Here is a 72,089-nt window from a genome sequence, read left to right on the forward strand (position 1 = left end):
ATACAGCGTCGTCTATAACTAATATATGCATAACTGAAGCTGATCTGGTACAAAGCTTAGCTATGCTTAAAATAAATAAATTGCAGGGCCCTGATGGCATCGTACCTATAGCTTTAAAGGAGATTATTATCCAACCTTTAGCTTTACTATTCCAGAAATCCTTATCTGCTGGTGTGGTACCTTCTGATTGGAAGCATGCAAATATAACACCCATATTCAAAAAAGGGGATAGATGTAATCCAGCAAACTATAGGCCAATCAGTTTAACTTGCATAAATGGAAAAGTAATGGAAGCTATAATTCAAGTTAAAATGGTAGATGGATTCAAATAACATTCTGAGGGATAGCAAACATGGATTTAGGAGAGGCAGATCCTGTCTAACTATCTACTTGAGTTCTTTGAGGAAGCTACAAGAGAAATTTATTGCAAAAAAGGCCTACAATGTCATCTACTTAGATTTCCAGAAGGCCTTTGGTGTTGTCCCCCACAAATGGGTTTTGCTTAACCTCAAAGCTGCAGGGATTTTAGCAGTAGCGGCTTGGATGAAAAACTGGTTAACAGACAGGAAGCAACAAGTAGTTATTAGAGGCACAATGTCACAGTGGGTCTGGGTTCATAGTGGGGTACCGCAGGGTTCAATGTTAGGACCACTATTGTTCCTAATACTCCGGTTTCCCCCCACAGTTCAAAAACATGCTGAGGCTAATTGGAGTTACTACATTGCCCGTAGGTGTACATGTGTGAGTGAATGATGTGTGAGTGTGCCCTGTGATGGGCAGGCCTCCCATCCTAGGTTGTTCCCTGCCTCATGCCCATTGCTTCTGGGATAGGCTCTGGAACCCCCACGTCCCAGTAGGATATGCAGTTTGGAAAATGGATGGATGGATGGACATTGTTCCTGATTTACATGAATGATATTGACACCAATACATATAGTAAACTGGTTAAATTTGCAGAAGACACCAAGGTGGGTGGTGTAGCAGATACTGAACTAGTAGCACAGAGGCTACAATGGGATCTTGATTTAATTAGCGACTGGGCTGATACCTGGCAGATGAATTTTAACGTAGATAAATGTAGGGTAATCCATGCAGGAAACAAAAATATAAAGTACAGATATTTTATGGGTTCCACTGAAATAAAGGTAGCTGATTATGAGAAAGACCTCAGTGTGTATGTTGATACTTTCATGTCCCACGGATATTGGGTTACATCTCTAGGTGAGTGGAGTTTAAGTCAAGGGAGGTGATGTTACGATTATATAATTCCTTGGTAAGACCCCACCTAGAATATTGTGTGCAGATTTGGTCACGATACCTTGAAAAAGGACATGCTGCTTTGGAAATTGTTCAAGGTAGGCTACAAGGATGATTCCTGGTCTTAGAGGAATGTCTTTTGAGGAGAGGTTAGCTGAGCTGAATCTGTTTAGCCTCGAGCAAAGGAGACTAAGGGGGGACATGATCCAGGTATATAAGATTCTAACAGGTCTGGATGCTGTTTAGTCAAACAGCTATTTTAATATTAGTTTAAATACTAGAAATCGTGGCAAAGGAGATCAATCACATCCTCGTGGGCAGACATTGGAGGCACAGAGATTGCATGGGTGGTAAATCAGCTGGGGGTAGGGAAGGCCGCAGAGATCTGTTTTATCTGGGGTGAACTCCTCCAGGCTGGTGGTAAGGCCGTCCTCCTGTAATTGCAGGCAATCTTTGCTTCCATCTCGGAGTCAGGCATTATCCCAACTGACTGGAAAACGGGACTTGTAGTCCCTATCTGGAAAGGGAAAGGTGATCTCCTGGATTGCAACAACTACAAGGGATTGTAGCAACTACAAGGTCATCCTTAACAGGATCTTTGATCACTTGCTTGCCTGTCAGCGGCCGGAGTATTCTGAATACACCTAAGAAGTCTACCATCAACCGTATCTGCGCACTGAGGAAGAGATCTCTGTGGTCTTCCATATCTCCTGCTGATTCACCACCCATGCAATCTCAGTGAGAATGGGTGGTTCACAGCTGATTGCAGGATCAATCTCGAGAACTGCGAACCCAGAGAAGTCCACCATGTGGTTAAAAAGCTCCTCAGTGGCCGGGCTCCGAGGATGGATGAGATCCGCCCGGAGTTCCTCAAGGCTCTGGATGTTGCAGGGCTACCAGCGTTAGCAGTTTGCCCACTTCTGGGAATGCGCTTGACTCTTAAAGGGGCCAGGTCAGTTAGGGATGCCATCCCAAGGGTTCCCCAGCTCCGGAAACGCTGCCAAGGCGCAATCCCCAGTCACGGCCCCCGTGGTTCCAGTGTTGGTACCGGCTGCAGCACCCCCTGTGGTTCCTGTACCTGGTGCAGCACCCCCTGTGGTTCCTGTGCCACCTGCAGCTTCGCACCCAATAGTTCCTGCACCGCCTGCAGCTTCACCCCCAGTGGTTCCTGTGCCACATGCAGCCTCGTCCCCCGAGGTCCCAGCGCCGCCTCCGCTTCCTGCACCGCCCGTGGTCCCGGCCCAGGCTCCGCCCCTCCCAATTCCTGACCCTACTCCCATTGCAGGCCTCGGCTGGGTCTCCGCCTCTCAGTCTCCCGGAAAGGGAGGTGACACCTGTGCTGGGGTCGGGTTCCACCCACCCAACCCCATGGCTCGCCTTCAGTCCCCCTAGCTCCGGCTCGGCGGTCGCCTGCGGGGCCTCCAGCTCCAGCTCGGCAGTCGCTATCAGTCCCCCTGGCTTTGGCTCCGTGGTTGCCTCCGGTTCCGCCTGTGGCATTTCGTTGGTCACCTGTGGGTCCCCCATCTCCGGATCACTACGCCTTCCTCCTCGCCCCCTCCGTCAATCCCTCCGCCTTCCTCCTCGCCCCCCTCCCGTCAGTCCCTCCATCTTCCTCCTCGCCATCTTCGGCTTTCCCTTCTGCTCCCTCATCACGTTCTCCAAGGGTCCCTCCGGTTTCGGCCACGCGGTCGCCTGCGGCCCCTGCGGCTTTCGCTCCTGCTCCCTGCTTTCCCCCGCCCTTTGCCTCCTTGCCCTCAGCTTGTGTGCCCCCAGTGTTTGCTTCCCGTCCCTCTGTGCCTTTGATCCCTTTGTTCCCTTTGTGCCTCCTGTGGGTGTGTCCCCTGTACTTCCTTCTCCTCCCTCTGTGCCTTTGTTCCCTGGTGTGGTCCCTCCATTGGCCCCTTTAGTGTTCCCCAGTCCTGTGTTTCCGTCTTTGGTGTCTTTGTGTTTGTCCACGTTCCCCGTAGTCTATGGCTTATTGTTTGAGTTGTCTTCCTTGTACCAGCTCTGTGTGTTGCTTTTGTCTCCCCAGGTGCTGAGGTGTCCCCGGTCCTCGTCGCTTTGCTCCCCTTGCACACCAGGAGTGTGTGCCTTTGGGAGAGAGGGGGTTCTGTCCTGCCCCGATCGTCCGCTCCTGCCGTGTGCCACGGCCCCTCATTAACCTCATGTGGATTCCCTGTGTTTACCAGCTGTTTCTGATCATTGTCATTAGTCCAATGTATTTAGTCCGCGTTTCTGTTTGTTTCCCCAGTCCAGTCACTGTATTGTCAGTCTGCATTTTACTTCACATTTCCTTAATAAACCCTGCATTTCCCCGACTATCGTCTTTGTCCTGCTTCCCCGCTCTGTGCTTGAGCATATGGCTGTGACAAAATATGTTATTTATGTGAAGTTTGTAATTTGAAATCAAAGTATAGACATTGCAGAATGCAGTTTGGAACACTTGGAGAAACATTATAAAAATACATAGTAAGCAATGGTGGAAATTTGTTTTGATCCCAGATATCTGATCACCAAAGTCTTGACTACATGAAGATGACTAAACAGTGTAGTTGCAACATTCAGTTGGATAAATAAATAAAAAAAACCTAACTCATGTCACTATTTCTGGTCTCCTTTCATTGAATATGTAGCAACTTTCATGTGTAAGCATAAGCCATTCACACCTGGCCACATCCCCCCCCCCCATTTATGGCGCTGATGGGGATGTACTGTATGTGGATTGCGTTTTAACATTGTGTTGTTCATTAAATTACCATGCGAGTGCAATTTGAATACACAAAAATGTGCCTATTTATAATATGAATAATGATCTTTGTCAGGTTCGGGCTGCGATCGCTGGGTAAACGGGTGATCGCACGGGCAGGCGAACAGGCAAGGAGCAAGCAGGCAGGCAGGCGGAATACGGGCAAATGGGGATTTATTAAAGTACGGAAAGCAGGGAACATTGGACATCGACTAACATCAATGACGGACCATGAACTCAGGTAAGACAGGGACTGAATAGACAAGACTGGGCGAAAATAATTGGACACAGCTAGGTACGATTGGGGAAGCACACATTGATAATCAGGGGGGCGTGGCACACACGAGGATCGTACTGTACGAGCTTGGCGTCACAATCTTCAATTGAGGGTGGCACTACACCCCCCGATGCAGGTACAACAAAGAAAGGTGCAATGGATTGTGTCAATTTAACATCATTTTAAAAACTTTAATACTTCCGACAATTGACTTTGAAAAGAAGACAGATTACGGATTTAGTCAGTGTTTTTTTCATGTTTCTGCAATATAATTTCAGCGAGTTATGAATTGAATTACACGAGAAAGATGCGCAACATCACCGACAATGCTATCGAGTCCAGAGGGTTAATGGAGCTGGGTAGCTGAGTCCAAAAGGAAACTGAGTCCATTACTGGAGCTGGGTAGTCCAAAAGGAGACCAAGTCCATTATCCGAGATGGGTCTGAGTCCAAGAAGAGACCGAGTCCATTACCTGGGTTGAATGTGCAAGTTGGAGACCAAGTCCATTACTGGAAAAGGGTAACAGAGACCATTACCAGAGCTGGGTAGCTGAGTCCAAGTTCCAGAGAAGACCAAGTCCATTACCAGAGCTGGGTAGCTGAGTCCAAGTCCCAGAGGAAAAAACAAAAGTTAAATTCTGCACCATGAATCTGAATTTAAAAACTATAAGCTGAAAACTAAACATGTGTCTCACGTTTGACACATATTTTAAATAATATATAAATATTTACTTAAAATATGATTGGTTTATTTTATATTTTGGAATAAAATGCCTCTCCTGGAGCTGACACCTTATCGTGGTGGAGGGGTTTGCGTGTTCCTCTACTTCTATCTCCAAGTATAGTGTATAGTGTATACCTTATATTTATTTACTTTGTTTACCACGTGCCTATTTGTTACATGTCTTTCTCTCGTCTGCACTGAAAAAAACTGGAGCCACGTCATCTTGTCTCTCTATGTACCTTTACAGTATATAGCAGAGATGACAATAAAATTTACTTTGACTTTGACTTTCCAATGATCCCAGGAACTAAGGGGCTTTATACCCCTGGTTGGTTCACCCAAGGCAAACAGGTCCTGGATGAGGAACCAGATGAAGTGTGGCTCATTAGATGCCTTATAATGAGAAACAACATGGATTCACATTTTTTCTTGCCCGGATGCGGGTCATCGCCCCCCCCCCCCCCCCTGGAGCCAGGCCTGGGGGTGGGGCTCGATGGCAAGTGCCTGGTGGCCAGGTCTGCACCCATGGGGCACAGCCTGAAGAAGGCACGTGGGCTCGACCAGCTGTAGGAGGGGCCAAAGGGGTCGGGTGCAATGTGAGTTGGGCAGTGGCCAAAGGCGGGGACCTTGGCGGTCTGATCCTTGGCTGCAGAAACTAGCTGTAGCAACATGGAATGTCACCTCTCTGGCAGGGAAGGAGCCGGAGCTGGTGTGCGAGGTTGTGAGGTTCTGACAAGATATAGTCAGGTTCACCTCAAGAGGGATTGGACCCTCTTCCACTCTGGAGTTGCTACCGGGGAGAGGCGTTGAGCAGGAGTGGGGATAACTTTCTGGCCTGTGGGACTCCAGAGGCAACTGATCATTACCGGCGGGCCAAGCGGAATGTGGCTTCAGAGGTCGCTGATGCAAAAACTCAGGTGTGGTAGGAGTTTGGCGAAGCCATGGAAAACGACTTCCGGATGGCTTTGAGAAGATTCTGGTCCACTATCTGGTGGCTCAGAGCAGGAAAGCAGTGCAGCATCAACACTGTTTATGGTGGGGATGGGGCACTGCTGATCTCGAGACATTGTGGGTTGGTAGAAGGAATACTTTGAAGGCCTCCTCAATTCCACTAACATGCCTTCCAATAAGGCTCCTTTTGGACCCAGACTAAAATTCAGCTATCTACTCTGGTAATGCTCTCAGTCTCCTACCAGATTCAGCAACCCAGTTCATGTAATGGGCCCAGTCTCCAGCTCAGACTTGGCCATCCAGCTGTGGTAAAAGACTCAGTCTCCTCTTGGACTCAGCTGCCCAGCTAGATGAACCTTCTGGGGACGAGTTCATCGTCGGCGATGCAGAGTATTTTTTGTGTCTATTTCAGTTTATACCTCTCTTAAGTCTTTATCTAGAATCATGAAAAAAACACTGACTAAATCTGTAATCTGTTGTATTTTCAAAACGTTCATTGTTGGAAGTATTAAAGTTTTTAAAATTAGGTTAAATCGGCAAAAAATGCAACCATGTCACCTTTCTTTGTTTTATCTGCATCGGAGGCGTGTAGTACCACCCTGATCTAGAAGATCGCTATTCGCACTCTAAATAGCCGCATTACCACGTATTCAAATCACATTCACATGGTAATTTTATGAACAATGCAATGGTGAAACACGGTCCAGATACATCCTCATTAGTGCCATATAAGTGGTGGGTGGGGGGGGGGGGATGTGGCCAGGTGTGAATGGCTCATACATACACATGAGAGTTCCTACATGAGTTAAGTTTTACTTATTTATTTATCAAACTGAATGTTGCAACTGCACCATTTATTCATCTTCATGTACTCAAGACTTTGGTTATTAGATATCTGGGATCAAAACAAATTACCATCATTGCTTACTACGCACTTTCATTCTGTTTCTGCAAGTGTTCCAAACTGCATTTTGCAATGTTTATACTTTGATGTCAGATTACAAAATTAACATAAATCTGACATATTTACAATATGCAATAAAATTAAGATGGCTTAATTTATGCCAAAGAAATACAAATACAAAAGAAATACATAAGAAATAATTTATTTGCCATGAATTAAGTTTATGATATTGAAAGAAATGCCACAGTCAGTGTGATCCCTATCCCCAGTTCCCAGCGGGTTTATCTCCTTTTAGACTTGCTCCCATGTTGTAACCTATTCCTCAATTTTCTAATTAGAATCACCAGATAGTTTTCTTCCATTTTCTGATGGTTTTATCCTTATTAATTTCCTTATTAATTTATTTTGATGTGTAATAATTGAAATATGTAAAATGGTAAATGTGAGACGGAGTGCGCATAGTGAAAGTATACGTTGTTGAGTGCTTAGTAACAAGATGTATTGGTTTTAATGTACAGGCAGGCTCTCCTTCACCGGGTAAGACCCAGGTGCTAAAAATAGACAGGAAAAGCCATCTAATCCACGTTTGCCTTACCTGTGACTTTGATCCGCAGAGAAGTTTCTCTTCTGACCTTTCTCATCAGAGATTCACGTATGTGTACATGAATTTTTAAAAAAGAAAGTGGATTTTAAAAAGAAATAAAAGCAAAGGCCTTGAATCCAACATCATTGGAATTTTGGGAGCATCATTTACAAAGTCCAAAAGAATAAGGGGGAAGGCTAGTAATTCCTAAGTATTCTTTCTAGTGTGATTATTAGCAAGGAGCTGCACAGATTACAGAAACAACAATTCTTCTGTTTTGTTTTCAGCGTTCATGCTTACCAGTATTTGGGATGCATTAAGGAAGATCTTCATTGTACACGAAAAAAGAATGGATAAGACACGGTTAAACTGAACTGAGAAAAAAATACTGATGCAAATAAAGGTGAGTGTTAGCTAATTTGTTTATCTAAGTGCTTTCATTTTAGCGTTCTAGAATTTGGCATTAATTCTATTTGGAATAACACCATTAGGTTTACTTAGGAATGTTATATGTTGTGCTTCAGTGGGCATAGAGCGGGGAAACAGCACAGGAGCCAGAGGAAATCAGGTAAACAAGAGATTTATCTGGAGAACAGTAAGGAAGACAATGCAGCACAAAGGACAGTCGTCAGTGACCGGACTCGGGAAACATACTCTAACGCGGACATAAATATACCAGACTAATTAACAACAACGAGAAACAGGGATTCCACACTGGGTAGATGAGGGGCGTGGCACACGGGAGGATCGGACGAGCAGGGCATGACATTTCAGGATATTTAAAGCATTAAAAGTGCAGGTTTATTTGTATTGCATCTGCTCAAGTAGAGAAAGTAATAATGAATCAATCAGGTTGTGGAATACCCATGGATCTAGGGGGTCTGTTACCACTGCAGCAATGCTATATCTAAATATCTATATACAAAGTAGTTATAATGCTTAACTACAGATCAAGCCAGATTCTGCCCATTTGCACTCACTGGTCAAACAACATGACTGCTTTAGAAATATGAGTTTGCAATAGAACCAAAATTAAGCCATTATGGTGCCCCAGAAATTGAATAGACCAGTTTGAAGTTGAGCCTAACTATAGACACAATTATGCTGGAGATCAAATGCAGATGGCTAGTTATTTAACATGATTATTTGTTTAACATAGACTTCGGGAGTGCTGGTTCATATTTTATGAACTGATTTATGGGAACTACCACAGGAGGCACAATTAAACATGATACATTCCACTTATGAGTGGGTTAATGAAGTAATTCACTTTTAACCCAGTTCCTGTAGGATAATTCTCCAGCATGCGCATTCAGTCTTTTGGGTGAGAGAGTAAGAGAGGCCCTGTGAGAGAAATTTTCTGGCAGAGAGAGAGGAAAAACTCAATAGTTTTATAACTATAAGGAAACAAAACATAACAAAAGATGAGTGGTAATCATTTTGTGAAAAGTAAGGATGACATGGAGAAAGGAAGAGGGGAAAAGAAAGCAGCATGAAAGGGACACTGTATGTTCTGTATGTCTCTGTGTCTGTTCACTGAGTCCCCTAACTCTCTGTGGACTCTCTGGCATCCACCACTTGAGTAATCCTCCTGGGAACACTCTGGCACTGTGAAGTCTTATCCAACTCCTTTTTTTTTTACTCTCATACAACCCTCTCATTCTTTTTCTCGCCCCTTATTTCCTCCTTTTTATCAGATGAGACATAAATAGGATGTTATGTTCCTCCATTTACCCTACATGTATCTGTACCTTAAGTACTTTATGCAAAGCAAGGAAATTGTCATTAGTCAATAATCATTTTATCAAATTCAGGTTAGGCTGGGAATATCAAACAGAAATCCTTGTGGGAAAGGGGATGGCCTCTTTGCTGACTGTTCTGGGACTGGAAGGGATATTAATAATATCAAGGATATATCGCAGTACATTTAGACATCATTCTCATTTCAAGTTGTGTTGAACTAGCTGGCACCAACCTAGGCTTCTGCGTTATGCAAGCCATTTAAAAATTGTCCAAGTGTGTGTGAAAACTTTATGAGATTTGAACACCAATGTCAGATGGTGTATGTTTCCAAGAACATCAGTCTAAGGAGAAAGACTTAAGTGCAGTCAGACTTGTTTAGTTGTAGATCAAACCCCTTCTTTCACTTTGTGGGATTAATATAGTCTTACCATCTATACCATCTTATTTACAAATTGCATTTATATCAAACTTGTACTTTTGTATTAATAAAGAACGTAAAGGTCACAAAATAATTGGTAAAAATACTGGATTTAGGTAATACTCATCAATGTGTATATTTATTTTAAATAATTGCTATAGTTATGTCATAATCAAGATGTTGTCTTGATTATTAACTTTACCTAGTAAATAACTGCTCACCTAGTAATTAACACTGACATGGTGTTGTTCATGGCACATATGTTATGTTTAAAGAATTACATTGGTTTATATGCAATATCTGCATTTCTTCTATTTATGCTTGGACTTCCTTTTGCAGTCCAAAAAGAAGTGGTTACATAAATTGGCATCTCTAAATTGCTTTCATGTATAACTGTGTGTGGCCAGCAATGAACTGGCATCCCATCCAGGCTGTCCCTCGGCTCATGCTTCCTTTGCTGTGTGCCTGCATTGGATGAATAATTAAGGAACATGATATAATAATGGTCAGTCAGTACATTTCCTGAATCATGTGGATGCGATTTACTGTTTTATCCTTCAACCAAAACGTTTATCCAAAGCAACATAAACTGATTTATGTTTTATTGCTCTCACTCAGAGCAATAACAGCATTGAAGGGGTTTGTACTGATTTTCTTCATCCTAGTACTTTTGAGAATAAATAGTACGTTAGGTACAAACATGACAATGCAGTAAAAAATAATTAAATAAGAACAAATAATACTGAGATCCTCTAGGAAAATAAGCTCAACTACCAACACCAGCTACTGTAAGCTTTGTTTATGAAATGCTGTTTTCTAATTTACAAGTCTGTTTTTTTTTCTTCCTGCTACTTGTTTCAGTTCCACCCATCCGTTTTTTTACAATTACATCCAATAGCAATATGTGAAAGGGGCTTTTCAACAATATTTATCTGTTCCACTCATCCTTATATTTTCTTGTTTTCAGTTACATTCAATAGCAATATGTGGAAGGGGTTTTTCAATATCTGTTAATGAAATATTATGTAAATACAGTATTGGAATAGGGTGAATGAATTAGATTAATATAATCATGTGTTATCATATAAGCAAGTGAAAGCAGTCATGACACCTCATGTCTAACCTATCTTAAGTTTCTTTTTTTTTTTTGAAGTGCAAGAACCTTCTTTCAATTGACCAATTCTGATTGGCTGTAACAGTATACTGTTTTTGCATAACTAATATTCATCACAGTTCATTTCTCAGATCACTTTGCAATGCCAGATGTGTGTACGTATGTTATATTGCTAGCATACAGCTAAGTCACATAAAAAATAGTGGAGTCCTCTTACAAAAAAATGGCAAAAAGTGCAGAATATCACTACATGGTGTATATCACATTCTTTTTCATTATATACATCACAGGTCTTACTGCAGTGTGAATACTGGATGAATGTAACACCTCATTTTGTTTTTGATAGATATACAATGAAGTTGAGATTAGTCCTGTATTAGATTTTGATGCTACACTGATATTATTTTTCGTTAATAGTTTACATTAAGTGCACCGTCATAATACATTCATTATGCATTCATAGAACGTTCAATGCACCTTCATAATGCATTCTTAGAACATTCATAAGCAGCATGCAAGTACACCTTAACATCCTAACATCCCTTAATAGCTTTATTATATATTAATAACAAACATTACATGATTATACAACTATAATGTTTTTAATTATTATATAATGTTTGTTATTGATGTATATTGGAGCTGTTAAGGGATGTTAGGATGTAAAGGTATACATACATGATGTTTATGAATGTTTTATGAATACTTAATGAATACATTATGAAGGTGCACTGAACGTTTTATGAATGCAATATAAAAGCATTATGAAGGTGCAGTCAATGTAAAGCGTTACCTATTCTTCTTAAAGGAGTCTCTCTGGGAACTGTTTTCAAGATTTTCTATTATTCTTATTTCACTCATCTTCTTTAAAACAAGACATATAATAATCTCTGTCTCCCTATGACAATTTTTATTTAAATTACTGCTTTTGGGAGCAATGTGAATCAGATTTGTGTCCTGAGATTATTTCAGTATGTAAATTATGTGTGTCCTAGGAGAATAAACTGAACATGTGGGCACAGATTAACATTCAGCTTGATACCAAAGTTTTCCCTGATTAGTTAGCTGGACCTCCAGAGACACCACTTTTCTTCCATCTCCCACCATCATGTACGATCCTGTCTGTTTACTACTGAGTTTGTTCAATGGGACCCTCAACAGGCCTCTTCATAGCCCATTTGTCATCCTCATTTGAAAATATGTGCAAGAACAATTAAGATCCCTTCTGAGCCCTGTGCTGCAGTTTCCCAGCTCTGGAGCCTGTGAATAAACTTGGACCCATTTAAACTGGCCATTATTCCAGAGAGCAATTCATTCCAAGTGTAGCTTGCCTCAATGCCTACTTAATTAAAGCTTTTTTGTTTGGGTTTTGGTGCACAACATCATGTGGTAGATAATTTGAATGTGGTCTACCTAGCCTTTATTACTTGATTGCATATTTTCATTTATCATATTGCAGTAATGGAGGCATATGTTGTAGATGTAAGAGCTAGTTGTGATGCTTCAAATCCTAGGGGTCACTCATAAACTGTAATCTTTCCCGCTACTGTAAGTAGCTTTAGATAAAAGTGTCAGAAAAGTGACCTAAATGTTCACAAAACGTTTACAAAGCATTTACATTTCAGTATTAAAGAGTGATCATAACTCTGTAGAAACTGCAGTATAAACATCAGTGCCTTTATTCAAGTTGTTTGGAATGATTCTGTAATTTCACAGCAGCAAAAAATCTATGTATTTTGGAGGGTGGGGCTTGTATTTTAAACCATTCATTTTGGCAGGAATTTCACTGAATATATATCAGAATAGTGTTAAACTAATGTACATAATGCATTCTTATTGTTTAATCGATATGTTATTTAAATGGTATCTTTAAATTGGCATTGGTGTGCTTTCTGGATGTATTACAGATAGATACCCTGAGAAGAACACTGCACTGGATAAGCAGCTATGTAAAATAAATGGATGGATTAGCATTCATGCTAGAATAACCTCTGTAATAATATAATGATATAACTTTCTCATTGATGCTCAGATATATGTAACATATGGGGTGTCTTACACTCACAGGATATTTCAGTTGACTGGGTTTACAATCTGTTAAGCGGTCAACATGTACATACACTAATAACATCATAATTAGTATGCAGTTGAAGGCACAGGTGGTTTTATTTTACATTACCAGGTCAGGTCAGGTCAAGTTGGTGAGCATGCGTTGATGCAGCACATTGCCGCACCCACCACATGGCGATCCCTCAGCTCCAGTCCCACCCTCTAGAAATGGCCATCCATCTGCCGCAGCTAGGTGTTACACATGTGTCCCCTTGGCCTGGTCCAGTCGCATGGGTTCTCAGTAATGAGGGTCCTGTGAGCCAGATCACCCTCAGGGAAACGCGCCACATGGCTGTAGTGCCGTAACTGACGCTCCCTTACAATGTGCCACTTTCGGGACTCCTTTAACAACCACTCATTCAAACCAGCAGTACCCAAGGATTCTCTGAAGAGACATAGTGTCAAAGGAGTCCAGTCTTTGTCTCAGCTCACTGGATAGCGTCCATGTCTCAGTGCCATACAGCAAGACAGGAAGCATCAGGACTGTAAAGACTTCTGCAAAGATATTGGGATTATCAGTATACATTATCAGACTAATTTTGGGGCAATATTCTTATGAAGAGCATTTGTTTCCAGCAATCATAAGCCCCCAAGGATGCTTACATCTAACAAACACCACCATAATAATTTCATTAATGTCAGCTAGAACATATAAGATTTATTTACAGGACAAAACTTAGGTAGACTATGACTTTTAGACAATGAATAAAATAGATCATTAAAAACAGGGGGTAGTCTCTGTATACATTTCAATAATATTTAAATCAAAATTTTATTTAATCATATTGCAGTAATGGAGGCATATGTTGTAGTTATAAGAGCTAGTTGTGATGCTTCAAATCCCAGGGTTCACTCATAAACTGTAATCTACTACTGTAAGTAACTTTAAATAAAAGTGTTAGAAAAGTGGCCTAAATGTGCACGAAACGTTTACAAAGCATTTACATTTCACTATTAGAGAGTGATCATAACTCTGTAGAAGTTGCAATATAAACATCAACACCTTTATACAAGTTGTTTGGAATGATTCTGTAATGTCACATCAGCAAAAATATCTGCTGTTTTACACAATGTCAATGGTTAACATGATAGTAATGTATAAAGGCAGGGCTTCTGGTAACAAAAACAGCTAAAGTCCCTTTATGATGCTACTTAACAAGTGTAAAACCATAGGCAAGGAGGAAAAAAAGGCCATAAAGGTTGTCACATGGCTGTCTACCAGGTTAGATTCACAACACACCGGTGTATGGGTGTCTGTGTAGGATTAGTACAGCTCAGGACAGATTTGTCAATTATAGACACTTGCAAGCTAATCATGGCTGGTGGTCAGGTGGAGTCATGCAGAACTTTCCTGTGTACAGCAGAAGCAGGCAGAGGGCAATAAAACCCAGCAGCAGATGTGCATTCATGTGCTTCAGCAAAGCACATGTTATGATGCTACATGAAACTCATGCAGAGCTAAGAACCAAATAGCTTCAAATAAGTATCTTCCATGCAATATGTTTATAGTGTTTATCTAGCTGTTTCTGCCATCACAAAGGGGTGGTGACACATACATGACTTGGCCCACTAATTCTGGAGGGTCACATGCTTAAAAATCACAACAACATTTTATACCATTTTCATATGAGTTGAAAAGTGTGAATTTAATGAGTGAAGAGGGAGTGTACATTGTGTTTCTTTACCCTTGAGAATCACTTTGTGGAAATCTATTTTGAAGACCCTGATGGCTCCATTTCCTATTGAGTATAAATCCATGGTATCAACCAATTTCTTTACCACAGATTGTTTTTTTCTTTCATTCTTTTCCTGTCTTGTTTAAGCAGCCTTGTTGCTATGACAACCTCCCTGGGTTTACTGTGACCCTCTCAAAGGCTTCACTTAGAGAAATTCAGAGATCTGGGAAGGCAGCATAAAATAGGATAATCGCCCTCGATTAAAGGACACTAGGCACCATTTTTTAGGAGTTATTTATCCCGGAAAGGGCTTTGGAGTAGAAGAAAAGGGAGCTTGAGCTTCTTTCTTCTACAGTGGGCATGACATCACAAGTCTGAATGGAGTGGTATTCTGGACATGCATGCCACCCCCCCACCCTTGGTTTCATGGCTGCCAGCTTGGACTCAGCCACTGGCCACAGTAGCCAGAGCTACCATCACAGTTTGAGTGTGAAACAAAGGTCCCTCAGTGTAAACAGGGAAGTGGAGAGCCTCACATGGTGCCAGCCAGGAGCATGGACGGATGCCTTGTCCTTCCTTTCACAAGCTCCTTTTGACTAAATTATATGACCCCTCCTCACAAATACACACACACTAACTCTCCAGCACCCCCCCCCCCAAATGTCTGCTTCCTCCAGTACTTCCTGGATATGTAGATTTCCCCACATACTTTAAGATGATCTTTTCCTCAGTGGCGCATAATTTATTTTTGTCCTGTAATTATATAACTGGGTTTTACATTAAAAGCATCAACTTGATATCTTAATATCTATATTCGTTTATGGAACAATGTTGGTCAAAATATCCAAGAGGGAATGTAGTTTCGTCTTCTATAACACCATTACGTAACTTGCTTATCCTAAACTGTATTAATGGATTATGGATTTAAACAGCAGACGAATGAATGGAAGACACTGGCACTGTTCCTCAGACCAGTGTTGTTAGTTCAGCTTAGTTTTTTTTATATCTGAGCAAGGGCACAGCTGATAGGCCCAGCATTTAAACAGCATAGGTTAGTCTTGGAATTACTACATCTCCTAATAATCGCTGCCTGTACATGGTTCTATCAACATGCTTTATTATTACACCTTATTTTTCCGTGGCACTGTGCTTTATTCTGAATTTCTGCAGCACACAGTTAACATTTCAAATCAAATCTGAGACTGCACAACACAAAGAAAAGGGGAAAGGGAACTATTTTGCTTCTTATGACTAAACTGGGAAGTTGACTCCTCCCTCCCAATCCTGTTGCCGCCCCCCCTGAGAGCCTATAGTAAACTTGGAGATCGGTCCTTTCTTTGGCATGCTTGCTTGGGCCAGGCTGCTGGAGCAGTGGCAGATGTAAGTGGGGCTTTTTCCTGGCATTTGCAGAACATTCTGTGTGGATGCAAAGGCACCTCGCCTTCCCAGGGCTTTATCCACTGGTCCTCCCACAGCGCGGACTACCCACACTTCGGAAATCCAGACGGAAATGCCAGATGGATAAACAGTGATCTTCCCGGTCACTGCACGGCTTCATATGCACAGCTCATTGCTGAAGTCTAATCCCTGTCCCTGGCCAACTTCACAGATAACACAGTACCAGGTAGGAGGAACTCAAAGAGAATCACCTGCAGGAGTAACTGCTCTGCCTACAGAATTCCTCAGAATCTGTTTGGGTGCTGTCCAACTTTAAGAATTTTGTGCTGGCATAGTCATTATAATTAAGTGATTCCAATATTATTATTAAATTGTTTTATGATAACTTTTTGTGAGGTATGAAACAAGTATCAAGAACAGATTCATTTTATTATTGTGGAATTAGCAAATTGTAATGTTATGACTGGTTATGTGCATAGTAAATATTCACAGGTGGCAGGATTCCTGTTTTAATATTGATATCACACATCCATTCACACGCAATATGTTTTACAGCCTTAGTGAATTAAAAAAAATAACTAACAGAAATATTTCTACTGCAATAAACACAATAAAAACTTGAAAATCCCAGAACAAAACCCAGTTCTGTTCAATAAAATAATAAAAGTGCAGTACTTTAATTACTTTAAGTGCAGTACTTTCTTATACTAATCTTGGCTGTGGAGTCTTTCTGTGGAAGCATATTCAATCAGACTCCATGTCTGTTCTCAATGGGACCTCTGAAGTAGTGAAATTCACAGCAGGAGCCTGGGTAGAGTGGAACTTTGGGGCCTCTTCAAAGACAGCAAAATACATTTTTTGACCTTTTACCATTTAATTACTTCCACTGTCATACTGAAAAATTACTAGATGGGCTATATCAACATGTTTATCATACGACATACAACTACTGCCAGAGAGAGTTAATTATGTGTGTAAACTGCAATTATTGAGTCATGTGGCAAATTCTGAACTGGCCTATGAATTTACCAATCCGGTATGCAACTCTGTGGTAGTACATGATTAGCATAAAGAACAGAAATGAGTGATTCTTCTTCAGTAATGTGTCTGGCATACATTTGAGTCCTTCTAAGCTTTCCAGATGACATAATAAGAACTAATTATGTAATTATTAATTGCTTAGGATTTTCAGCAACATTTATATTTCCGTTTTTGATTGAATTCCAATACAGGCTTTTGTGTAGCAGCCACTGACTTGCTGGATTATATTAAAACTCTGAAGCACAATTACAATAACTGCAGCATAATTGTGTGGGCAGCATTCAGTAGCTAGTATTCTCACCACATACTCACACCACCAGGGTCACGGGTTTGATTTCAGCCCCTGGTGTGTTTTTGCGTGGGCTTTTTCTGGGTACACCAGTTTCCTCCTGCAATCCAAAATCATGAGGTTAGACTGAACGGTATGAAATGACCTGGGCCCTGCATATGCAAGTATTAAAAGTGATTGGATAATTTTGATTGCATTTCTGTGCAAAATACAGTGCCCTCAGCAATTATTGTCACCCTTTATAAAGATTTATAAAAAAGTGTTGGAAAATATCCACCTTTTGACGAAGTAGCTTCATGTCACACTGAAAAAATGAGAAAAATCCAACCTTTCACTGAAAAAAATGAATCGAAGAAAAAGAAAACTGTCATCAAGAAAGAATTATTCTTAAACAAAAACACATATGCCACAATTTATGGGCACTTGCAGTGGAAATTACAGTGAACACAATGCAACTAAACCATGTTTCCCATGTAAATTGTACATCTTTGAGTTGATTGAGTTGAGTTGAGAGATGTAGGAACAATCACGTTCTAATCCATGAATTCCTGATTAACTGGGGTACAAACATGAGGTGACACAGAGGCCAAATTCCTTTAGTCATCCATCAACATGGGAAAGATAAGACAACACACAAGACAAACGAGGTGTGTTGACCTTCATAAGTCAGGGAATGGGTACAAAATTAGCTACTCGCCTGAAAATATCCAATTCAACTGTTACAGCAATAATAAAAAAGTGGACATCAACTGGAACTGTTGCAAACCTGCCTGGAAGAGTTTTTTTTGCCCCCCACATACACTGAGGAGGATAGTAAGAGAGGCAAAAAATCCCCAAGGATCACTGTTGGTGAATTACAACACAAGGTACAATCTTGGGGTTACCATGTCTCCAAAGCCACCATCCGACGACACATTCATGCTAACATTATTTGGAAGGTATGCAAGAAAGAAGCCTTGTCTGTCAGTTAACCACAAACATAAGCACCTGGAGTTTAGGAAACGCTACTACAACTTTGACTGGAACCATGTTCTATGGTCTGATGAACCAAAAATTGAGCATTTTGGCAAAGAACATTCAAAGAGGGTTTGGTGTAAAAATAATGATGACTACAATGAAAAGAACCTCATCCAAACTGTAAAATATGATGGAGGTTCTGTGATGTTGTGGGGCTATTTTTCCTACAAAGACCATGGAAACCTTGTTAGAGTACATGGCATTATGGACATTAAATACTAGGACATTTAAAATCAAAATTTAGCTGCCTTTGCCAGGAAACTCAAACTGGGTCATCACTAGATCTTCAAGCAGGACAGTGATCCTAAGCACATGTTCAAATCAATATTAAAATTTTTAGCTGACCTGTCTCCTGACCTGACCCCCACTGAAAACCTGTGGGCTGAGGTGAAGAGGAGAGTGCAAAAGAGAGGGCCTAGGACCCTGGATGACCTGAAGATATTCTGTAAAGAGGAATGGTTTTTTATTAGGGGAGGCAGCTCTGTGAGTTGGGACTCAGATTCCATGGTCTACAGAGTCATCCCATGATTGGGCCCTTGATCAAGGCACTTAACCCCAATTCATCCAGGGACTGGCTGAGCCTATCGTTTCCTCTATGCCAGTTTCATGAGGTGGCCTCCTGGGATGCTTTTCCAGCTGTCCTGTAGGAGGCCCACCATATGCTGGGCACTCATTGCCCACACTTCCTTTATTCTGTGGTCAAAGCCATTTCTACTGTGTTTAAGTCAGGTGGCCAAATTATGTGATGCGACACTATTATTTTTCTTTGTAGGCGACTTGGCATGTCCAAACTTTTGACTGGTGATATATTGAGGTGTGTAGACAATAATGTATCATTAATACTTTCACTATTGACAGTTTTTCTTGATTTTGCAATATCTCAACATTACCGATATGTTAACCCGTAATAATAAAATTATGACATTACATAACAAGGTTAACATTTTTTAAAGAATCAAAACAAAAGATAACATTTTGGTCAAATAAGGACAAAAACAGGAAGAATGATTACTCTAATGCTGAATTGCTAAAATCAATGTGTTTTGTTGGGAATGGTCAGTGGAATCCCTAAGTTTTTATATTCTTTCCAGAAATCAAAAGTTTAGGGTCTTGCACAGATTGTAGGAAGATCCAAAAATGAACTGCTTTCGGCATACTTTACACTGAAAGGCTTGATATTAAATCAATTTATAAAAATGTATATGTAACTTACCAGTAAAGTGTCAAACTACACAAATCATGCCACCTAATAACAAATGATGTCCATACATGCAGAACATTGTCATGCAAACATGTTACTGATTTTCTGCCAATGAGTCTGAATATACACTGCCTGGCCAAAAAAAGTCGTTGTTTGAATTTATATCAGCAAATACTTGGATCATTATTACAGCTCAGCAATGTTATGCAGCAATAATGTGAAGTCAGCTGCGTACTTGAATCTACTGAATGGCCAGGTTACATCTCTACCCATCATGAATGGATTTTTTCTTCCCTGTTGGCATGGGCATATTCCAGGACAACAATTCCAAGATTTGTGACCTTAACCCCAGGTCTTTGGGATGTGTTAAAGAAGGCTTTATGGAGCGGTTCAGCTCACTTGTCAATACAGGATCTTGGTGAGAAATGAATGCAAATCTGGATGAAAATAAAGGGTGAAATGTTGCATAAGCTTGTGGAAACAATGCTATGACGAATGTAAACCATATTCAAAGTTAAAGGCAGTTCAACGAAAAATTTAAATGGCGACACTCTTTTTTGGCCTGGCAGTGCATATCTTAATCATGTATAGCAATATCCTTTTCTTTGTAAAAACAGTAAAAATTGTATGTGGTAACATTTCATTCTATATGTTTTTAAGTGAATGCTCCTCGTACCGATTTTTAAAAATATGATAGGTACAGCTGCCAAGAAAACACTGACATCATCAAATGTTATTTTGACATGTAGTCCTGCCCTGCTTTGAATAAAATGACAAAAACTCTGAGTGTATCATAAACTATGCCAGCATATGTTGTGAGAGAGAAATAAGAGAATAGATAAAGGTACATATTTTTTATTCTGCCTTTTTAGAGTTCCTTGCCCTTGTGTTCACCTTTTTTTTGTAATTTCTCAAAACTTCTCAGTCCTATTTATCCCACCTGCCATCCCAGCTGTCTCATATTCTCCTCACTTGCCCTTTTTTTACCATGAGAGCACGTTGCATTTATTCTGAGCTGAAACTGTGAGTTGAAATGGGGTCGTAGGCAAAGACAAATCAGCAGCTGGATCAAAAATATGACTTATAAGTGATATTTAACTACTGGCTGCCTGCTATAATTTTGATATGTAAAGATTATACTTTACAGGGAATGTCAGTCACAACAAGGCCATTAATTGTTGTAATTGGCATTTGAAATCCTTTCTGTTACGATCGCCGGGGCACGTGTGATCACTCAGGTAATCGAGCGGGCAAAGAGCAGGCAGGCAGGCAGGCGACGGGGCAAACTAGGCGTTTATTCAAAGGACTAAGGACAAGAAACATCCGACGATAACTAACATCAATGACTGACACTGAACTAAGGTAAGACACGGACTGAAATAGACCAGACAACAGGGTACAGATGGGTACAATCAGGGAAGCACACGTGGATAATCAGGGGGGCCTGGCACACACGAGGATCGTACGAACTGGGCATGACACTTTCCGTATGTTGGATAAGTAGTACAATTTTCATATGGAGGTAAAAGAAAACACAAATTGCTTATTTTTTTCTTTATTAAACAGTGGTTTACTCTCCTGGAGCTGACACCTTATCGTGGTGGTGGGGTTTGCGTGTTCTAATGATCCCAGGAGCTAAGTTGCCCGGGGCTTTATGCCCCTGGTAGGGTCACCCAAGGCAAACAGGTCCTGGGTGAGGAACCAGACGAAGTGCGACTCACAAGACCCCTAATGAAGAAAAAATATTGCATCCACGGTTTCCCTTGCCTGGATGCAGGTCACCGGGGCCCCCCCCTGCAGCCAGGCCTGGGGCTGAGGTTCGATGGCGAGCGCCTGGTGGCCAGGCCTGCACCCATGGGGCCTGGTTGGGCACAGCTCAAAGAAGGCACGTGTGTCCCCCCTCCAATGGGCTCACCACCTATAAGAGGGGCCATAGGGGTCAGGTGCGATTTGAGTTGGGCAGTGACCAAACGTGGCTTTCTGATTCTAGGCTACAGAAGCTAGCTCTACGGACATGGAATGTTACCTTTCTGATGGGGAAGGAGCCTGAGCTGGTGCTCGAGGATGTAATGCTGTGATAATGCGCTATACAAAAATAAATTTGTATGTTTGTGTTGTGAAGTTCCGGGTAGATATAGCCGGGCTCACCTCGATGCACGGCTTGGGCTCTGGAACCAGTCTCCTTGAGGGGGATTGGACCCTTTTTCACTCTGGAGTTGCCCGCGGGGAGAGGCGCCGAGCGGGGGTGGGCATACTTATTGCCCCCTGGTTGGGCGCCTGTACATTGGGGTTTACTGCAGTGGATGAGAGGGTAGCCTCCTTTCGCCTTCGGGTGGGGGGACGGGTCCTGACTGTTGTTTGTGCTTATGCTCCAAGCGGCAGTTCAGAATACCCACCCTTTCTGGAGTCCTTGGACGGGGTGTTGGAGAGCGCTCCTCCTGGGGACTCTCTTGTTCTGCTGGTGGACTTCAATGCTCATGTGGGCAATGACAGTGAGACCTGGAGTGGCGTGATTGGGAGGAACGACCCCCCCGATCTGAACCCGAGAGGTGCTTTGTTATTGGACTTCTGTGCTCGTCATGGATTGTCCATAATGAACACCATGTTCAAGCATAAGGATGTCCATATGTGCACTTGACACCAGGACACCCTAGGCTGCAGTTCAATGATCGAATTTGTAGTCATGTCGTCAGACTTGCGGCCGCATGTCTTGGATACTCGGGTGAAGAAAGGGGCTGAGCTGTCAACTGATCACTACCTGGTGATGGGTTGGCTCCGCTAATGGGGGAGGAAGCCGGCCAGGCCTGGCAGGCCCAAGCCTATAGTGAGGGTCTGCTGGGAACATCTGGCGGAATCCCCTGTCAGGAGAAGTTTCAACTCCAACCTCCGGCAAAACTTCTCCCATATCTTGGGGGAGGCGGGGGACATCAAGTCAGAATGCGCTGACCAGAGGTCTGGCTGTAAGGTAGTCGGTGCCTGCCGTGGCGGCAATCCCCGAACCCGCTGGTGGACACTACAGAGGCAGCTGACAGCTATCGGCAGGCAAAGTGGGATGCGGCTTTGGTGGTTGCTGAGGCAAAAACTCAGGTGTGGGAGGAGTTTGGCGAGGAAAATGATTTTCAAACGGCTTCAAGGAGATTCTGGTCCACCATCCAGCAGCTCAGGGTGGGAAAGCGGTGCAACAGCAACATTGTTAATGGTGGGGATGGGGTGCTGTTGACCTCAACTCAGGACATTTTGGGTTGGTGGAGGGAGTACTTCGAAGACCTCCACAATCCAGCATCACATGGATATCGTGGGCAGTGCCTATGGACTGGCAGACCGGGGTGGTGGTCCCCCTCTTTAAGAAGGGGGACCGGAAGGTGTGCTCCAACTATAGGGGGATCACACTCCTCAACCTCCCTGGTAAGGTCTATTCAGGGGTTCTGGGGAGGAGGGTCTGCCGGACTGTCGAACTTCGGATTCTGGTATGAGCAGTGTGGTTTTTGCCCTGGCCGTGGAACAGTTGACCAGCTCTATACTCTCAGCAGGGTCCCGGAGGGTGTGTGGGAGTTTCCCCAACCAGTTTACATGTGTTTTGTGGACTTGGAGAAGGCAGTCGACTGTGTCCCTCGGGGAGTCCTATGAGGGGTGCTCCGGGAGTATGGGGTGCCGGGCTTCCTTTTAAGGGCGGTTCCGTCCCTGTATGACCAGTGCCAGAGCCTGGTCCACATGAGCAGCAATAAGTCTGACTTGTTTCCGGTGAGGGTTGGACTCCGTCAGGGCTGCCCTTTGTCATCGATTCTGTTCATAGTTTTTATGGACAGAATTTCTAGGCGCAGCCCGAGCGTTGAGGGTGTCTGGTTTGGTGACCTTAGGATTAGGTCTCTGCTTTTTGCAGATGATGTGGTTCTGTTGGCTTCATCAGACCGTGGCCTTCGGCTCTCACTGGGACAGTTCCCAGCCAAGTGTGAAGTGGCTGGGATGAGAATCAGCACCTCCAAATCCGAAACTATGGTCCTCATCCGGAAAAGGGTAGAATGCTCTATCCTGATTGGGGATAGGGTCCTCCCCCAAGTGGAGGAGTTTAAGTATCTCAGGGTCTTGTTCACGAGTGAGGGAACAATGCAGCGGGAGATTGACAAGCGGATGGGTGCGGCATCAGCAGTGATGTAGGCGCTGCATTGGTCTGTCATGGTTAAGAAAGAGCTGAGCCAAAAGACAAATCTCTTGATTTACCAGTCCATCTATGTTCCTACCCTCACCTATGGCCACAAGCTGTGGGTAGTGACCGAAAGAACGAGATTGTGAGTACAAGTGGCCGAAATGAGGTTCCTCCGCAGGGTGGCTGGGCTCTCCCTTAGAGATAGGTTGAGGAGCTCGGTCATTCGGGAGAGACTCAGAGCAGAGCCTCTGCTCCTCCACATTGAGAGCAGTCAGATGAGGTGGCTCAGGCATCTGATTAAGATGCCTCCTGAACGCCTCCCTGGTGAGGTGTTCTGGGCATGTCCCACTGGGAGAAGGCCCAGGGGAAGACCCAGGACACACTGGAGGGATTATGTCTCTCAGTTGGCCTGGGAACGCATGGGGATTCTTCAGGAGGAGCTGGATGAAGTGGCTGGGGAGTGGGAAGTCTGGGCCTCCCTGCTGAGATTGCTGCCCCCACGACCTGACCTCAGATCAAGCGAGAGATAATGGATGGATGGATGGTTTACTGAACAAAGATTGGCTGTCTTTTTTAAATAAAAAGTCTGTCAACACTGCTGCAATCTACAAATAAAAAAACATTTACTTAAAAGTAAATCAAAATAAATATTCCCTCGAGTAAATAAAAAATAAATATCCATTAAGGTGCACATTTAGAAAATTAACTGTACCTGATTTGTACTGTATTCACATTAGCAGCTTTCAGCTTCATATTAGAACTATGCAACACAAATATTGTCTCATAAAATACATTATGGTGCAGCATAAAAAACACCTGTGCTGTACTTGTGTTCACATTAACAACTTCCAACTTCACATTAGGACATATGGAGGCATGCATAGTAACGTGGCTTCATTTCCGAATGTTGCTCAGGGGAAACATAAAAACAAACAAAGGTATGTGTACCAAGCCAAAAGATCCATACAGAAAATTTTCAGTACGAATCTGTGTACCGTTACACTTGTTATTATGTATGAAAATATATTTGCATGTATGTTTTTTGTTTAATTATAATAAATATTGTCACTTGTTACATTGAGAAACATATATGAAACCATAAAGGGTCAACAAGGAGGTAAGCTGGACACCTCGAAATGTTCTACAAAGTATACAGCTGTTGAAGTCTCAAGCAAGTGGTCTAACCTGAATTTCACTAAATTTCCATCCCTAACACTGATAAAACTTTATCTGGACGTAATAGTATAAATCTAATATTAATCTGGAGTCGCCCTTTGTTTTTTCTGTCCTCTTACCAGTACCAACACAATGCCTAAACAAGTAGAAGTAAGGATGCATGAGAGTCACTTGGAGCCTGTAGACTCTCTCCCTCAGCCTATGAGTAAGGGCATCTGCCAGAAGATGTGCAGGAACATGCTGCTTACGCTTACTATACTCGGTCAGTGTAGCACACTTCCTGTTCCTGATGTCAGAGTATGTGTTGTGCAGTACAATTAATATTTTCTAAGACCTTCTGAAATAATTGTATTTAAATATTAATAATCAAAAAATTAGATATGGCAATACATTACTGTAATCAGTTGGATAGGATTTATTTAAAATATTTGGTATTTGCTAATTGACTATAGAGTTGAGAGTGGATCATTGGTCACTAATGGTCTCTCTGTACTGTAGGTGTGATTCTTGGGTCTGTAGCAGGGATGCTCCTGCGTTATATTTCACCCTTGCCACCTGATGTCATCATGGTCATCGCCTTTCCTGGAGACATCCTTATGAGGATGCTGAAAATGCTTATCCTGCCACTTATCATTTCTAGCTTAATTACAGGTTCGTCATCCTCAATAACAACCAAATTTGGAAAATAGAAACCTCATATCTTTGTAAGACCTTGTTTAAGGACAAATAACCTCAGAATCCCAGTTCTTATTTGATATTGATGACCATACTACATTATTTATAATATGATATTTGCCTTGTGGTAATCAATTCTAGTGCAGAGTTTTCCTAAATCTGCGATTTTCTATTCAGCTACATGCTTGAACTTAAGAAATAATAGTAAGTCAAGAAATGCCACTGAAATATCACTGACATCCTCTTTTAGAAGTGTATAATAGAGGTAGAATGACCACATGCCGTATTATTCTACAAAATGTGTTATACTTTTCTGAAGGTCTGGCAGGATTGGATGCAAAGTCGAGTGGCCGTCTGGGTACAAGGGCTATGGTGTACTACATGTCCACCACTATCATTGCAGCTGTACTTGGTGTTATCTTGGTTTTGATCATACATCCGGGAAACCCAAAGCTAAAAGCCCGGCTTGGGGAAGGAGACAAGAATGACGAAGTGTCCAGTTTGGATGCTTTTTTTGACCTGATTAGGAACCTTTTCCCTGAGAATCTGGTTCAGGCCTGTTTCCAGCAGGTAAGTCACCTCTCTTTATAAAAACAGCCAGGAGAGCATATGGGGAAGAATTTAAGTTTTTTTTTTTTGCTAAAACCATATGTTTTGTATTTATTGGAACAAAAAAAATCTACTTTCCCTACAGATCCAAACTGTCACAAAGAAAGTGGAGCACGTTCCTGATTATGTAGAGGAGGGGAACGTTACCTTGGGCGACTTCCTCCTGAACAGTACCATGGCCCCACCAGAACCTGTTTATGTTATAAAAAAATCCCTGCAGTTCAAAAGTGGAATGAATGTATTAGGTACTCAGTCAGGCTTCTGTTGCATTTTATAGTCCTATTGTTATTATTTTAAAGTTGTGTAAGGATATGAGAACTGCATGTAACAAAAATTATTGGTTTCCTTGTGGATTTAACACATCATTCTCATAAGGCATAAAATTAATTTTCACATTTTTATGAGAAATTGACAAAAAAAATATGTTTTAATTAATTAAAGTTGGTTGTTTTGTGTTGCTTGCTTTGCAGGCCTCATTGGCTTCTTCATCGCCTTTGGTATCTGCATGGGAAAGATGGGAGAAAAGGCGAGATTGATGATTGACTTCTTCAATATTCTGAATGAAATTGTCATGAAAATTGTCATTATGATCATGTGGTAAGTGATTTTTCTCAAAGGCCATAGCTAAAGCGGTTTGAAATCATACTGCACAGGTTTATACTCTACATATATTTTTGATATATCTTATATTCTTCACCCTCATATATCCTGATCCCACTGTGCTCAGTGAAACAAGAGAAATCTGGGGCCACATTTATAAAAAGCTGTTTAGAAACCATCCTATATTTAGTGTCCGGTCATTTATGAAAAGTGAGATTCTGAGAAAAGTATGCCACTCTCTCAGATGTGCAATGTATAAATCGCAAATGATCATGAAATTGTGCAAAGCTGAATCTTTGAAGACCTCCACCTTGGAAACACCCTGTAAGTAATATCATAACCATAAAAATGAGCTCAAACCAAAGTTGTTAGCAAGGATGAAATTAAGGTCCTGTTCATGGAGGTATAAATGCTTGTAGGGATGCTGTTTGGGTGCCTTTCCAGTGGTGTTACTACTAGGGATGTCACGATACCAGAAATTCAGTAGTCAATATCAATGCCAGTGAAATTCCACGATTCTGAAAACCCAGTTCAAGATTTAAGATATTAAGCAAGAAATGGAGGCAGAAAAAAACAAAACAATTAACAGAGGTAAGGCATTTATTTATACATCCATTTACAGTTTTTAAGAAGGACCGTGGGAAAATTAAAGGCAACAAAGTGATCGCGTCACCAATTGTAACAAGCTTAAAAACAAATATACTATAGATCACTAACTATGGAAACAACTTTACAGTAAAAGTATTTTTTTTATCCGTATACGTAACATTTTAAAAATTGATTTGTGATCTGTTAACATTGTCAGGATGTGATCCAGACCAAGTTTATAAATGTAGTACATTTATTTTAAGATATGTCCTTTTTTTAATATTTTATTGGAAGGGGGGCTGGCATTTCAGGGGGGGACTAGAACACTTGTAGGGATGTATGCTGCTCCTGTCCAGTCCAGAAGAATTGTGCCTTTGGTACTTACAGTACTGTTGAAAACATATCTTCAGATTTTTGCCATTGACTTAGTACCAAAGTTAGTGACATCCATACATCTGGCCACAGAGTTCCAATAGCATAGCTCTCTGCAATTATTATCATCATCATCATCATCATCATCATCATTATATTATTATTATTGTTATTCAGAATCAATTAACCAACAGATGTTGATGCTCTTAGATTTTTCATTCCCTGCACTACTCCAACATTGCCACATGGAAAACTGCATGCCTAGCTTGAACCTGATGTGGGTCTAATTGTACTTTTCAATGTCAATGACTGTTTTTATGAATCTCAGCTTTGCCAAGGATTAGTCTTTAATGACAATATAAAATCAAATCTCTGTTTAAGAAAACTTAATAAATGAGGTCCCTGGATTCCTTGTGATTAGCAAATGTCCACTGCATTGCCATAATTCTGAACTCAAAACCAGTGGTCCTTCTGTCTACTTATAGGTATTCCCCTTTGGGTATCGCGTGTCTAATTTGTGGGAAGATCATTTCTATCAAGGACCTGGAAGTGGTGGCACGTCAGCTGGGAATGTACATGGTCACAGTCATTGTGGGCCTGATTATCCATGGTGGTATCTTCCTGCCCCTCATTTATTTCACCATTGTCCGAAAAAACCCTTTCTCCTTCTTCATGGGCATCTTCCAGGCTTGGATCACAGCCCTGGGAACAGCATCTAGGTACAAGACATTCCTTCCACTAGATAAAAGCCTCTGTGGACTATTTGTCAGGTGTACGTAGGGTTACAAAATTCTGGGAATTTTGTTAATTCCTATATATTTCCGTTATTTCCCCAGAAAAGTTTCCAACTGCAATATTTCCAAAATTTCTCAGCTTAACTTCCCATGGAATGGAAAGTTTCTGGAAAGATTTCAAAAATTTTCTGCCCCTTTGCAACCTGAGGTGTACCACATCTTCAGATATCCCCCAGTTATTAACAGGAATCTCACTACCAAATAGCTAATTTTCTCATCACCAGAGAACATTATGTGAAGCACAAACATATGCTGCTACTTTGTTTTATGCAAAACAATATTCTGGTGTTGGCATTAGAACTTTTCAGCATTTTTTTCCTCAATAAAGACACATGCTGCTTTTTCTTCTAATGAATTGTGTTTTAAAACTACATTTCTGTTTTACATATGACTGATGTCCCCCATGTACCACAAAAAATATGCATAAATGCTCATCAGATAGACACATATTTAGAGTATGGTATGAATGGGTGATCTGATATATTCCTTAACAATGTATTGTAGCAACAATTTTACTAAACTACAGAAGGTCACCAGGGAGTTACACATGCTATGACATTTAGCTTGATGTTATCGTATATGTATTTGCCTCCTAGCGCAGGTACACTGCCTGTCACTTTCCGGTGCCTCGAGGACAACCTTGGCATCGATAAGAGGGTGACGCGGTTCGTGCTCCCCGTTGGCGCAACCATCAACATGGATGGGACAGCCCTCTATGAGGCTGTAGCGGCCATTTTCATCGCCCAAATGAATGGGATAGTCCTTGATGGGGGTCAAATTGTCACTGTCAGGTAGGTTTCAGCAAATTCTCAAGAAAATATTTGACATAACTCAAGTCTTAAAAATTGTATGTTTGTTGTATTAAAAGTGATTGTTGTATTAATATGAATTAGGAGTTGATATATCCAGTAGCACTGGATAACCAACAGACACAAATCCTTTAATCGTAGTATTCTTTCTCCATAATTCTCCATACATAGTCTCTAACGCCATACTTTTGTGCCCAGTCTGACTGCCACCCTGGCCAGTATAGGGGCAGCGAGTATTCCCAGTGCTGGACTTGTGACTATGCTACTTATCTTGACTGCTGTGGGCCTCCCTACTCAGGACATCAGTCTGCTTGTGGCTGTTGATTGGCTTCTGTAAGTACTTGCATTTTACATGCTGAAAAGACACAGCTTGTGTTGCTACTGTTATTGATTAAAATTCATTACTCCATCATATTAATCTAATGTTAAATAAAAAAAATATATATGTGACACTTTCTTGAAGTTATGCTGTTGGGGTGTCTTTCTTTTTGTCTTGAAATCTGCCTTCTTTGACAGTGATCGGTTTCGAACGTCAGTCAACGTGGTGGGTGATTCCTATGGGGCGGGCATCGTGTACCACCTCTCCAAAGCAGAGCTGGACACCTTCGACGCCCACCATGTGCAGTCAGATGACATTGAAATGGTCAAAACCCAATCCTATTATGATGACATCAAGAATCATCATGAAAACAGCGCCAACCAGTGCATTTATGCTGGTCACAACTCAGTTCGAGTAGATGAATGCAAGGTAGATTTTACGCTTACAGATATAGAGACATGTATATAGTCATATTTGTGATCTGCATTTTGGTGTTAACTTCTACTTGTATATATATGAATTTACATTTACTAAAAATGCAAAAATGTATATATGTATATTTATTAAATGAATGGACTTATTTATTTGTTTGTTTATTGGGTATTTAAATGGAATAGTGATGTTTGTGCTACCCGTATATAATGGTGGTGTATATTTACTGAAAATTTCAGGAGAATAAATCTTTATTAGTATAATTTTTTTCAATAGCTATTAAAAATAACCTTTTAATAATACATTGTGAATCTTCACATCACAAAAACACTATGCAACTTAAAACTGTACCCATATGTATGAATAAATGGCAAAAATAGCACAGGACATCCCTCATCCATGAATTTGCTGCTAACTGGTTTTATGAAAAAAATCAGTAAAAAAAGTGCCTCAACCTCTTTTCCATTTAGGCTTTTTGTTTAACAATTTTGAATTTGAATCAGGTAAACAACTCTAGTCCCCCAAATGACCCCATCTTCATTTATGTGAATAGGACAGTTTAATTTCTTTTCAGTAGTATGAATTAGGCCTAAACTTTTTTTTTCATGAGTAGGATAATACATGGGGTGGCATGGTGGTGCAGTGGTTAGCACTGTTGCCTCACACCTCTGGGACCCAGGTTCGAGTCTCCGCCTGGGTCACATGTGTGTGGAGTTTGCATGTTCTCCCCATGTCATCGTGGGGTTTTCTCCAGGTACTCCGGTTTCCCCCCACAGTCCAAAAACATGGTGAGGCTAATTGGACTTGCTAAATTGCCCACAGGAATGCGTGTGTGAGTGACTGGTGTGTGAGTGTGCCCTGCGATGGGCTGGTCCCCCATCCTGGGTTGTTCCCTGCCTCGTGCCCATTGCTTCCGGGATAGGCTCCGGACCCCCCGCAACCCAGTAGGATAAGTGGTGTGGAAAATGGATGGATGGATGGATAATACATTGCTTAATTAGCTCATTCTTTAGCATTGTACAATATATTGTATTTTGTTTATAAATACATAAAATATTTATGATTTCTAAGGATATGTATTCCTGTATAAGAAAAAAGCCAATGCTTTACAATTTCAGTATTGCAGCTGCTTAAATTTTTATGTATCTTATTCAGAAAACAAAATATAAGGTAAGCACCATCCAATAGCCTTTTCTCATCCGAGTTGAACTTAGTAAAAGGTATGGTAAAATGTAAAGGAACTTTCTGCCTCCTCAGTGTAATTGACTGAATTATATCTAATAAATATTATCATTTCAATCTTTTTTATTGTCCGAAATATGATAAATCAGTGCTATTCCGGAAAAATCATGTTGAATTACATCTTCCATGAAAGCCAATTTAATGCACCGTGGAAGACATAATGGCTGCTATTTCATGAAATCTTCCTCATTTTATATCATGGTATACTTATTTAATATATATATGCTTGGCTTGTTTTTCAATGAATTTTTAAAAATATCTATGAAGAGCTCTTGTTTCTCTTACTCTCTCCTTCTCTCTGTTTCTCTTTTTATATGAGTTTTTTCAGTTTCAAGAGCTAGATCAGTAAAAATATGCATTTTACCATGTTTGGTCGTACAGTTAGATGTTGTTGATAATTGCTTGCAGGTAACCTTGGCCACAAATGACTGAATTGAGGAGTACAGAGTGGTTGGGGAGGGACCCTGGCAATGTGATTCATAGCCCCAAGCTTCCACAACTGGTGAAATAAAACCATAAGATCAATAATAACTAAAATTAAATAGAACTACTTTTTAGGTGGTAGCTATTATTTTTCATGATAATAACTAATCAGCTCTTAGTTTTTAATTTAACATAATTAATCTGATCTTAATGAATAACAAACTGTCTACCAGATAAAATACTAATGTGGCTGTTACTGTGTAGACTTAGAGTGCTATAGATAGCAGCAAATGCAACCCAAGCATTCCTGTGTTCTACTCCTGTGAATTGAATGTTGAATATTTGAATTGTCCATGCTTGCAAACACATGTGTGATGAAAATGCCTAGACATATGGTGGTGATAGTTTGGTGCTGCTGTAATAGCTATCCCCATCTGGAGATGCCTTCTGCTGTGTTTGAGAGCCTTTTCCTCCCATCAACCTAAATGTTAAAGATGTAGTAGCAAAATGAGAGGGTAGAGATCAAGCACAGTGAAATCTCACCAGAGGCCAATTGATGTCTTAATCTTTCTGCAAGTTAAAGTACAGTGTGTCTGATGACAGAGCATCCCCATCATTAGATTGCTTTGAGGAAATTCTTACTTGTTTTCCAAATTTTACTGTTAGGGTTTGAATGTTGTTTTTTGTGTTTTTTCATGCACAAAGACGAGAGCCATTTGTCATCTCACAACTCTCAGAACTTTCTGAAATGTCATTGCAATACTTTAGATAATCAACCACTGTATGATGGATGACCAGGACAAAAAGACAAGACCTCATATTGAAAAATCTGTATGACAAGAAAAATGTAATAATTTGTGAGTGGAATACTGTAGAACTACAATGTATAGAACATATATGCACTATATATAGTTTCTCTAAATATAGCATTATTAAATTGCACATTTAAAGGCACTGAAATTACAATTTGGGGACTTTCATTTCACTGTGACCCATTTTTAAATTAAAGCTATTGCTTTAGAGTGTATCTTAAATGAAGGACATATTTTTCTCTTTTATTCCTCCACTTTTTAAATATTTTGAAGTCTCTTCTATGACCTGCAGCGTTGAGAAAACTAACCAATAAATAAAATGCAAAGTGGCAAACACACACCAACACACATACACACAGGTTTGTAATTATATCTTTGCGGGGACTCTCACATTATGATGACCTTAACCCCTACCCACCCCTAACCTTAACCATAAGTACCCAAACAAAATACTATACTTTTAGCATTTTTAGTTTTTGATTGCATTCACAGATCTCCGTGGGGACCTGAAAAACAGGTTTTTATTACATTGTGGGGGACGTTTGGTCCGCATAATGTAATATAAACATAATCCACACACATACACACACACACACACACACACACACAAATAAGCAATACATTTCCAATATTATGCAAAAACCAAGCACAGAAAGCATTTCAAATGCCATCAGCAGTAAAAATTAATAAGTACAAAAAGGTGAAAAGAGTTTTCATGGGTTGTTTCATGCTACTCACAAGGATTAACTCCAACTATCATCACACAAAAAGTGAAGACGGAGAGTTGTCATGCGAACATCACAAACTGGTATTTTCCCATGCAAATTATACATTATATTTCCAAAATGTGGCATATTTGATCATTCATCATACATTAAGATTTCGATCTCTTTCAATGAGCCAAAAATGGAAAATAAAATGTTCTTTGAGCCCTCCCTTACATGCTTATGACCTATGTCGGCAATTTTAATTTTACTGTTGTTAATTTACTGTTATTATTTTGCTTTTAACTGCAGGCTGTGCAGCCAGTGTTCACGACAATACTGATAATAACAAATGCAAAAAAGGCAAGTTGTCTTTTCCCATGGTACTCTCCAGAAAGGCTGCCAATGCATTAATGCTGTTTGTTCTGCACTGTTCAATTGTGTTAAATTGCTGGATATGGATAATGTAAAATATATTAACTACATAATTAATTGCAACTACTTGGCAGCTGATCACAGGACAGATGAACTGTATCCCGCCATTCATTGAGGCCTTTGTTTTGTAGTTGTACTATTATAATAATCAGCAGAAAGGATAGAATGATAATCAGATATCTGCAAAGGGAAATGAGCACTAAACTGATTATCTGCATCAATGTATAGTTATAAGAGCAGGACATAAAAATACATTTTTATTTCATGTTTTGAATGCATTTCATTAAAGTGCCTACTTGCACTTTGTGTACATATTGTAGTTGAACTGCATTCTAATGATTTGAAAGGGGAAAAGCTGTTGGATTACATTTTGTTGTTTTAGAGCATTATTTCCTCAGTTCATAAAATGAGATTTCAAAAGAAATATAAAAAGTTGCCATATCATTATAATTAATTGGTCACCAGCTGCCTCGTGCTGCTGTTGCAATCCATTATGCGACTTTGTTCTATACAATCTTTATGTCAGAATGTTCTTTAACTATGGAATCATGTTATTTGGCTTGTGAATTAAATGTATTCTGATATGTGTTGGATGTAGTAATTAGTAATTAAATATTACTTGTGATCTTCAAGGACAGAAGCTTCACACACAAGACAGATACAAGTGTTTTGCACTATTAACATATACTACCTTTAGGAAATTTAATTTGGGTTAGGATAACATTTGCAACATTCGCTTGTCGTGCTTCACTTGTTGTTCATAGGTTTTATAGGGTAGCCATTAAATTTCATGACATCAGGAGTGTATAATTCACTCCAACACTGTTCTGGGTGTCATTCTGAAACTTTACTTTCAAAGCAGTAGGTATATCTTTATGGGTATGGCAAAGACAACAAAAGCCTGCTTTTTCCTAATAGATCATGAAACTAATACAATTATCTATCAGCATGTTTGTAACATATTCTGGCTGTTTTTAGGTGTAATATCTTTATATTTAAATATGTTGTTGTACATTTATGGGAGCAAGAGTGAGGAAAATTTAAGAATGGCTTCTATGGATTTTTGTCTTATTCTGTAAACTAATAAATGTAAATTCATAACAAACACTGAGGTTTTTCTTTCAGTCTGACTAAAAAGCTCATCTTAAATAAATATTTTCGTTGAGGAATTCATTCCATTTCTACATAATAGACATGAACAGTATTATCTTATCCCATGGTGGCTAAATATTAGACTACGTTTTTTTAACAATCAAGAATCAAAATACCTATTACACCAGTGATAGTCAGATCAATTCTGAGGTGCAACACAAGATGTAAATCAATAATTCTGTGCCTCCGGTGAAATTCTGTGCATCCGGTAAAACTGGATGGATTCTAAAGGGATGAAAGTTTGAATGACTTACAAACTACCCTAATAATAATTTGTTTTAAGAAGAAAATGGGAGCAGGTGTTATAAACAAAAGGAGCCTTATTAAACTCAGAAGTACAAAACTGAAAACAAAATCTCAGGTGATCTAAATGAGGGTAATGAAGGAAGACAATACATAGGCAGCACTGGGTAACAATGTCAATGACAGAGCTGGGAAACACAGGACTGGGAAGAAGTTCAATACACAACCAACAAGGGAGCAAACTGTCACAGCATGGTATGCATGGGCTTCGCTGCCATTACATCTAATTCAAAATGCTTTTGATGCCCTTGGCTGCACTTGCGCAGTGGGAGAAAGGCGACAATCCATTGATGGCTTCGAGACAAAGGAGGTTTATTAAGGGGAATATCAATAGTGGGGAATGCAGAAAATAAAGGGACCACAAGAGGTCAGAACAAAATGAGGGAAATAAACTCAAAAGAAACCACAAAGCAAATACACCGTGAATCACAGTGACTTCTTCTTGAAGTTGACCGTGAATCACGGTGACCTCTTAGTCTGGGTGAATGAAATGCCTGATACTGCCTGTCTTGATATGATGCTAATGATTGGTGCTGGGATGGAAGTGAGGCACTGAGAGCGGAGACTGCTGCCTGGTGGTTGGAATGAGGCTTTAGAATTTATCTTCTGGAACTTCTTAAACAAGGTTGTCTGTGTTTGCTTGAAGAGGTGTGCAGAAGAGGCAAAGACAAGGATGAAACATCAAGAGAGAGAGAAATATGGTTTCACCAAATTGAAAATTTTCTCCTTCCATGGTAACCCTTTCTGCTCACAAATTTCATTAAAACTGTATTTTGATGTCATACCTTAAAATAGTAAGTGTTTCCTTTCCCGAATCAGTGTCCTCAGAAGTTGTAGAGACAACGGGTTTTGCCCTGGACTTTCCAGGTGGAGGCTTTGGTACTTCTGGGACTGGCAAAGGAGTACTGCAACTCCTTTTTGGAGTTAGATTTCTAAGACTTTCTTCTATATTGTAGATACAATGTAAAATCACTCCATGTTAAAGTAATCATGATAAAGAAGTTTAAAAACTAAATACTGAGGGTATTTTGAAAAGGCAAACCTTTGGAAAGACAAACAGTTACACATTATATTTTGGAGCAATTGATAATAATTCAACATTTAGAAACCAGTCATGTCTGAAAATTTCTAATTGTGTTGTAGCATACCATTACTTATGATGTCGAAGTCATATACAAAATCACTTCTGAGTTTTTGCTTAGCCTGGCGTTTCTTTGGAACCTCTTCATCGCTATTCTCAATCGCTGTGGTTACATAATATTCTTCACACTGTTTCATATTGTCTGAAAAGCAGGAAGTAACTTTTTCAACATTTTCTTCATTGCCTTGACATAAATGAATTTCACTTACCAGAGAAATGTTTAATTTTTATTAGCTTAAATTTTCTCCATTTCTCTATATCAGGCTCAGCACACTTGTGTAAAATGCTAACATTGGTTCCCACTGGCCAAAACACATGTGTATCCTTCATCCAGTTGAATGGAATAACACCCTCTTCTTCACAAGTATTCTCCAACCAGACAGCCCGTGCCCATTTCTTTCTCTCTATGCTATGGAGAGAAAATAAAATAAAAATAAAATTTTGGAGATGGATTATAACCTATTGTTTCAGATCATTATATCGCATAATCACATTTCAGCAAGAAAATGAACTTGAGCAAAGCTCTGTTGACAAGAATTAGTAATAAAACATAAAGACATGATGGCATTTTTTACTTCTCATTTCTTGCCTACATACGAAAGAACATTTTCAAAAACAGACAAAAAAATAATGTCGTTACCCTTTCAATAGTGTTCATCGCCATGTCAAAGAGCTAACAACACATATCCATTCTGGTATGGAAGACAGACCACTTTTTGCAAGAGCTGTGTATTGTACATAATATTTCTTTTTCTTCTTGTGTTTTCATTAAGGTAAACAATGTTGAACATACTCGATCTGCAAGGATGTCTGAAGAAATCCTCAGTGTCTTCTTGTCTTACTATATCACAAACATAACATCCATCTCTTTTCTCTTGAATGAAAGCAAAGTCACCATTCTCAAGTAAGAAACAACTATCTCTTTTCCTTGTTCAGATGAACCTGAAGTGTTTATTTTGATTAAGACAAGAGGCGCCTACTCCTTCAGCCTCAGCTAGCCTTTTTGCCACTTGTGCTATTGGGTTTTGGGAATTCTGGGAATGGTTTTCAAATGGAAAGCCACATATATCATTCAACGAGCAGCTGTGATTTTCTATATCATCTGCTAAATGGATTAATGAATGCACATTGTAGACAATGAAGCTTTCTCCATAAATTTCTCTGCTGCTATTCACAAAGTAATTTAGAAGTTCATTTGCATACGCCAAGGAATGACTACGCTTTGTGCTGTCTGTATCCAAAAGAATTGAGATAGCCACAGTTAGTGTTAGGAAGTGCTTGTAGGTGTTGGAAGTACATTCAAGTTCAATACACAACCAACAAGGGAGCAAACTGTCACAGCATGGTATGCATGGGCTTCGCTGCCATTACATCTGAGGGGGACGTGTCCCCCTCACATTTCATAATTATTCGTTTGGACCCCCCCCCCACACACACACACACACGCATTTAACATAAAATATTAGTTTTATGCCAGTGTGTCACCTCCTAATTCAAAATGCTTTTGATGTTTTTACATTCTTGCGAACAATAGGGCCAGTATACAAGAGAAACTGCCGGAATTCAGTTGCCTTCCATCTTTCTAGTTCGTCCAATGATCATGGCTGCCTCGCAAACTCATAAGGTAGCTTCTGTGACATATCCTTCAAATTATTAGATATCACTTCAAGTAGGTGGCTTGACAATTTGCAAGATCTAGGCCCATTTTTCCAAAAAAAAGCAGAATTCTTCTCACCACTCCAAGGCAGAACAAGTGCATGTAGTCCAACAGAAATCCTTTTATGCAAAGTATATCAGCATCAATCAGTGGTGATTTTGCTATTTGATGAGTTCCTCCATACGCAACTTGGTTAAAAGCTTCGTCAGTTCGTTTTGGTAATGGTTGTGGGGTGTACAATGTGATTCTTCTGTCCCAAGAACCTTTCACCACACATCTTTCACATGAATGATAACCTGTATGTCCTTTAATGCACTTCAAATATGACCTTGCAGGTGCATCACAAATGAAGCATTTGACTGACACAGCCAACACTTTGTCCATTACCCTCATTCCTGACACATTTAATCTGGAATATTCTTCTAAAAAATCTTCAAGGAAATCACCTACACCATTTGGTTTTGATTTCCCTAAAAAGACTGCTACCAAAAAAGGCCGGAAAATACTGAAAGTCACCAGTATTGGCCAAAACTGATCCCTTGTTGACTTGAAGAGGGGTACGCCATCAACATTCACACACAACTCAACTGAATCATGATCTTGGATGTACGCAGGGTTATTTGTTAGTATTGGCTTTATAGAAAACTCTAGACCAAAATAGGAGTAATGTCCTCCACACTTCTCTTGTGTCACGCTCGATCGCGGGCGGAGCGGCGACCGTGCGGGCGAGCAGGCAGAAATGGGCAGACAAGCCGTAATCAGGGCAAACAAGGGGTTTATTATGAATAACGGGGCAGGGAACAGAAGATGCCAACTAACATCAATGACAGACAAAGCAAACTGGGGAGACCAGGACTTAAATACACAAGACTAAATGACAGCAAACGGAAACAGCTGGGTACAATTCGGGAAACACACGTGGGTAAGCAGGGGGCGTGGCACACAGGAGGAGCGGACAAGCCGGGTGTGACAGAACCCCCCCCCAAAGGCGCGCTGCACAGGGCGCGCCCGGGAGGAGGCGAAGGACGGGACGAGACCAGGGAACCAAAACCTGAAAAACAAGAACCAAAACCATCAACGAGGGACAGGGAACAAGACAGACAGGCAAAACTGACACAAAGGCAGAAGCCAAGACAGGACACTACACAGGACAGGAAAAGCGGACAAACAGACCAGAAAAGGGGACACAGAGGGAACAGGAGGAACAAAAGGACCAGGAGTGAACGAAGGGAACAGAGGAGGTCGAGGAGCAGAGACGGGAGGAACAAAGCGAGGGGGAGCAGAGACAGGCGGGACAAAGAAAGGGGAAGCAAACGAAGGAGGGACCAGGGCAGGAGAGAAGGGAGAGAAGGCGGGGGAACAAAGGGGAGCCCGTGGGAGCCCCAGCGGGCGACGGGAGGCAGCCGGAGGGGCCGCAGGCGGCCGGAAGGCCGGAGCCGGAGGGGACCACAGAGGGGCCGAGGAGACAGGGCGAGGGACCCGCGGAGGGGCCAGGGAGGGAGCAGGAGGGAGCACCAGGGAAGGGGACGAGGGAGCTGGAAGGGGCCAGGGCGAAGGCAAGGCGAGGGGGGGAGCCGCTGCAGGCGGCGACGTCCTCCGACGGGCCGCAGGTAGGGGCCCCGCAGGCGACCGAGGAGCCGCCGTCGGGGAACCCCCAGGCGACCGACCAGGCACCGGAGGGGGGAGCGAGGCAGGGCGACGAGGAACCGGAGAGGGACCCGCAGGCGACAGCCGACCCGGAGGGCCAGGACCCGCAGGCGCCAACCGAGCCCCAGCGCAGGCGAGGCAGGGCGAGCCAGGGGGCAGGGCGGGCGGGACCCCTGCCCTGCGTCTGTGTCCCCTTCCCCTGCGGGACACAGACAGGCCGACCGTAGGTCGGGGTCGACGCTGCCGGGGCGAGGGACCAGGGGTCACAGGAGTGGGAGTAGGAACGGGGCCAGGACGTAAAGTCATTCGGGGCGCCTCGGGAGCAGCTGCAGGCGGAGGGGGCGCCTCGGGAGCAGCTGCAGGCGGAGGGGGCGCCTCGGGAGCAGCTGCAGGCGCGCGGTCAGGAACAGGAGCGCGGTCAGGAACAGGAGCTGGCTGCAGTGGGGGCGCCTGCCCGGGAGCTGCAGGTTGCTGCAGTGGGGGCGCCTGCCCGGGAGCTGCAGCAGGCGGCTGCAGAGGGGGCGCCTGCCCGGGAGCTGCAGCAGGCGGCTGCAGAGGGGGCGCCTGCCCGGGAGCTGCAGCAGGCGGCTGCAGAGGGGGCGCCTCTGCAGGAACTGGAGCGCGGTCAGGAACAGGAGGTGGCTGCAGTGGGGGCGCCGGCCCGGGAGCTACAGCAGGCGGCTGCAGAGGGGGCGCCTCTGCAGGAACTGGAGCGCGGTCAGGAACAGGAGGTGGCTGCAGTGGGGGCGCCGGCCCGGGAGCTGCAGGCGGCTGCAGTGGGAGCGCCGGCCCGGGAGCTGCAGGCGGCTGCAGAGGGGGCGGCGGCGGCGGCAATGGCGGCTGCACGGGAGCGGGGTCCGCCGGCAATGGCGGCTGCACGGGAGCGGGGTCCGCCGGCAGCGGCGGCCGCACGGGAGCCACAGGTGGCAGGAGCGGAGGGAGCTCCTCAGGTCCGACGGCTGCAGCGAGCAGCAGAGCAACACACGTGGGTAAGCAGGGGGCGTGGCACACAGGAGGAGCGGACAAGCCGGGTGTGACATCTTGCACAGAGGTGGCACAGAGGTGGCTGCTCGGGCTCTAAGGTTGCAAGCAGCAGCGGAGGCGGCTGTTCTGGCGCTGGTTCTGCAAGCAGGAGCGGCAACACCGGCACTGGAGCCGCTGACAGAGGAAGCCGCGCAGAACCGTCGGGCGGCTTCCTGCTTCCTCTTCTTTTGGGGGTCTGTCATTCTGTCACGATCATGTTCGCGGCGATCGTGTGGGTCGGCAGGAATGGACAGGCAAACAGGCGGTATTCAGGGCTAACGGGGGTTTATTTAGGACAACAGGACCAGGAAACATACACCCACACCGAATCCACAATGACAGACAAAGGGAACAGGTCAGACCAGGACTTAAATACAACGAGACTAAGCAAAGAAATCAGACAACGCTGGAAACGATCAGGGAAGCACACGTGGGAATTCAGGGGGCGTGGCACACATGAGTAGCCGACGAGCAGGGCATGACACTGACAACGGACAACAATAATTAAGTAGAATTAGCACCGCCTCTGCACTCATCAGCAATGAGTTAGCGACACACAATCTGTACTCGGTACAAAATTTTATTGTGTCATGTAAGAATATGATAATTTTTAAAGAACATCAACTGGGTAACATTAAAAATGCTCTCGGTGGGACAAGCACACATGTGATGCCGTTAGCTGTAAACCATACTGTTTTACAATATGAATCTCAAAAAAGTCATTTATCAGACTCAATGTTTAATATGTAAAGCAAAGTATTACTCACATGAGCTTCGAGAAACGTCGAAATCCTAGTCACTGGATGATAGGACAAATCCGCGCGAAAGTCAGTTTAACGGTCAGCAGTCATCATAAATCCAGGGAAAAAACTTTCAAATTTAGGTGAAGTCAGATGCACTGATATTGTCGTAACGCAATTTTTCCATTCTATATAATTTATAATCACCTGATTTTTTTCTTAAATAAAATACTACACAATCCGTCACTAGATCACAAAAATACAACAACAAAATATTGAAATAAAAGTGCCGCTGCAGATAGCTTGTTAGCGCTCAGAACACGGTTGCCGACAGTGCCGTGAAGTTTACAGAGTTTATCGAGGCTCCATCTCAACAGTCTCCTCAGGTCTGTAGAAGCCCGTCAAGACCAAAATGAGGCAATAGTAATATTAGACTTCAAGAACCACTAAAAGTACATTTTACAAACAGTCAATCAGTCAGCTAACCTAGACGGAACTGTCCTAGCTTGCAGCAATTAGCAGCAAGATTTTCTAACTGGCTCAAAAATGGCAAAAAAGAGAAGTTACAAAATAATTCCCTACTTTCTGGGAGGGGAAAATGTCAAATAAAATCTACAGTTGAAACCAAAAGTTTACATACACTGTATAAAAAGACATATAACTTTTGTTTTCTTACTGTCTGATATTAAATCATACAAAACCCTTTCAGTTTTAGGCCCGTTCGGATTCCCAAAATAATGTATATTTGCTAAATGTCAAGATAATGTTTGAGATTTTTTTAGTACTTTCTTGAAAGTCAAAAGTCTACATACACTAAGGTTACTATGCCTTTATACTATTTGGGAAAGCCCAGATGATGATGTCATGGCTTTGGAAGCATCTGATAGGTTAACTGACACCACTTGAGTTGATTGGAGGCACACCTGTGGATGTATTTAAAGGCACACCTCAACACACTGCTTCCTTTTGTGACACCATGGGAAAGTCTAAAGAAATCAGCCAAGATATCAGGAAGAGAATTGTGGACCTCCACAAGACTGGTTCAACCTTGGGAGCAATTTCCAGATACCTGAAGGTGCCACGTTCATCTGTTCAAACAATTATACGCAAGTATAAACAACATGGGAATGTCCAGCCATCATACCGCTCAGGAAGGAGACAGCTCCTGAGTCCAAGAGATGAACGTGTTTTGGTGCGGAATGTGCGTATTAATCCCAGAACAAAAGCAAAAGACCTTGTGAAGATGCTGGCTGAAGCTGGTAAGAGTGTATCACTATCCACAGTGAAACGACTCCTGTACCGACATGCGCTGAAAGGCTACTCAGCGAGGAAAAAGCCATTACTCCAAAAGCGACATAAAAAAGCCAGATTACACTTTGCAAATACACACAGGGACAAAGACCCTAATTTCTGGAGACATGTCCTGTGGTCTGACGAAACAAAAATTGAACTGTTTGGCCATAATGACCATCATTATATTTGGAGGAAAAAGGGGGAAGCCTTCAAGCCTGAGAACACCATCCCAACTATGAAGTACGGAGGTGGCAGCATTATGTTGTGGGGGTGTTTTGCTGCAGGAGGGACTGGTGCACTTCACAAAATAGATGGCATCATGAAGAAAGAACAGTATGTTTAAATATTGAAGCAGCATCTCAAGACATCAGCCAGGAAGTTAAAGCTTGGGCGCAAATGGGTCTTCCAAATGGACAATGACCCTAAGCATACTGCAAAATTGGTTACAAAGTGGCTTAAGGGCAACAAAGTCAATGTTTTGGAGTGGCCATCACAAAGCCCCGATCTCAATCCCATAGAAAATTTGTGGTCAGAGCTGAAAAGACGTGTGAGAGCAAGGCGGCCTACAAACCTGACTCAATTACACCAGTTCTGTCAGGAGGAATGGGCCAAAATTCCATTAAACTGTTGTGAGAAGCTTGTGGATGGATACCCAAAGCATTTGCGTCAAGTCATTCAGTTTAAAGGCAATTCTACCAAATACTAAGCAAATGTATGTAAACTTTTGACTTTGAAGAAAGTACTAAAAAAATCTCTAAAAAATTCTCTCACACATTATCTTGACATTTAGCAAATATAAATTATTTTGGGAATCCGAACGGGCCTAAAACTGAAAGGGTTTTGAATGATTTAATATCAGACAGTAAGAAAAAAAAAGTTCTCTTTTTATACAGTGTATGTAAACTTTTGGTTTCAACTGTATATAGAGTGGCACAATCTCAAACAATTATAAAATGTTAAAATTAAAATATTAAATATTAATACATTCAAATCGAAGAAAAGGTGGGCAATACGATCTAGTATGAATAATTTACTGCTCCTTTCACATTTATATCTATTATTAAAGTACATTACTCAATTACAAAACATATAAAAATATGAGAATTCAGTTGATATACCATGTACCTTGCTCTGTCTCCAATGTCCTGATGCAAACAATATTATTCTAAACAACAGGGAGAAAATGCAATTGTGGATATGTTCAGTGACTGGTTTAAAAAGACATCAGTTACAAAACTTTTACAATATGACTGTCTGATCCACAAAGTTTATTGTTCACTACCTACCATCAGTAAACATTTGGCTGCAATTATATTTCACATTTAATATGATAATATAAAATATAAAGTGTTTGAAATCTCTCCAGGAGTCATAAATGAAAAATGTACAAAATCATAAGGGCCTACTTTAAAACTTTACAACAGAAAAGCAAAGGTTGAGTTACACTCTGATTCGATCTTTACATATATACATGCAGATTTACAATTAAGACTCTATATGCAATAACAGTAGTAAATATTCTAGTTATAACCATCTATCCATCCATCCATCCATCCATTATCCTCCGCTTATCCAGGGTCGGGTCGCGGGGGCAGCAGTCTCAGCAGGGAAGCCCAGACTTCCCTTTCCCCGGCCACTTCTTCTAGCTCCTCTGGGGGGACCCCGAGGCGTTCCCAGGCCAGCTGGGAGACATAGTCTCTCCAGCGTGTCCTGGGTCTTCCCCGGGGCCTCCTCCCAGTGGGACATGCCCGGAACACCTCCCCAGGGAGGCGTCCCGGAGGCATCCGGATTAGATGCCCGAGCCACCTCATCTGGCTCCTCTCGATGCGGAGGAGCAGCGGCTCTACTCTGAGTCCCTCCCGAATGACTGAACTCCTCACCCTATCTCTAAGGGAGAGTCCAGCCACCCTGCGGAGGAAACTCATTTCGGCCGCTTGCACCCGCGATCTCGTTCTTTCGGTCACTACCTATAGCTCATGACCATAGGTGAGGGTAGGAACGTAGATCGACTGGTAAATCGAGAGCTTCGCCTTTTGGCTCAGCTCTCTCTTCACCATGACAGACCGATGCAGCGCCCGCATGACTGCTGACGCCGCACCGATCCGCCTGTCGACCTCCCGCTCCATCGTTCCCCCACCTGTGAACAAGATCCCGAGATACTTAAACTCCTCCACTTGGGGGAGGACCCCATCTCCAACCCGGAGAGAGCATTCTACCCTTTTCCGGCTGAGAACCATGGTCTCGGATTTAGAGGTGCTGATTCTCATCCCAACTGCTTCACACTCGGCTGCGAACTGCCCCAGTGAGAGCTGAAGGTCATGGTCCGATGAGGCCAACAGAACCACATCATCCGCAAAAAGCAGAGACCTAATCCTGAGGTCACCGAACCGGACGCCCTCAATGCCCTGGCTGCGCCTAGAAATTCTGTCCATTAAAGCTATGAACAGAATCGGTGACAAAGGGCAGCCCTGACGGAGTCCAACCCTCACCGGAAACAAGTCCGACTTATTGCCGCCCATGCGGACCAGGCTCTAGCACCGGTCATACAGGGACCAAACCGCCCTTAAAAGGGGGCCCGGAACCCCATACTCCCGGACACTCCCCACAGGACTCCCCGAGGGACACGGTCGAATACCCTCTCCAAGTCCACAAAACACATGTAGACTGGATGGGCAAACTCCCATGAACCCTCCAAAACCCTGCTGAGAGTACAGAGCTGGTCCACTGTTCCACGGCCAGGGCGAAAACCACACTGCTCCTGAATCCGAGGCTCGACAATCCGGCGGACCCTCCTCTCCAGGACCCCCGAATAGACCTTACCAGGGAGGCTGAGGAGTGTGATCCCCCTATAGTTGGAGCACACCCTTCGGTCCCCCTTCTTAAAGAGGGGGACCACCACCCCGGTCTGCCAGTCCTGAGGCACTGCCCCCGATGTCCACGCGATGCCGCAGATGTGTGTCAGCCAGGACAGCCCCACAGCATCCAGAGCCTTAAGGAACTCCGGGCGAATCTCATCCACCCCCGGGGCCCAGCCACCGAGGAGCTATTTGACCACCTCAGTGACCTCCACCCCAGAAATAGGCGAGTCCACCCCCAAATCCCCACACTCTGCTTCCATATCGGAAGGCGTGTCGGTGGGATTGAGGAGGTCTTCGAAGTATTCCTTCCACCGACCCAAGATGTCCCGAGTTGAGGTCAGCAGCGCACCATCCCCACCATAAATAGTGTTGATGCTGCACTGCTTTCCCGCCCGGAGCCGCCGGATGGTGGACCAGAATCTCCTCGAAGCCATCCGGAAGTCGTTCTCCATGGCCTCACCAAACTCCTCCCACACCCGAGTTTTTGGCTCAGCAACCGCCAAAGCTGCATCCCGCTTGGCCTGCCGGTAGTTGTCAGCTGCGTCTGGAGTCCCACAGGCCAAAAAGGCCCGATAGGACTCCTTCTTCAGCTTGACGGCATCCCTTACCACCACTGTCCACCAGCAGGTTCGGGGATTGCCGCCGCGACAGGCACCGACCACCTTACGGCCGCAGGTCCGGTCAGCCGCCTCCACAATGGAGGCACGGAACATGGCCCATTCGGACTCAATGTCCCCCGCCTCCCCCGGGAATTGGGAATTGAAACTCTCCCTGACAGGGGGTTCTGCCAGACGTTCCCAGCAAACCCTCACTATACGCTTGGGCCTGCCAGGCCTGGCCGGCTTCCTCCCCCACCAGCGGAGCCAACCCACTACCAGGTAGTGATCAGTTGACAGCTCCGCCCCTCTCTTCACCCGAGTGTCCAAGACATGCGGCTGCAAGTCCGATGACACAACTACAAAGTCGATCATCGAACTGCGGCCTAGGGTGTCCTGGTGCCAAGTGCACATATGGACACCCTTATGCCTGAACATGGTGTTCATTATGGACAATCCGTGACGAGCACAGAGGTCCAATAACAAAACACCGCTCGGGTTCAGATCGGGGGGGGCGTTCCTCCCAATCACGCCCCTCCAGGTCTCGCTGTCGTTGCCCACGTGAGCATTGAAGTCCCCCAGCAGAACAAGAGAGTCCCCAGGAGGAGCACTCTCCAACACCCGTTCCAAGGACTCCAAAAAGGGTGGGTATTCTGAACTGCCGTTTGGCGCATAAGCGCAAACAACAGTCAGAACCCGTCCCCCCACCCGAAGGCGAAGGGAGGCTACCCTCTCGTCTACTGCGGTAAACCCCAATGTACAAGCACCCAGCCTGGGGGCAATAAGTATGCCCACGCCCGCTCGGCGCCTCTCCCCGCGGGCAACTCCAGAGTGGAAAAGGGTCCAACCCCCCTCGAGGAGACTGGTTCCAGAGCCCAAGCCGTGCGTAGAGGTGAGCCCGACTATATCTAGTCGGAATTTCACAACCACGCGCACCAGCTCAGGCTTCTTCCCCATCAGAGAGGTGATATTCCATGTCCCTAGAGCTAGCTTCTGTAGCCGAGGATCGGACCGCCAAGGTCCCCGCCTTTGGCTGCCGGCCAGATCCCATTGCACCCGACCCCTATGGCCCCTCCCATTGGTGGTGAGCCCATTGGAAGGGGGACCCACTTGCCTTGTTCGGGCTGTACCCGACCAGGCCCCATGGGTGTGGGCCTGGCCACCAGGCGCTCGCCATCGAGCCCCATCCCCAGGCCTGGCTCCAGGGGGGGGCCCCGGTGACCCGCGTCCAGGCAAGGGAAATCGTGTGTCCATGCTTTGCTTCTTCATAGGGGTTATTTGAGCCGCACTTCGTCTGGTTCCTCACCCAGGACCTGTTTGCCTTGGGTTACCCTACCAGGGGCATAAAGCCCCAGACAACATAGCTCCTGAGATCACGGGAACACGCAAACCTCTCCACCACGATAAGGTGTCGGCTCCAGGAGAGGTATAACCATCTAAATAAACAGAATAGATGCATGTGAGATTCTGAGTTAATACTTCTAAATACTAAGTTTGCTTGAGGGTTTTATGGCTGATGATGAATCTGCGCTGGACAATTTCGATAGTGAGATGCTTTAATGTTAATTGATGAAATCATATGTCAAATTTATGAAAAACATGCAAAAATATATTTTCCTGTTTGAACTAACATTTTATCTAAAATTAGATCAATAAACGATCAATATAAGTACATTGCCCATTCCTATTTCGGATTCTTATTCTTGATTCCTATTTTCCACGTGACATTCAGTCAGCAAAGGATAGTAGGATCAAAAATTGGATTTAGTACATCTTTTCCACATATCTAAAATCACGATGGATCTATGTGGATATCAAACTACCAAAAATACATGTGAATAACACATGCTGTGCCCACTGGGCTATGAGAGAGGGAGTGGAAAAGCGCAATGACCAGCAACACCTGCTGGCCAAACGCAAGTAATAATATTTTGAAATCAATCCTATAATGCACAGGAAGCCAATGAAGTGATTTAAGGACTGGTGTGATATTCTCTACTTTCTTGGTTTTAGTGAGGACTCTGGTGGAAACATTCTGGATGAGTTGCAGCTGTCTGGTTGATTTTTTGCCCAGATCTGTGAAGACACCCTTGCAATAGTCTAGCCTGTTAAAATAAACGCTTTTCCATATCTCTCCTGTATCTTGTATCCTTTCTTGCTATGTTTTCAAGTTGGTTGTAGGATGATTTTGTAATTGTCTTTATGTAGCTGTTTTTTGGGGCACAACAACAATAATTAAAATTTTTTCTATGTTCAGTTGTAGAAAATGTTGGCACATCCATTCCTTGATTTGTTCATTGGATTAATCTAAGGGACTACATTCACCTGGTGACAATGTAATGTACAGTTGTGTGTCATCTGAATAATTATGGTAAGACATGTTTTAGTGTCCCATAAACTGGGTAAAGGGGACCATGAAGATGTTGAACAGAATAAGTCCATGAATAGACCTTTGAGGAACTCCACATGTGATATTTTTGTTCACTAAGATTAATATTTACCTATTGACACGAAGTAGTCCCTATCTTGTTCATAAGAGAGGTTACACTTTGGGAGGAGCTTAGTAGAGGACCGTGTATGACATCATAGGTGGGAGGGGCCTATCCTATTCTGATTTATTCTTATTCTGATTGGTCCAGGGGTTATATCCATATATGGTATCTGATGTGCCTGACGGATAAGGCCATGTGTTGTGTATATGCTGATAAGGGACATGTGGTTTGGGAGATAGGGGGGGCGTTAAACTTTAAGAGAATAAAAATACATTACATGCATTTATTAATGTGTTATTTTTAATTACGTTTTAAAGAATAATAAAAACGTATAGCAGGATGAATGTAAACTAGCGCATACACGCAGGCCGCAGCCACGTGCTGTTATGCGTCCCGACACTTTCCGTATTTTAAAAGAAGAAAGCATTTAAACTCATTATATTTAACCAACATGTTTAAAGAAGAAGAAAAACTTTAGCAGTATTTACCAATGCTTTATTTTGTTGTTAGGCTGAAGAAAGCATTTAACCAGCAAACTTTTAGGAGAATTACCTTTAGGTCTGCATTCGATGAAGTCGAAATCAGCGATCCAACCAGAATGCACTCAGCCTATAGCTCATACGCATAGATACATATCCCAGCATGTTCTCGATAAGCCTGTAGCATGTGCACGCAGAGCCATAAACCATTCCTTTATAGAGCCGACTCGTGACGCCAAACAGCTGTCAATTTGTAAACAAAATGGCTACCAGCTGTCAAATTGTTATCAACCTCATACAGCCAGAACCCGCAAGGGGTTCACAAGATCCAGCAACGCCTCCTCCCTAACAACTTAGCACAGTTAAACCCATCATGGGAACCATGCAAACTTCCAAGGCAACACAAGCATGAGGCTCTGTGCAGCATATTCATGCCTAATGATTGTGTCTGTATAAAATTTTGAAGAAACTGCTGCCATTTTTTTTTAACGGTGATGACATCGTTAGTACAACCCCCTTCTAGCAGTAACAGCCAATGAAATTAGTGACTGTACTTAACCATGTTGAAAACTTATTAATTCCCATCACTCCTGTGAGCCAGCACTCAAGATGACACACGCATCCACATAGCGTACAATGGCAAGGGGACAGACAACATCGCCCAGTCCGACATCTCCTGTAGCAGCCACTCAGCAGAACCCATCCTGGCCTCCACCGATACAGCCAATGACTTTTGGACTGTGGCTGAGATGGGAGCATCTTCGCCTCTGCCAAGAAGATAATGAAAGGGGCCCTGGCCTGTATTCTGGATCGTATAATAGAAGAGGACAGGCAGGAGACTTGTATCGGGTGCGCTGTCAACCACCCAAGCCAGCGTTGGCTCACGTGCCTGTATGAACCCAAACCATTTTACTTCTTTAACAATTTTGAAAAGTTGATCAAAAAAACTGTATAGACCGTGGTTTAAATATATTATCACGAAAGCGGTCATGATGTTCCACCCACACCCGACCCCTGTGAAAGTACAAGGTGCTCTGGAGGCCGTCATGTCTGATCTTAAAAATGAAATAAATGTACGGGAGAAATTGTGCGAGTTGAAATGTGATGATGAAGGGAAAGATTACGAGTGAGCTGTAGATGCCACAATTAATGATTTCTGGGATATGCACAAGTTCGAACAGACTCTGGGGTGTCTGTAAACACTGAACTCTGCGATTGAGTCAAAATGTGTTTGGCTATTTTACATGCATTCTAAATAAATGAGCTGAGTCAAACAACATTATTGTTAGAGGTTCGCAATAGATAACAAGCACTTGAAACATGTCTATTATACGCCATCAAACCCCAGGTCTTTTGGCGGTACCGACAGACTATACAGGTCGCTGATAGATGAAGAATGTGAGTGTAATATAAATAAGTAACAAGTTGCAACATAGCTGGAGAAGATGCATATACATTACATAAGCCACCAAGATTTAACTTTAGAAGAAATAGAGTCTTTGTGACTAATATTGATTCTGAATGGCAAGCTAACTTGGTGGACATGTTATGCAGAACAGAATGATGATTTGAAATACATGTTAACATGTATAGACATTCTATCAAAATACACGGGATAATACATTTCGCTACTGGTAACGATGTCAAGGCATCTGTAGTGGAAAGGTTTACCCGCACGCTAAAGACACGAATATGGCGTTACAGCTTATAATCAGGGGTGCACATAACTGGTATTTATTTTACATGCATTTGCGCTGCTATGAAAACAAAATATAATGTATTTTAATCTTTATATGCTAACTCAACTTCATTTGTGGTATATGGGTTAAAATGCAAGGTATTCTCTTGCAGCGCAAATGCACATAAATAAGTATACATTTGCCATTTTACAAATAATCGATTGTCGAACGTATTGTTCTTAAAGGTTCTTAAAGGTGAATGCGTACTTGCGTACCAGTTATGTGCACCCCTGCTTATAATACAAGAAGATACGTAGATATTGTACAAGATCTAACGTGCTCTTACAATAACACCTGCCACAGCACTATTAAACTTAAGCCGGTTGAGGTAAATACACAAAATGCGGCATAAGTCTTTGACACCATATACAGGCAAGATGTTGTATATACATTGCAAAATGCAGTTTGTAACACTTGCAGAATCATTATAAAAGTACATAGTAAGCAATGGTGGCAGTTTGTTTTGATCCCAGATATCTGATCAGCAAAGTCTTGGCTACATGAAGATGACTAAATGCTGTAGTTGCAACATTCAGTTTGATAAATACATAAGAAAAACCTAACTCTTGTCACTATTTCAGGCTCCTTTTATTGAATATGTAGCAAATTTCATGTGTATGCATGAGCCAATCACACCTGGCCACATCCCCTCCCCCTTTTTATGGCACTGATGGGTGTCACGACTGGCATCAGGTGTGTGAACGGCAAGCCGGGAATCACCAGTTGGTCAGGCAAGGAATCCAAAATATGGGGCTGGGAACAGAACAGACACACAGTACAGGGACAGGAAGTAAGACAACACCTGACAGAGGATAAAAAAGGCAGACAGACAAACCAGAAAGGGAGACACTGGGGGAACACCAACAGGAGGAACGAAAGGGCCAGGAACATAGGAGAAACAGAAGGATGGGGAGCAGATACAGGAGGGACCAAGCAAAGGAGCTGAACTGGAAAGGACGGGGAACAATGGGAAGCCCGAGGGAACCCCAGCAGGCAGAAATCGGCAGTCGCAGGGGCAGCAGGCGACCGCGATGCTGGAGCAGGAGGGGACCTTGGAGGGAGCAAGGAGGAAGCCAAAGAGACAGACGAAGAATGCGAGGAGGAAGTCAGAGGGGACACCAAGGGAGGCGAGGAGGAAGTCGGAGGGGACCCCAGTGAAGGCAAGGAGGGAGGGGAAGCCACAACAGGTGAAGGCGCCATCCACTGACGAGCCGAAGTGGGGGGGACCTGCAAGCGACCGATGAGGGGTCGGAGGCTGGACTGAAGGCGGCCGATGAGTAACTGAAGGGGGACCCGCAGGCGCCCCTGGAGCCACAGCCAGGGAGACCTAGGGCGAGCCAGGGTATAGGGCGGGTGGGACTCGACCCCTGCGCAGGTGTCCTCTTCCCTTGCGGGAGACCAACAGGTGGGGACCCGGTCTGGGTCGACCCTGCTGGGGCAATGGCGGAGGAGTCCTCCTTCTAGAGGAGTCCATTGGGGCCATTAGAGAGGTCCCCGAGGGGTCCCACTCAAGCTCCTCCTCTCCCTCCATCAAGGGAGGAGGAGCGATCTGATAGTCTAGGACCTCCTCGGGGACTGGCGCTGGAGCCGGGGGGACTAGAGCTAGAGTCGAATCCTCGTTGGGTGGAGCCAGCCGATTAAGAGCAGGCAGAGTACGAGGCGGAGGCTGAGGAACCTTGGGTGGAGTAGGAGCCGGGATCGGAGCGTCAGACGTGGATGGAGCTGAGGCCTCGGGTGGGGCAGCAGGCAGAGGCAGACCCTTGGGTGGAGCCGGTACCTCGGACGTAGCAGCAGGAACCACGGGTGGAGCCGGAGCCTAAGGCATAGCAGTAGGAGCCGTAGCAGACATGGCCCCTTTAAGGACCTTCAGAACAGGCTGGGCAGGCTCAGGTAGCACAGACAGGGCAGGGTCAGACAGCACGGGCAGGGTTGGCTGGTCAGGCAGCACAGGCAGAACAAAAACAGGCGGGACGGGAACAGCAGGCGCCGGCGGCACAGGAACAGCAGGCATTGCAACCAGGGTTGACGCCTCAAGAGCAGGCGTTGCCCCTTTAAGGATTTTGGGGATCCGGGGAATGGCATCCCTTATTGACCTGGCCCCTTTAAGAGCTAGGCAAGTTTCCAGAAAGGTGTGTGCTACTAGCAGCAATGGGGCAGGCTGCTGCTAGGAAGAGGTGGTGGTGATGTAGGCCGCCGGCTCGGTCGCGGAAACCTGTTCCTTCCGCAACTGGAATTGCCTCTTCATGTCATCGGCCTCTCAAAATCGCCCACGGGGAGTGGTTGGGGTGAAGGCAGTAAACTCTCCCTGAAGCTGTTCGGCGAGCTGGGCTGCTTCTGGGGAGTTCTCCATCACTGGATTTTCCAGCACCCTCCAGTAAAATCCTTGGAGGGTGAAGAACTGTCTGGTGAGGCACGGATCCGGCTTTTCTGGGAGTCATGCAGGATTGTCTACCACCAGCAGGAACACCTCTGGGTCACGGACTGGGAGGCTCTTCCAGACACCTGACAGGGGAAGAAGAGGAGAGGGAAACCGCCCCCAAAAAGATCGTCAGCGTGTCTTCTGATCTTTTACCTTTCCTCTTCTTCTTACTCTGGTTTGTAGCCTTGGGAGCTTTCAGGGAGGTCCAGCAGCGGATCTGGCAACCGCTCGCGGTCCTCAGCTCGGGTAGCCTCCCCCTCAGCTGCCGGAGGTTTTCACGCAGCTGAAAAGCGAGGTGCGCATCCTCTTCTTGGAACATCCCTTCCAGAATGTCCCGACTGGCTGGCTAGCACCCAAGCTACCAGGTTCTCCCGAAACTCGGGCTGGGCGATCCAGTGCAGTACCTCATCGACTAAACTGAAAAAATCTTCCTCAGGCATGGGGGGTACTTTTTTGCGAAGATTGGTGATTCTGTCATGACTGGCATCAGGCGTGCAAGCGGTAAGTGGGGAATCACCAGTCGGTCAGGCAAGGAATCCAAAATACAGGGTTTATTCCAGATTGACAGAGGAACACACGGAGCAAACGTAAACACACATTAATGACCGATCAGGGAAACGGACAAAGACGTGGGCTGATAACAAGCCGGAAATAACATCAAACAGCTGGGTACATTCAGGGTTTCACTCGAGGTTAATGAGGGGGCATGGCACACAGGAGGATTGTACAAGCAGGTCATGACAATGGGGATGTATCTGGATCGCGTTTCTCCATTGCACTGTGCATAAAATTATCATGCGAATATGATTTGAATACGTGCTAATGCAGCTATTTATAATGCGAATAGCAATCTTCAAGTGATGGTGGCACTACACGCCCCCGAGAAGAAAAGGGTTGTGATTATATATATATATATATATATATATATATATATATATATATATATATATATATATATATATATATATATATATATATATATATATAACTTATAGAGCCTCATGTTGGTGTAGGGGTATGATTCTCACCTATGGTTGAAGTCTCACCTGTGAGTGAAGCATCATTGATTCGAATTGGCTTAGTGCAGGCAACAGGATTGTGGTGTGCTCTCCGGTGTGCTTTGACGTGCGTGGTTTGCTCTGTGAAATAGTTGCTTTGTGTGATTTTCAATGGTTATTCAATTTGTTTTAGGGAGCGGTATTTGGTGGCTGAGTGTTGCTTAGCTTCGCATTTTTTGTCTCTTGCTGTGAGTAGCAATTTTTTTCTGTGGCATAATGGGAGAGGAGGGGGTGAGCAGCACAGGAAGACACCTGGAGGTCCATCAGGAGGTAGTGGAGGTAGGATCAGCCGAGTGATCTGCTGGGGGAGGCGGTGGTAGGTTGGGGGAGAGCAGCATGTGGAGCGGGAGGGAGAAGGCTGCCTGTAAGATGTATTCCTTGGACACTACGGTTGTTTTAGAGATGATGGTTGGTGGTGAGGTGGGTGCGTGTGAGGTGGTGAAAGCAGTGGTAGTGATGGTGGGACAGGGCTGGCTGTTAGCATTGTGGCCTAGAGAAGATGGTGAGTATGAACTGACGTTTGCAGGAAAAACAGAGAAGAGGATGTCATATACTCACAGTCTTGCAAATAATGTCAACATGAAGTTGGAAAGACTGGCTTCCAGCACCTTCAAATTAAAGATGTTTTGAAGTTTGCCTTGAGATTTACTGAATCCCTCATACACTCACTTTCACTGCATTTTCTATTTTTTGCCTATATCCAATTTTTGAAAAGTTTCATGTGTGTGTTTTAGTAGCTGTGCGACGTAATCGTCTCACTTCCAATGCCACAGACCAAGAAGATGAGAAGAGGATAACCATCTATCCATCTTCCAAACCGCTTATCCTACTGGGTCGCGGGGGGTCCGGAGTCTATCCCAGAAGCAATGGGCACAAGGCAGGGAACAACCCAGGACGAGGGCCCATTGCAGGGCACACTCACACACCATTCACACACACATGCACTCCTAGGGGCAATTTAGTAACTCCAATTAGCCTCAACATGTCTTTGGACTGTGGGGGGAAACTGGAGTACCTGGAGGAAACCCCACGATGACATGGGAAGAACATGCAAACTCCACACTCCTTGCAAACCAATCAGCTTAAAAATATAAAAGCACAATGTTGTGCATAAGTCCAATACCTCCTGGAGGACATTAACTGAAAAAGAGTGATCAAATTAAGTGTTCCCTTACACAGTAATTAAAAAAAAAATGTGAGGTACATTAAATTATAGCAAACCAGACCACTGTCAAAGTTTCCCGCCCCTTCGAAGACCAGCAGACAGTAGGAAAATGGCAGCACACGCATCATCAAACTGTGAGAAGCTCATCTAAAAAAACCGGCAACGTCACCTCCGTCATTTGGAAGTGGTTTGGTTTCACAAAAACCGACACTGAGCAAACTACTGTCCGCAGTAAAGTTTTTCAAGTCGGTGGCTAGTAGTAGTAGAACAACAAACATTTCAGCATCTCCGTCAGAGACACGTACCAGGATGGATGGAGTGCCTAGCTATGCAAGAAGCGCAAGCAAGCATCAACTTCCAAAAACCCACTAAAAACAAATAACAATAGCAGCATCTCTTTCGCGTTCTGTACCTTACGATAAGAAGGGACTCCGATGGAAAGAAATTACAGATGCAGTGACATTTCATATTGCCAAAGATATGGTGCCCATTTACACTGTTGAAAAATAATGGGTTTGTCCAGATGCTAAAAACAATCTACCCCAAATATGAGCTCCCAAGCCAAAAAGTATTTATTTTACCAAAGTAGCCCTACCCTGTTTATATAACAGTACATGTGGAAAAAACGCAAACCTGCTGGAGAATGTGCTGTTTTACTTATACTACTGTGGAAAGCAATATTTGCAGGGGAACAAGGACACAAAGGGAGGCTCTGTGCGTACCAAAGTTAATCAATTGAGGCAGGCAATAGGTTGCTAGGCAAAGGATAACGTACAGAACAACATGGTGTATGAGATAAGGCGAAATTGCCAGAAAGTGGAAAAATACGGACAGGGGCGGGGGCTGCTTATAGAGGGGTATAAGACACACATGAATAGTAAGGAAGTCAAACTCTGCTGGGATACGGTGTGTCGCAGAGTTCCCAGATCGATCTGTTGGAATATAAGGTTATTGGACAACTCATCCACTCCTCCAGGTGATCTCTTCTCATCAACGGACCCGGTGGAGTCGGCGTACTCCAACAATTTGGGGGTTCGTCCAGGATCAGATAGAGGTCGGCATTCGGCAAATACCAGACGAGACCTAAATGGGCACGAAAGGCTGCAGGCGCCACTAACAAAGGGTAAGCAGAGCCTGTTTTTGCTAAATCTGCACATTAGCTATACTAAATAAAGTAGTCCGAAGTGTCCATCAGGGGCGTCAGTAAATTGAGGCGGCGGGTGAGTTTAGGTAAAGGAACCTTAAGGCTGGGTTGAAGTCCCAGGATGGTGGGTTAGAGTCCCACTGTGGTGTCCTCGGTGTGGCAGCCCCACTATTCGCTGACGAGGAAATAGAAACACTGGGTTAGAGTCCTGGGGAATTCAGGACCCACGAATGCTAGTTTGGCTAGAGGAGTAAGGTTCCGCCTCTCTAAAACGGGTTGGAGTCCCGAAGGTATAGACCCCTCAAAGTACCGGGTTGGAATCCCGAGGTTAAAATCCTCAAAGTTCCGGGTTGAAGTCCCGAAGTTAAAATCCTCAGAGCACCGGGTTGGAGTCCCGAGACCAGGGGTCTCAAAGCACCAAAAAGTGAAATAGTGTTATTTTGTGTTATCTTGTGTTGCATGTGAGTCTATGTATTGGTGGTGTGTTAGTTGTATTTTCCAAAAAGCTGTGTAGAAAGTGTGGTTGGGTCAACCCTAGCCCCGAGTGTATGGTTTTGCAAAGAGAGACGGATGAGCTAGAATGGATGGGGAATTTGATAGGGAAGTGGACGACGGGGGCTGGGTGCCCCCAGTCGAAAAAGGGGCATGGAAGCCCCTGTCAAGGCAAATGCAAGTCGTAGGAGTAGCGGTGTCGAAGGCAGCAAAGGAGAAGGAGAGAGATAGGGCGGTAGCCACAGCAAAAGACAGGATGTGTACTGTGGTTCAGGGCGCTGGGTATCAGCCAGAACATAGACAGTCCTTGGGCGAATTACTTTGGCAAAAAAGAAAGGGAGCACGCTAGTCACAGGGACGAGGCGGCTAAACAGAGGCGTCAGGCCGGGATAATGGGGAAAAGGAAGTGGAAAGGAGAGAAGAAGAGACAGGAACAGGAGAGAATGGCGTGGTGGAAATTGGCGCTGTTTTGGTAGGGAACATATCATTTACATCGTGAGGGTCAGAGCAGAGGAGAGGGCCAGCCGGAACCCAGGAAGGGGGAACCGAGAGAGGGAGACAGGCCCCCTGCCTATTCGTGTAAAAAGGTCGCCCCTTCTGCCCCGCCTGCTCATATGTGCCCTATGATCACAGTTATGTCAGGGGAGATACACGTACAAGGGGGGCATCCGGCTGAGGTGGAGACCTCGACCCCCTCAGACGCCGGATTAGGTGGGAGATCAGACTCGGACTCGTATAGAGGAGCGGATGGCTGAAACAGAGGCGGCACTACACCGGGAAACCTCACGCTTAGAGGAAAGGGTGAAGGCTCAGGGCTTTGCCCTCGATGAAGAGGGAGAGAGCGAGGGGGCGTGTCATTACAAGGTCTCAAGGCCCCCAAAGCATCAACTACATCTGCTAAGAGGGACAGGCTAGACGCAGGATAAATATAGACTTTTCCCGATAGGAGACGTTCAGGCACTGGCTGATAAAATGCCACCCTCAGCAGAAGGAGGAGGACAGTAGATGGATAAGCTAGACCAGCAAACTCAGGGGACCATGTTGGCACTGGGAGATTTCCCGGCAGTGGCAGCCAGATGTCTGACCAAACACTCATTGCTGGAGGTAGAAGAGAGGGCAGGGACACTGACGCATCCTGATGACGTTAGCTTGACAGCCGTAGTACTATGCATTGGGAATGCCATGAGAGAAATGTTTCCTCCTCCAACTGGAGCAGGCGTCCCAAAGCTGGCATGGGATAAAACCATGCACCCCAGGGAATACCTGGATAAGTGTAAGGAGGATTGGCAAACCAGGTGTCACCCCGGACAGGAGGGGGTGCAGCGAGAATGGTTCCAGTGGGCTGTAATGGAGGGGGATCCAGAGGGGGTGCGGGCTACGATCCTGAACAACCCAGACTTACCGGGTGCGGACTCCCACGTGTGGGATAGGCATGTGATACACCACCTGCAGCGGGCCAAGGATGAGGCAGGGAAGGAGGAGAGTGACATTAAAGAGCTCCAAACCCAATTTCTGAAGTTGCAGGTGGGGGAGGCTAACGAGAATAAAAAGAGGGGGGCTGGGAAGCAGATGGTGGCAGGGCCCACCCCCATAACCCATGCCAGGCCAGTGGGGAGGAACGTACCTCGCTCCGCCCTGCCAATATGGCAGGTGGGCACCCAAATGGGGAAGAGGGCAAGGTGGTCTGGGTCAGGGGTCGCGGTTGGAGAAGGGGCACTCCACAGAGAGGACAACCATGGGGAGGCGCCTGCTACTGGTGTGGGAACTTCGGGCACTGGGTCAAACACTGTGCCGGCCCCCAGCCCGATGAAGGGCAGAGGCCATGGGGGCCCCCCCGTGGGGACACATGGTGGCCCCAAACCCACAAGCCGCACCCCAGATTTCTCCCTCCCCCAATGACACACCCCAAGAGAGGCCCGGGACAGAGGAGAGGCAGATCCTATGCTGTCCCTCATGGTCATGGAAAAAGAACTGCCATTTCTGGTGGACACTGGAGCCACATATTCCACTCTGAACATGGTTCTGAAAGACAATCAGGTGTCCACCTCCACAGTGACCGTGGTGGGCATCTCCGGGGAGGAACAGAAACTGCCAGTGACGAAACCAGTGAAGGTTTCGATTGGAAAACAGGCTTTCCTGCATGCGTTTGTGATCTCGCCCACAGTCCCAGTCAACCTGTTGGGGAGAGATGTCCTGGTGAAGCTGGGGGCCTCCATACTGTGTAGCGCGGATGGCCTGGTGGTGACACTGCTGGAAGGCACCCGGCTGCAGTGCGGGACTCAATACCAATGCAGCGGTCAGTGGCTCATGCGGCCGGTGTGACCCCGTGCTGCAGACATCTACTGGGGCCTGCTGGAGCCTGGCTATGCGGGCATCCTCGGGGCCTACCCGATGTGGAGGCCCTGGATCTCACTCCTCGAGCCCTACGTCCTTCCGCCAGATCCAGCTCATGTAACTCTGTTCTATGATAGGGATAGCACTGAGTGGTACGAGGAGCTTTTTTCGGAGCAGCTGGAAGGCCATAAATGGCAAGTTGCTTCCCAAAACATCTATGTGGGCCCTCTATATGGGTGGCCTCAGCTACCATCCTTACTCCCAAGCAGCAGCCTTGGTACAGGATGGGTCAGGAGGCAGTTCCTCACATTTCACTCGCCCTGTACCCCAGACATCAGGCCAAAGATCTCGGCCCCATGGTCAAAAGGGCACGAGATTCTGAGGACTGGGTGGAGACCCAGATCCCGGCTGTCATCTTCTCCCCCACGTGCAATACATACTGCATTAAAGTGTCGGCCCAGGACGCCGTCACCCTTCAGCATTACCAGATATCACGGGACCATGGAAGGGAAAAAATGGACCACCCGGACGCTAAAGTCCTGGTGGCCTCCCTCCCAGATTCCCTGTGGTCCCAGAGCCCCACAGATGTAGGCCACGTTCACTGCTCCCCCATTGTGTTTGAACCCAGCCCCGGGGAAAGGACCCTATGGATAGGACAGAACCCCCACAAACCGGCCACAGAGGAAGGAATAGCAGAGACCATTGAAGGGTTAATCTCGGTCTGGGTGTTGGAACCCTCCTGCTCTGTCTGGAATACGCCCATTCTCCCAGGTACAGGTAAATATCGAATGACCCATGATCGGCGCTCCATTAACGACCTCCTGCTGACCCCCACCGTCCCAGTCCCGAACCCATATGTGGATCTCACCAATCTGGCCCCAGAATCTGTCTCCCTCAGGGCTTTGCACTCGCCCTGTCTCCGGGGATTTTCAACCAGGTTCTCAAACAGGCCCTTACCAGATGGGGTCACATTGGTCCAATATGAAGACGACCTCCTCATTGCTGCACCCTCCCCTGAGTCGGCTCTGGAGGCCACGCAGGCAATATTGTGCCATGTGGCAGAGAAGGGGTTCAAGGTCAGCAGGGAGAAACTACAGGTTGCCCGCACGGTTGTTTCATTTCTTGGGAGGGTGCTCTCTGAGACAGGGGCAGGGCTTTACCCTGCCCATCGATCTGCCGTCCTGCATCACCCCAAACCAGTGACAGTCAAAGACATACTGTCGTTCCTGGGGCTCGCAGGGTACAGCCGCACATATATCCCTGATTACACAGGTCTCACACAGCCACTTTGGGCCCTAGTGAAGGACCATGGGCTAAGATGACTGACTGCCCCCCTTAACAAGGACACTGCAGCAGAAGAGACGTTCATCTCTCTAAAGCAGCGCCTGGCACAGGCCGCTGACCTTGCTCTGCCAGATTACTCCCTCCCCTTCTATCTTGATGTTTCTGAAACAGAGAATGTGGCGAACGGCGTGATATTTCAGAGAAAAGGGGGAGAGAGGAAAGTACTGATGTGTATCAGTGTAGGCTTACACGCAACAGAGAAACGACACCCAGCCTGCACATGGCACCAGTGGGGGTGGCAAAAATCATTCAGAAGACAGCACACATAGTGATGGGGCATGCACTCCACATCCTGACGTCACACAGTGTGGTGGCATATGTGAACTCGCAGATGTTCACCATGACATCCCTCCGGCAACAGAGACTCTCTGGCAAAATATTGGAGGCACCTTATTTGACATTTGTATACGAGGGGATAAACATGGCGGATCAATGGGGAATGGGGGAGCCTCACGAATGTGAATATAAAGTACTCAGAGAAGAGAAAGTAAGACCAGATCTGGAGGCAGAGAAAATAGAGGGAACGGAGGACTGGTTCACTGATGGATGCTGCTTCAGGCATGAGACAAGGGGGCGCGAACTTTAGCGGTATTTATACATGTGAGAAGTGTCAGTTAGTCGCTAGATTGACGGAGAAGATTGTAGTGTTAGAGGGACGTATCCGGACGTTACATAACATTCAGGAGAATGAGAGTTTTATTGACTCAGTATTAGCGGCTCCGGATATGTCCGCGATAGCCAGTAAGTCTCCCCCTGCTCCGGCAGCAGAGCCTTCGCAGCAAGGCGAGTGGGTGACGACCCAGCGGCATAGTCGCAAATCCAAACCAAACTTACACCGGCACCGGTCGGAATGGTGCCCGATAAATGGTGTAGGTTATATAGACAACTGGAGGATGTTCTGGGGTAGGCCTGGGCTTTTGAAGAGGGACGGTATTCACCCCTCGCGGGCTGGTGCCGACCTCCTGTCTAAAAGCATAGCTCGTAGTCTACAGGCAAATCGCTGACTAACTAGAGCCAAGTCCAGGCGGCAGGCAAACCGGCATAACCGACCGCCTGCTAGTCGCTTAGAGTCGTCGCCTAGGGTTCATTTCATTGAGACTGTGTCTGCTCCCCGCGTCTTTAATCATGGAGGACTATTCCACCGTGGAGTGTGCCATAATAACTTAATTAAAATCACAATGAATCCGTTACTAGAAAACAGTTGTGATGCAATATTTAAACTTAAACTTGGACTTCTGAATATAAGATCACTGGCCCCTAAAGCACTATTAATAAATGAAATAATTACTGATTTTAGTCTTGGTGCCCTGTGCCTTACTGAGACCTGGCTTAAACCAGATGAATTCATGGCACTAAATGAATCTACTCCAGCGGAATACAGTTATAAGCATAACCCGCGACCAAATCGCAAAGGTGGTGGTGTTGCTGCAATTTTTCAGTCCAACTTAGGAGTGTCTGAGAAATGTGGTGTGAGTTTCAGCACATTTGAAACTCTTGTTCTTAGCCTTGCTGGCTCATCTCTTTCTAGTTCATCACCCCAAATCACCATGGTTATTGTGTATAGACCGCCTGGGCCGTACAGTGATTTTCTTAAGGAATTTGCTGATTTTTTAACAAACCTGGTGGTCAGTACTGACAAAGCCGTTATTGTGGGTGATTTTAACATTCATATGGAGAAGGATAATGATCCTTTAAAAACAGCGTTTGCAGCTATTCTTGACTCTGTAGGTGTATGTCAGAATGTAGTCGGGCCTACTCATGTCTGTAACCATACCCTTGATTTGATCATTAGTCATGGCATCCTGGTAGAACATGTGTCTATTATGCCACAGAGTCCTCTGCTCTCAGATCATTACTTGTTAACATTTGAAATCCAGTATAGCCTCCTGTTGACCACCACTCCAAAGTATAGAATCAGACGTTCTATTAAGGCACTAACTACAACAACATTTATGAAACAACTTCCACAGTCCTTTAGCCTTACATCTGAAGCATCGTGTGTAAATGAACTTGAACAGGCAACTTCAAACATGGAAAAATCCCTTCGCAGCACTCTAGATCTTGTGGCTCCACTTAGGAGTATAAAGCATAGCAATAACAAACCTGCCCCCTGGTACTCTGATAATACACGTGAACTCAAACAGGCATCACGCAAGCTAGAGCGAAAATGGCGCTCAACTAAACTGGAAGTTTTCAAATCTGCCTGGAAAGAGAGCCTCTCTAAATACAGACAAGCACTAGTAACTGCTCGGTCTGTGTATCTCTCCAGATTAATAGACATGAACAAAACCAATCCTAAATTCCTATTTGAATCCGTGGTTAGGATAACACAGAATTCCTCATTAAACTTGCAAATCCCGCAAGCTCTTAAGAGTGATGACTTTCTTACATTTTTTAATGGTAAGATAACTACAATTAGACAGACTATACAGTGCACACCTTTACCTACTTACGGCTGCCTGCCTCCTGCTAGTCTTATGCCTACCAATAATGAGACCTTTGAATCATTCATTCCTATTACACACTCAGAACTTTTGAGCTTAATTTTCTCCTGTAAATCCTCTACTAGCCTTGTAGACCCAATTCCTACAAATTTCTTCAAGGAAATTGCACCACAGATTGGCACTACCGTGTTAAATGTGTTAAACTCTTCTCTTAGGCTTGGATATGTTCCAAAACCTTTTAAAATGGCTGTTATCAGACCCGTCCTAAAGAAACCAAATCTTGAACCCAGTGTTTTAGGAAACTATAGACCTATCTCAAATCTTCCTTTCATTTCAAAGATCATGGAAAAGGTTGTAGTTCGTCAGTTGTCCTCTTTCCTACAAAAAACTAATGCCAATGAATTATATCAGTCTGGCTTTAGACCAAACCATAGCACAGAAACTGCTCTAGTCAAAGTAATGAATGATCTACTTGTGGCTTCTGACCGTGGCTGTGTATCTCTGTTGGTATTGCTAGATTTAACTGCAGCGTTCGATACTGTGGACCATAATATCCTCTTGGACCGGTTAGAAGGTGTAGTTGGCATTACAGGGACAGCGCTCTCTTGGTTCCGCTCATATTTATCTGATCGCTATCAGTATGCCCATGTGAACAATGAATCATCCAAGGCCACTAAAGTTGAATATGGTGTCCCACAGGGATCAGTCCTGGGCCCGCTACTGTTTACCCTATACATGCTACCTCTTGGTAACATTATTAGAAATCATGGTATTGGGTTTCATTGTTATGCAGATGATACACAGTTGTACATATCTGTTAACCCTAATGATATATCACTGCTATCTCGGTTAGAAGACTGTCTATTAGATATCCAGTGCTGGATGGCAAAAAATTTCCTTATGTTAAACACAGAAAAAACAGAAGTTCTGGTAATTGGTCCCAAGGCTGCTGGGAAATAAGTTCCACCACCTCAACGTTGGTAACCTTCCTACACAACCTAACATGGTAGTTAGAAATCTTGGCGTTCTTGTCGATTCAGATCTATGCTTTGATGCTCACATAAGAAGTATTACTAGAACTGCATTTTATCATCTACGGAACATAGCCAAGCTTCGTAAGATGCTCTCACTTAATGATGCAGAAAAACTAATACATGCCTTCGTAAGTTCCAGACTGGATTACTGTAATGCCCTCCTATCGGGTTGCCCGTCTGGATCCTTGCATAAACTTCAGATGGTACAGAATGCTGCAGCCAGAGTTCTAACAAACACTAAAAAATTTGATCATATTACACCGGTCTTATCCTCTCTTCATTGGCTGCCAGTTAAGTCTCGAATTGACTATAAAATACTGCTATTAACTTATAAAGCACTAAATGGCCTTGCACCAGAATACCTTAGTGAACTGCTGACCACATACAACCCTCCACGCTTGCTTCGCTCTCAAGCCATGGGATATCTGTTAGTGCCTAGGGTAGAAAGAGCTACGGCAGGCTGCAGAGCTTTCTCCTACAAAGCTCCTCTGCTGTGGAATGGTCTTCCACCGGATGTGCGGGTTTCAGGTTCACTCTCAATATTCAAGTCCAGACTAAAAACACACCTGTTTAGTTTAGCGTATAGGGACACTAGTTCTAGCCCTAGCTAACTCTTCACTCCCAGTCAGACCTGTAGTGTGAGGTGTAGAGCTGGGTGGGGATCGGTGCCATTGGCTTTGGATGAACTGGATTGTCAGTGCTGTCACTCTAGCTTTGCAATCTCTTGTGGAACTGGAGTGCTGACATTTCAGGGACTCCCCATGCCGGCATTCCCACTTGCCTCTCCCTCCTACTGATGCTGCCATAGCCATATCTGCCGGAGCTTGCAGATTGCACTTCATATTGTACTCACCTAGCTTTTAGCACTGCCAATAGCCTCCTCTACTATGCCTAATTGTACATTTTATTTCCCCTACTCCTCCTGGGGGTGATGCCTGGAGACCTCAATCTATCAAGATATCCAGCACACCCGACCACCACCAGTGACGTCCCTGCATCCAGCTCGCCGTTCTGATCTTCCATGTATGACCCGCTGCCTTACCTCTGGTTGCCTGGCAATTGGAAGAAGACTCGGCTTCGGCATTGGCTTATCTTCCTTGCTCTCCTCTCTCTATTTGACTATCCCTGCCGGCCCCTGGAGGATGGGCTTCCCCTTTGAGTCTGGTCCCTCTCAAGGTTTCTTCCTTCTAGGGAGTTTTTCCTTGCCACTGTCGCCTATGGCTTACTCACTGGGGGCTTTGGGTGAGGATACTGTAAAGCGCTTTGAGACAATGTAATGTTGTGATAATGCGCTATATAAAAATAAATTTGTTGTTGTTGTTGTTGTCTGCAGGCAGGATATGCGGTAGTGGCAAGGCAGGGTGATGACTTTGTGACCCTGAAGGCTGAGCAACTAGAAGGACCACAATCTGCCCAACGGGCTGAGGTGGTAGCTGTGATTGAGGCCATAAAATTAGGGAAATGTGACCATTTACTCTGATTCAGCCTATGCAGTAGGGGCAGTGCATGTGGAATTGAGCCAGTGGGTGAGAGCAGGATTCCTAACGGCAGGAAACAAGCCCATTAAGCATGAGGCCGGGATGAGGGAACTAGCGGAGGCACTACAGCTGCCTAGGACAGTGGCGGTGGTCAAATGCAAAGCCCATGAGGAATCAGGGACCATGGTGGCAAGAGGAAATCAGGCCGCAGATGAGGAGGCCAAAAGGGTTGTAGGGTATCAAATGGTGAGGCAAATGGTGAGTGTAGAGGAGGAAATCAAGCGAGAACAGGAGCTCACGAGAGAGAAGGTAGGACAAGAGCAGAAGAAGGCACCACCAGAGGAGATGGAGCGCAGGAGGAACAGGGGTTATGGCAGAGAGCGGACGGAAGACCGGCGCTTCCCCCAGGAATCAGGCAGGGTGTGCTGAAGGAGGCACATGGCATAGGACATGTAGGTACGAGACAGATGTTAAAAAACCTGGAGGGGTGGTGGCACCCCTTCCTGAAGGACATCGTTCAGGACTATGTCCGTCAGTGTACCACGTGCGTACTACACAACCCTAGACCAACGGTGAAACCAGACAAGGGAAAGTTTCCGGCCAGGACAGGAGATAGTTTACACAGACATGGTGACTCCGGTGTGGGGATATCAGTATGTACTAATGTGTGTAGATGCATTCTCGGGATTTGCGCACAGTAGAGACTGCGCTAGGACTCAGACATTCTTTCGGTACGGTGTACCATCCCCAATCCCAGGGTAAGGTGGAACGAATGATCCAGACAGTCGAACAAAAATTGGCAAAAATCTGTGCACAGACCAAAATGAATTAGGTTGACGCGTTACCCCTCGCCCTTATGTCCATCAGATGCTCCATAATTCGGGAAACGGGGTTCACCCCCTTTGAGCTCCAGACAGGGAGGCAATTCCCTGGTCCCCACAGGGAACTGAAGTGGGGACTAGAACAAAAGGGGGACGGGAATGCCAAAGCATATTATGATGGATTGCAAGTTCTCGTTTCAGATTTCTCCCACCAGGTCCAAGAGGGGCAGTCACCAGCAGGAACCGGCAAACCTCACAGGGCGGAGTGGGTCCTCCTGAGAGTCATCAAGAGGAAGTGGTCAGAGCCCCGGTGGACCGGCCCCTTCCAAGTCACCGAGAGGACTTCCCACGCAGTGCCGCTGAAAGGGAAAGGAGACACATGGTTCCATTGGAGCCAGTGCGCCGTGACGCAGGAGCCATAGAGTTCTGTAGCTGAGATCCAGGAGGAGCTCGCCGGGAGCAACCAGAACGAACTCAGGTCTCCACAAATGGGCAGAATAATCCCCTGACCTGAGAGGATCGGCAGGATAGTCTACCCCTGTCCGGCAGAAGAAACAGAAGGCCCCATCCGACATTACGAGACCATGATGGAGACAACTAAGATAAAAAGGGGGACCGTGGGGGGAGTTATATTGCATGTGATGATTGCTTTGTTTATGATTCTAAGATTCTCCACTGACCAAACATTGGGGTAGGTGCGCACGGTCTGGCCTGTATTTCTACTGCGGTGGCCTCTATTTCTACTGCGTCCATCCATCCATCCATCCATCCATCCATTTTCCAAACCGCTTATCCTACTGGGTCGTGGGGGGTCTGGAGCCTATGCCGGAAGCAATGGGCACGAGGCAGGGAACAACCCAGGATGGGGGGCCAGCCCATCACAGGGCACACTCACACACCATTCACTCACACAGGCACACCTACGGGCAATTTAGCAAGTCCAATTAGCTTCAGCATGTTTTTGGACTGTGGGGGGAAACCGGAGTACCCAGAGGAAACCCCACGACAACATGGGGAGAACATGCAAACTCCGCACACATGTGACCCAGGCGGAGACTCGAACCTGGGTCCCAGAGGTGTGAGGCAACAGTGCTAATCACTGCACCACCATGCCGCCCCCTAGCACACAGCATGTATGCTGTATATCATCATGTGTGCTATATATATGATATGTGCCATATATGACGCATGTATGCTATACATTATGCTTGTATTGTATTTTATTTGATGTTAGATGTTAGTCTTTCATATGCATTAATGAAATGTAAAGAGGGGAAACATTTAGGCATCCTATAAGTAAAAAAAATGTTTGTGCTGTACAGTGTGAGAGAGAGATAGGAATGCTGCTTCTCATCAAATTGACAGGTTGGGTCAAAGGTCACGAAGATCAAAGGTTTTTTTATCAAAGGATCAAAGGTCAAAAGAGGGCAGGCCCAGGCAAGGCCCCGGCATGGGCCATGTGACGTCACAAATATTGTTCATGGTTGATAATTTTTCCAGATGTTGCAGGATATATGAAATTAGTTATGGTTGGTTATTATTTATTCAATTTGATTTAATTCAAGCCCTGTGATGGGCTGGCCCCCCATTCTGGGTTGTTCCCTGCCTTGTGCCCATTGTTTCCGGGATAGGCGCCGGACCCCCCGCGACCCAATAGGATAAGCGGTTTGGAAAATGGATGAATGGATGGATTTAATTCAATCGTGTGCTTATGGATACGAGTGCGATTGTGTCTCAAATGCTATTACCTGTGCTATGAGAGTCAAAATTATCGAGTGTGACCGTACGCCGGGGCTGCTACTGGGGTCTGCCGCTGGGTCTGCCGTGTCAGAAGGTGAATGATTCCGGTCCGGAGCCTGGAAATGTTGCGGATACTACGGTCCTCTGTGGCTGGTCCCACTGCAGGTGGGTCTCTGCGGCTCCCCCTCTGTAGACTGGATCTCTGAGGCAGGGTCTCTGTGAGCTGGCCCTCCGCGCCTGCCCCTCTGTAAGCTGCCCCTCTGTAAGCTGCTCCTCTGTAAGCTGCCCCTCTGTAGGCTGACCCTCTGTAGGCTGACCCTCTGTAGGCTACCCCTCTGTAGGCTGGGTCTCTGTAGGCTGCCCCTCTGTAGGCTGGTTGTGTCTGCAAAAGACTCGGACATTCTGTTTTGGAGCGAGTGTTGTACGAGTATGAAAGAAACCCTGTGAAAGTGAGAGAGCGTAGAATGAGAGGAGGTGTGTCCGACGTTATCCTCCTCCAATGAACGCTTTGCACCCTCCCTCCTGCAGCGGTTTGGTGTCAGATGTGTGTCTGTGAAAAGTGGCGGGGAGGGGAGGGGGAGCGTGGGGGGTAGTGTATGACCCCCCGCACCGCTCCCACGTTTGTGCACCTGTCTGTCAGCTAAGTGACGGAATAGAAAAGCCACACATCAAATTGACATTTTGTCTTACAGTATATAACAAGTTATTTTTTGTTTGAAATTGGGGGGTCCAGTAGTTTTACCCATATCCTGTTTAGTTTTCCCCAAGCACCTGTTATTTTCCCCCGTCGTAGATCATCCCTGGGTCGAGATTACCGTCGGTGTCTGCGCATAACTACAAACGAAATAAACACCGTGACGATAAAAAAAATTAGGAATCCCCAGTAACCTAAAACTTAACATGACATTAAAGAATCCTAAGAAAAAAAAAAAAAAAGTTTGTCTAATGCAAAAGATGCGTGTCGGGAGTACCACGCCCCCCAGAGGGCCGTGGGTAATATAACAAGCTTCGAGCAGTAGGCCTAACAGTAAGAAGTAATACAGAGAATATTGATACAGACATGTCCGGCACACCCGAAATGAAAGATTCTACAGCACGGTCAAAGATTCAGGAGGAGGAGGATGGTGTACGGCCTCCGGGGGCTCCCAGGAAGATTCGTACGGCATGTAGACGGGTACCTACGATGCGAGCGTCGGGATACCTGAGAGCTACCTGGGAGATGCCCAACAGGGATAAACTGATCTGGCTCTTTCACTACGATGAGGAGGAACTGCACATGTTTCAGATCGGCGTAGATGGCGCAGACCCCCCGAAAGATGACCCGCATCTGCTGAGTTTCTCTGAAGATGAATGGGAAAACTTGAAGTCTATCAGCATCCCGATGATGAAAGCGACCACCAACCCTGACAATCGTGGGAACATCTATAATATGGCCATGCAGTTTAAAAGTCCTGACGAAGGTAAAAATCGGAGGACCTTTATAAAGTGGGACGCGACCGGGGAGCTGGGGGACAGAATGCTGAATATATGTCAGCGGCCTAAATGCGACTGTTTTGGGCTGAGAATACAGTTTGTGATTTGGATGTTTGAAGAAAAGGGGGATTTCTTCCACACGCTGTTCAAGGATAGTGGGGGGCGTAAGGAGATGCAAGCGTTGAAAAAACTTGTAATGTAATATCCATGTCTGGGGTGAGCAAAAGATCGGAATGCTAGCAATGGGGAAGAACGGACAGCCATTATCAAGTAGTGTAACATTTTATAGATGTTACACAAAATGTATGCATTTATCAAATGTGTTGTTGTTAATTTAAGTTGAACATAGTTCATTATTTTTGAAATATGTGTCACGATCAGTCACGGGGAGAGCGGAACTTGGAAACCGGGACCTGGAAAAGAATAACAAAGTTAACGCGAGACCAGAAACAGGACTGAGGCACAAAACAAAGCTAGAGACAGGACGTAGGACAGGACGTGACAGAGGACAGGGAAGGCAGAAAGACAGACAAGAAAGGGAGAAACAGAGGGAACAGGCGGGACATAAGGAGCAGGAGTGAACGGAGGGAACATCGGGGGACAAGGAGCAGAGAAGGGCAGAACAGAAGGACAAGGAGCAAAAGACAGCGGGACAAAGACAGGAGCATAGGGAGACAAGGAGGGGGAACCAAGGGGAGCCCGAGGGAGACCCAGCGGGCGACGGGAGGCAGCCGGAGGGGCCGCAGGCGGCCGGGGGGCCGGAGGGGACCCCGGAGGGGCCCAGGAGACAGGGCGAGGGACAGACGCAGGGACCGAGGAGGGAGCAGGAGGCAGCACCAGGGAAGGGGACGAGGGAGCTGGAGGGGACCCTGGCGAGGGCAAGGAGAGGGCTGCAGGCGGCGACGTCTTCTGCCGCTCACGAGCGAGAGGACCCGCAGGCGAAGGCCGACCCGGAGGGCCAGGACCCGCAGGCGCTCTCCGAGCCCCAGCGCAGGCGAGCGAGGGCAAGCCAGGGGGCAGGGTGGGAGGGACCCTAGCCAGGCGTCTGTGTCCTCTCCCCTTATGGGACACAGACATAAGGACCCGCGGCTGGGGTCGGGCTCGTCGGGGTGAGGGTACCAGAGTCACTGGGGCTACAGTCACAAGGGCAGGCAGTAGAGGGGGCGCCTGCCCGGGAGCTGCAGGCTGCTGCAGAGGGGGCGCCTGCCCGGAAGCTGCAGGCAGGAGGAGTGCCTGGTCGGGAGCCGGGTTCGCAGGCATAGGGAGTGCCTGTCCGGGAGCCGGGTCCTCAGGCAGGAGAAGCGCCTGCTCGGGAGCTGCAGGCGGAGGCGGCTGCGCGGGTGCTGGAGCCGTAAGCAGAGGAGGCTGCATCGGCACTTGAGCCGAGAACACTGGCGGCTGGACTGGCGCCGGAGCCGCAGGCAGAGGCAGCTGCACGAGCACTGGAGTCGCGTGCAGTGTCGGCTGTACGTGCCTGGGGACCGCAGGTACTGGCGGCAGCACGTGCTCGAAAGCCGCAGGCAGAGGAAGCTGCGCAGACTTGGCGGACAGCGAAGATGGCTGCTCCGGCTGCGCAGGTTGCAGAGGCACAGGCGGCAATGACGGCGACTGCTCGGGAACGGGGTCCTCTGGCAGAGGCGGTGACTCCGGCGCGTGGTCCGCCGGCAGAGGCGGTTGCTCCGGCATGGGGTCCGCCGGCAGAGGCGGTTGCTCCGGCATGGGGTCCGCCGGCAGAGGCGGTTGCTCCGGCGCGGGGTCCGCCGGCAGAGGCGGTAGCTCCGGCGCGGGGTCCGAAGCCCTCCAGAGCTGGAGTAGCTTCTGCAGGTCCCCGGTGAGGCTCTCGAGGGCCGCTCGACCAGAGGCGGGAGCGAAGTTCTCGAAGCCTCTGTTGAGTCGAGCGATGAGCTGCCGGGTCATCCATCACCCTCACAAAGAGCCCTTGGAGGGTGAAGAACTGGTTTGCCAGAGTCGTCATCTCCTCTGGCAGAGGCGAGGGGAGCGCCTCTAGGGTGACCGCTGATGGAGGCGGGACTAGCAAGTCCCGTGAAGGGGAGACGGGCATGGCACTCGAGGGATCGAGTCCCTTACAGCCCTAAAACCTCCCCAATTATCCAGTCTTTTGGGCCGGCCCCTATTCTCTCTATTTGACTATCCCTGCTGGCCCCTGGAGGATGGGCTCCCCCTTTGAGTCTGGTCCCTCCCAAGGTTTCTTCCTTCTAGGGAGTTTTTCCTTGCCACTGTCGCCTATGGCTTACTCACTGGGGGCTTTGGGTGAGGATACTGTAAAGCGCTTTGAGTCAATGTAATGTTGTGATAATGCGCTATATAAAAATAAATTTGTTGTTGTTGTTGTGGTAAAAATACTGTTCAAGGGGCAGTAACTGCTCCGGGGGGATAGGCTCCAGGTCAGGGAACGAGAAGGGCTCATCCTGCTCATCATCA

The 72,089-nt window shown here is 45.1% G+C and overlaps 2 protein-coding genes across 3 annotated transcripts; one reads left to right on the forward strand and one right to left on the reverse strand.

Moving 5' to 3' along the window:
• The first annotated feature begins 15,834 nt into the window (after nt 1-15,834).
• Nucleotides 15,835-34,686, forward strand: LOC125704299 (excitatory amino acid transporter 2-like). Of its 2 annotated transcripts, XM_048969751.1 has the most exons (11): nt 15,835-16,125; nt 24,890-25,029; nt 25,266-25,418; nt 25,762-26,012; nt 26,137-26,296; nt 26,522-26,648; nt 28,097-28,330; nt 29,002-29,196; nt 29,413-29,547; nt 29,731-29,962; nt 31,616-34,686. In XM_048969751.1, exons 2-11 carry the CDS (start codon nt 24,900-24,902, stop codon nt 31,637-31,639), a joined length of 1,641 nt encoding a protein of 546 aa, XP_048825708.1. In that variant the 5' UTR covers nt 15,835-16,125; nt 24,890-24,899; the 3' UTR covers nt 31,640-34,686. The 2 variants fall into 2 exon arrangements, with proteins under 2 accessions (XP_048825708.1, XP_048825707.1); XM_048969750.1 differs by lacking the exon at nt 31,616-34,686 and having other exon boundaries at nt 29,731-30,016.
• A 35,338-nt stretch (nt 34,687-70,024) lies between these two features.
• LOC125704139 (uncharacterized) lies at nt 70,025-71,564 on the reverse strand. Its single transcript, XM_048969476.1, has 2 exons — nt 71,139-71,564; nt 70,025-70,060 (listed from the first exon to the last, which is right to left on the reverse strand). The coding sequence occupies exons 1-2, from the start codon at nt 71,562-71,564 to the stop codon at nt 70,025-70,027; spliced, it is 462 nt and encodes a 153-aa protein (XP_048825433.1).
• Nucleotides 71,565-72,089: the final 525 nt, after the last annotated feature.

This window comes from Brienomyrus brachyistius, chromosome 11 (genome assembly GCF_023856365.1).
Source record: "Brienomyrus brachyistius isolate T26 chromosome 11, BBRACH_0.4, whole genome shotgun sequence".
Taxonomy (NCBI): Eukaryota; Metazoa; Chordata; class Actinopteri; order Osteoglossiformes; family Mormyridae; genus Brienomyrus; species Brienomyrus brachyistius.

Coding starts and splice junctions, on each gene's coding strand:
- LOC125704299 (XM_048969750.1), top strand. CDS start 24,900: ATGCCTAAACAAGTAGAAGTAAGGATGCATGAGAGTCACTTGGAGCCT. Junction 26,013..26,136: donor TTCAGGCCTGTTTCCAGCAG/GTAAGTCACCTC, acceptor CTTTCCCTACAG/ATCCAAACTGTCACAAAGAA. Junction 29,548..29,730: donor GTGGCTGTTGATTGGCTTCT/GTAAGTACTTGC, acceptor CTTCTTTGACAG/TGATCGGTTTCGAACGTCAG.
- LOC125704139 (XM_048969476.1), bottom strand. CDS start 71,564: ATGACCCGGCAGCTCATCGCTCGACTCAACAGAGGCTTCGAGAACTTC. Junction 70,061..71,138: donor TCGAGCACGTGCTGCCGCCA/GTACCTGCGGTC, acceptor ATTCTTTTCCAG/GTCCCGGTTTCCAAGTTCCG.